The sequence below is a fragment of the Cinclus cinclus genome, chromosome 2 (assembly GCF_963662255.1).
Source record: "Cinclus cinclus chromosome 2, bCinCin1.1, whole genome shotgun sequence".
NCBI lineage: Eukaryota > Metazoa > Chordata > Aves > Passeriformes > Cinclidae > Cinclus > Cinclus cinclus.
In genome coordinates this window covers 99,752,003-99,824,091 of record NC_085047.1, presented here as the reverse complement: position 1 = coordinate 99,824,091, position 72,089 = coordinate 99,752,003, and the positions used below count along the sequence as shown (strand labels likewise).

Below are 72,089 nucleotides of genomic sequence, written 5' to 3'. Positions count from 1 at the left end.
CTGTTAGGTGCAAATTCAGTCCCTGGGAAAGGGTCTTGGAAGGGTAAATATCTGTCCTCTTCTCCCTCATCCCAACTTCCACTGTAGGTGAGCTTTTCTCCAAGAAATTCTATGGAAAAAAATCCAGACCACAGCCCAGACAAGGATCAGAAGCCAAGTACCCCTAACAGTGTGCGCTGGTTTCAGTTAGGGTAGAGTTTATTTCCTTCCCAGTGGCTGGTATGAGGCTGTATTCTGGACTTGTGTTGAACACAGGCTGACAATATGGAGATGTTTTTGTTATTGCCGAGTAGGGCTTATACAAGGCCTTTTCTACTGCCACACTGGTGAGGAAGTTGGGGATGAAAGGGATATTTGGAGGAAAACAGCTGGGACAGGTGACCCCAACTGACCAAAGTAATATTCCAGAACCTCTGACATCATGTTCAGTATATAAAGTGGGGGAAAGAAGAAGGAAGGTGGGGACGTTTGGAGTGATGGAGTTTGCCTTCCCAAGTCCCTGTTACACATGGTGGGTCATGCTCTCCTGGAGATGGCTGAATACCTGCCTGCCATGGGAATCACTGAATCAATTCTGGTTTTGCTTTGTTTATGTGTGTGGCTTTTACTTTTCCTATTCAACTGTGTTTATCTCAACCCATGAGTTTTCTTGTTTTTATCCTTCTGATTCCCTCCCCAGTCCCACTCGTGGGGCTGTGAATGAGAAGCTCTGCAGCACTTGGCTGCTGGCTGGGGTTAAACCTTGAGATGGTGGAATATTTGTTCTGCAAACATTGGGTTAAAAAATGTTAATGCTATAGCAGAGGTGATGCACTGCATAGTCCTGGAAATACCAGCTTACTTTGGGCAACCTAAATCCCATATAAATGAAAATTATCAAATGCTATTTGAAATTCAAGAGCCTAGGCACAAATTAGAATTCTAACAGCCAGGCTCCAACCCCAAAAACATTTCTTCATCCTCTCTACACTGGGAGAGCAGGTATCAGCAATGTCACCAAGAAACCATTTACTGAAGCTTTTATTTCATCTTGGCAAAAATCAGAGCTCTTTCTGCCTCTCCAGAGGACTACCTCCCACACCTAAAACAATCAGAACTAGACAGAAGTTCATCTTCAAAGAATAGCCACATGAATAAAGCTAAGTGAATACAATGAGAACTGAGCAATACAACGGTATAATTTCCAGCTGTCCATGACCACTGACATCTAACTGACCAAGAGTCACCTCTCACTCACAGATCCAGAAGCACTGGAGTACGAAGTGCTAACATAGAGAAGTAGCTTTGTCCTGCATCTTTGACATCAGTGACTGCTTGAACTATAGCACTCGAACTAATCTGGAGCTATACTGTCTCGACCCTGTGTTTCTCTCAGTGAAATCATTCTGTCACAGCTTTCTCCCTAAATTAGCAAGTTTGAAGATGAGAGATGGCAGAGTGTATCACATTCATGTGAAGAGTATCCTCTTTTACAAGGCAAATTTTTAATCCTTATTTAGAGGTGCGTCTTCTAGACCCCCCCCCCATTTTTAATTAAAATTTAATTCTTATATTCTTTTTTTAAAAAAGTAAAACAATCAATAGAGCGCATAATGAAATTCTCAAGCCCCAGGGATCAACCCCAATGCAGAGCTGTCAGCACATTTTTCTAATAAGATCAAACATGAATGGATTTAATGAGATAGGAAAAGCTGTTGTCCTTATCAGACTGCTTAGCCACTGGCTTCGTTTGACATGCAGGAGCTCATGAAAAGGTTCAATATATTACAGCTACACCAGATGAATTAAACCCTGACTTGTTCCACGGCAAAAAACTAAATGAGAAAATACTTTATAAACGGAATAGCTACAGCTGTTTCGAGTTCTAGGATGCTCTGCTGCTGTTAGAGAGGATGTATATCCCAGCAGACGTTACCTTGCTAATGGCTCCTTTTAATAACTTAATTTACAGTTAAATTGATTCACACTGAAAGATATTTTAGCTTTTCCTATATCCTGTCGTCCTTAACCATGTGGATTTTTCTACTGAATGAAGTAGTTAACTATTGAGACACTGAAAATGTTACATGTAATGCATTATGCCATGATGCGAAACCTTTTTTTCATTGATACTACAGACCTTGTTAATAAAATAATTTTAAGGAGTTAAAAAATGAATTTATTTTTAAGAATTTACAGACTACAACTGTCAAGTGCAGGTATTAGGTAATCTCTTCCACAATTGGACAGATATACAGACTCACAATACATTCTAATACAATATGATTTGGGGGAAATAATAAACTGTATATATAGTCCTGAGAGATTTGTCATCAACAGTTTTATTGGTAATTATGTATAAATAAAGTGGGTGTGTATTTACCTTAAAAGTGACACCATTTCACATAAAGACACACTTGTGTGGTTTCTCTAAAGTACAACCAGATTATTTTTCAATATTAACTAACTTTATTCTAAAATCCATTTCCTAGTTTGGGCACAAGGTCACGGAAATGTTCCAAGGAGTTCTCTGGTTTTCAAATTTTCATGACAAAGCCTTGTCAAAGCTGGCAGAGGAATCCCTTTTCTCTCAGCCACTTTCCACTACTTGTCAGTATGAGGTACTAGCTGGGGCTTCAAGCAGGTCAAAAGTCAGGCTTTTGACACACAGGGCACATTTTCTAAACATGAACTCCCATTTTGGCCCCAAGTGACAATACAAAGGAAAGGAAATGTGTTGAATGGAACTTCAGCAGATGACTCAGACATGACTTAATGCTACCTAGCTATGGCAGAAACACAGACTGTGATGCATATTTTGCAATAATTAAGCTGAGCTGGTACAGTAAAGTTTATCATGAGATTCAGGCTTTTAGCGCAGCTGCACAGTTTTTCACAAACCATACAATAATTTCTGTGATTCTGTATTAACAGAGTCTCCTGCAAGCTAAAGAGTACAGGTTATCATCTGCATAAAAATCCAAGCTTGTTAGAAATACATCTGGCATTTTCCCAACATGTCTCCATCATGAAGAGCAAAACCTAAGCTGAGCCAAGCAGAAAATGCTAGTATCAATCCTTTAGCATCACCTGCCTCACCAGAACTGAATCAAAACTTCACTGTGTGAAAAAGTTTTTTGCATTTTGTGAAATTACTGCTTCATTTCTTAGCATTCATGTTTTTCCAACAGTTACAGATTTCAGAACAAAAAAGAATTGTTGTTAAATCTGACAGACAATGTGAACAATGTTTCACTATCTTCCCACATCAAGAGGATATTATAAACATTCTTCCTCACTCAAGAAACATACCTGGCAACAGAAATATTATCTAAGCAGATTTATTTATTTATTTAGATATTGTTTATTGCTTATTTATTATTGTAATTGTTTATTAAATAACTATTTTAATGCAATATAGTTTAGTCTCCTAACTGTTCATCTGGATGGATGCAAAATGCTCATATTCATATTTCCAATCACTTCAGACAGCAAACCAGCCAAGAAATTTCAGGAAGGCTGTGACATCTCCAAGCAGAAGCCAGTTTCTTCAACATACTTTGACTGTATTGCCTTATACAGCTAACAGTTCATTAAATGTTTCAGTGCTCTTTCAACACCACTGGGATTGTATCACTCAGCTGCTCTACTCAATGACTCTGCACAAAAAGCATCCATAACACTGTCCTCCAAAGACTGGGAAATCAAAATTCCCAGTACACTGAGATTGGTTTATACACTATAATGCTCTTAGAAGTAAAAAAAAAAAAAAAAAAAATGGGAAATGTTCTGCATTTCTTTTAAAGTTGTAAGCCTCTAGTCTTCCCATCTTTCCACCGCAGATAAAATGATTAGTTTACACCTTTTCAAATAGGAAAGGTTACAATATTATGTACAACATGGCTCCAGCAGCCAGTACTTCAAAAAAAATGCAGACTTTTAAATGTTCTATAGTAACTAAAAAAGACTGCAAAAAGAAAACTGTTTTATAACTACAAAAGAAAATTCTTCCCCTTATAAAGATGTTCCCTTTTGTGATCACTCTTGGCTTTTCAGCTTTCCTCCACTATTTTGTAATTTTGCCTTAAATTTCTTGTTCTTTTACCTAAGGAGAATTAGCACTTTTTAAACCTACAGAGAAGATGATGATGTTGTGAGCTGCAGGTTTAACAGTGGAGATCTCATTAAACTTTCTTACATGTCCATCTATTTTTCAGCCTCCATAAATATAGTTTATATTCTCTTGGAGATGTACCTATCTGAAACCTGGACAACCTCAATCTAAACAAAGCTTTCCTGAGGTGGATCACACTTCCTTCTTTCATTGAGCTCTGCACTGGCACAGAAGTCCAACAAAACACACTGTCTTGAAGACAGAAGCCTAAATCGGTAAGTAAAAATGTAGTTAAGATATATCCATCCAAAGTACATTCATTTACTTAATACTTTAGAAAGAAAATATTAATCATTTTGGAGAAAAATAAGCAATTCTTTTTCTTGAACAAATTTCCTTGACAAAATAGCTTCAAAGATTATTCTTATATACATCTAGCAAGGAATTAAATTCTAGCACACTACAAGAAAAGGTAAATGTTTCATTTGCAATGTCTCTTTATGGAAAACTGTGCTGACAAATTCATTATAAAAATGGAACATGTAATTAATAAAAACATGCTTTATGAACTTTGCAAGCTTTTCACCATTTGTAAGATGAACACTATCTTTTCATTGCTTTAACATTCATTTTTTTAGTTAAGTCTTGGCTCTATACGATCTCTATTTGTCATTCCATGTCAGGGCCACACTTAGATTAGATATCACTTTGTTGTTTTACAGGTTTTCCACTGAGAAAATTATAATACTTTTTTCCTTTAAAAAGAAATTCTTTGTATGCAGAAGAGTACATATGCTCTGGAAAAGACCATCCATCCTGAATGGATAAAGAGCATGATTTAAACAAATGGTATCTGTAAAATATTATTAGTGTCTGCTGACATTCCTTATGCTAAAATATGAACACTTAAAAGTGGAAGTACGCAATTTCTTAATGCTTTAGAGTCTTGATCAAAGACCCATGATGCACCAGTTCAAGCAAGGGGCGAAGAACACTCGAAATGAAATGGATTTTTATTTCTTTAACTATTAAAATACTACTACATTTAAAAGCATGAACTCTAACTCCTCTCTATATTCATGCCAGCATGTGTCTTATTTCAAGACAAAAATGCTGCATGGAGACAATATAACAAATCATCAAGAACTCCCGTAATAGCACCATTACAGATAACCATCCTGCAGCTTCCAAGGTCAGCCTCTTCTGTGAGTGGAATTACAGCCTTTCGGTAGAAATCAGAAGGGAAGTTACAGCAGCGGGGAGCAGCAGCCCTGCCCTGTGTATCTGGAAGCACATGACATTCGCTTGGCGTCGAAGCCAGCCACAGCTGACAGCTTGTCTGGCCGAGGTTTGGGGTCAGGCTCATGCCACCAGCATCACCTCTGGAGCCTGGATCCCGGTCACCAGCCCACGAAAATCTGGGGGCGACCAGCCCGCAAACCTGCCTGTGTTCGCTTCCAAGGAAGCGGGGGGGCCAGCACAAACACTGTGATCCACAATGCTACAGGTACGCTAACTCTGTGTGTTTTTCTACAAATTCTTCATTAAAACTTCACAAAAATCACCGAATTAATTAGGTTGGAAAAGATCTCTGAGATCGTCGAGTCCAACCTGTGACTGAACACCACCTGTCAGCCAGACCAAGGCACTTAGTGCCACATCCTCAAACACCTCCGAGCACGGTGACTCCACCACCTCCCTGGGCAGTCCATTCCATCTAATTCCACCCAGAGAGCATCTAATCACCCTGTCGGTGAAGAAATTCATCCTAATGTCCGACCTAAACCTCGCCCGGCTCCTTTACCCGTTCCTGCTACACATCCCCGAACCCGCCTAGCTTCATTCCGACCCGCTGCTGTCCTGCTCAGGGGCGAAATGCCGCCCTGCACAGCCGGGGCAGGATGAAACGCAAGCACGGCCCCACCTACCAAACCCTCGCTTCTCAGGACGCTGTTCCCGGTGTTCCCTGTTCCCCCCGTTCCCGAGGGCCAGCGGGGGCTTGCACCGCGCTCAAGGGCAAACCGGGGCTAGGGAGCGGCTGGGCGGTTCGTGCCTCCAGCGACTTCCCCCCGACCTCACCGCCAGCGCCAAGGCAAGGGCGGCGGCTCCCCGGGCACCAGTGAGGGGGGCAGGCCGCACTCCTGCTGCCCCTGGGGAAACGCACCGCGCTGCTCCCTCACGCCCCACGCCCCGCTCAGCCAGCCCGGCGCCCTCACCTCCGCAGCGCGGCCCGACATGGCGCCGCCCGCCCGCTTCCTGCTCCGCCATCTCCGCCCGCCCGCCGCTGCCGGCGCGCTATCGGACACCGGCCTTGGGCGGCCGGGTGTCCCCGGAAAGAGAAACCACGTCGCGTTGTACCAGAAATAGTGTGGCCAGCAGGACCAGGGAAGCGATTCTTCCCCTGTACTCGGCACCCCTGAGGCCAGCACGATTACTGTGCCCGCTTCTGGGCGCCTCGCTCCGGGGAGGACACGGAGGGGCTGGAGCGTGTCCAGAGAAGGGCGGCGGAGCTGGTGAAGGGTTGGGAGCACGTGTCCTGTGAGAAGCGGCCGAGGGAGCGCGAGTTGTTCAGCCGGGAGAAAAGAAGGCTTGGGGGTGACCTTACACTTTGTAGTCCCTACAAGCACCTGACGGGAGACCGTAGCCCGCTGCGCCTCGGCCTCTTCTCCCACGCGACTAGTGACGGGATGAGAGGATGTAGCCTCAAGTTACGCCAGGAGGGGTTTAGACTGGACATTAGGAAGAATTTCTTCACAGAAGGAGTGACTGGATGCTGGAATGGACTTCCCAAGCAGGTGGCAGAGGCACCGTCCCTGTCGGTGTGTAGGATGGTCTGGACGCGGTGCCCAGTGCCATGGTCTGGTTGACGGGGTGGTGTTGGGTCAGCGGTTGGACTTGGTGATCTCGCAGGTTTTTTCCAAGCTAGCTGATGCTGTGGCTCTGCTGTGGAGGGCCGTGCCAGGTGTATTCGCTGTGGGCTCCTGTCCCCGGGGCCGCCGCAGGGTGAAAGCACGCCCCAGAGGGCAGCAGCCGTGGGAGTAACTTGCTCTCCCCTGCAGCCTCAGGTGGGAGGACAGTTTGCAGCGAAGCTGCCGGCTAATTTGGGAATGGATCTGCCACGAGACGTGGCTGAAGGTTGGAAAGGACACTATGGTGCTGCCCTGGTGCCCCTGTGCAGGGCATGGCCTTCATTTGGTATCTGTCTGCCTGCCTGGGGGAACCCCATCATGCTCCTCTCAGCCCAAAGATGAATGAAAAATAAATGACATTCATGTGGTTTTAAACTTTAATCTCAGTCATGATATGGTCCTTCTTGAGCAAACGCGGCTTGGAAAGGCAGTGTGACGTACAAAGTAAACGAGTATCAGACCTAAGGCTAATATAGAAGAAGATAAAACATTGTAAAACTTAATGTTTTCAACATGGTACTGCATTTCTTTTGGTATAACCAACTAGTCTTTTAGATGCTAAATGGATCTATTGGTATACACAGAGTTAAAGAAAATAAATATAAAATTTTCACAGGGTTACAGCTTTTGGGTATGATGAAGTCTGCTAGATATGTCCAATTATGCAGTAAACCTTTAAAAGCAGATGTAGTTTAGTCAGAGTAAAGGTATTTGTTGGAGCATTTTCTTCTTTAACATGTAGTTCACATAGGTGTTCATAATTATTTTTGAAGAGATTACTACTTCCAGAATTTTGACTCTACAGCAGATCTATGGATGATGCTGGGGGTTATACAGTAAAATGCTCAGATACAGTAAAATGCTGGTATGATTTTTTGATACATGTTTTTGGTTTTATTCGCTTATGAGGTCTGTGTTGCCCTCTGCTGTCAGTAATCAGATTTTTGTCTACCTGAAGGTGCCAAATATGTTTTGGCAAGAATATCATGTACTGCAGACCTATTTTTCCTTATTTTGATGTAATGAATGTCACCATTACTAACTATGCAGGGAAAAGAAAAAGCCTTGCATTGTTATATAGGATGTAAAAAACTAAATAAGCAATTTATTAAATTATTGTGGTGAATCAGTTTTTCAGTGCTTGTCCCTGAGTGATCTCAAATCTTTCCTTGCTAGTGCTGCAGTGGTTGCATTATACTGTTCAATTCTTCACTCACAATGTGTTTGTGCCAAACTCATGAATTCTTCAGGAGTTGAACATGTGATACAATGGTTAGCCCTGAGTAGCTGAAGGACACAGCTGAAATCAAGTCTTCCTTTTTGCCTTGTGTCTCACACAGGAAAAAACTATTGGGAAAAAAAACTGTGCCAAAGAGGTTTATGAAACAAAAGATCAAGAATTTGAAACATGACTGTCCAGGAATGGCACAGTGGCATACTAACAGAACAGGATGAGAACCTTCCAAGTTCACATGTGGCATGTCGTCCAGTGACACGTGTTACGTATTTTGAAGTATTTCTGCAGCTTACGTATGTCAGGAATTCAGCTGCAGCTCTCATTGCTATATCCAGGAGTTCACAGTTTTGTGTCAGTTTGGGGCTCCAAGGCTTTAAATGCTAGTTTTCTTTAGTGTTTCTGTACCTGTGTGATTGTGAGAACAGTACATACTGGATTCCTTATGTCCCCAGCAGAAAGTGCCTTGCCTACTACAGAGGCACAGAGCTCCCTTGGCAGGAAGTCAAAAAGGGAGCGTAGCTTTTTCCTTGTGATTATCCCTCCTTTGAGATGGGATCAAAACTGAGTATGCCCCTCCTGGAGACTGGTCTCTCATTCAAACGACTGTTTGGGCATCTCCATTTAATTGTCTTTGCTCTAATGAATAAGAAATCATTTTTCCAACTTTCCATTTATAGAACAGATGCAATAATGCTTTCTCAATTACCTCTGAAGTAAAGCAAATAAAAGAAATATGATTAAAATTATACAGTCATTAAATTAATACATATATGTATGTATAGGTGTGTAATGATATATATGTATGTCTTTGTGTTTGTATGGTTTTCCAGGATAATATCAGTGCTACTCTAACAGTGATAACTTCCTTGAAACTTCAGTATTGGCTGTGATAGGTATCTGCATTTCTAGAAGCATAGGCTTCTATTCAACAGATGGAGATATTCTGCCAGCTGGTAAAGTATTGAGTATCTAGAGAACTGTTTGGAAAAATGTTGGTGCATCATAAGGTTCCCGTAGAGAATAGTATGTGCTTCAAATAAACCTCTGTAATTTGCTTTTTTTCTAAAACAACTGTTCTTTTTAAAGAAAAAAACCAGCCAAACAAAATAAAAAACAAACAAAAAAACCCCCAAGACCAAATGCACTTGCATTATTTATTAATAAAATAATTTTTACATATTTTTATTTTAAAAACTGTGTGCTATGTTAATGTCATAATAGAACCTGTGACATTAATTTCATGATCCAATACTGTTAATTCTTCCTGGAGAACCTTCTTCAGTTGTTTAAGGGTTCTTTGTTTAAAGGCTATCCTGTTAGTAAGTCTGTACTGATTTTAGAGTTCCCAGAAAAAAAGCCAAAATTTAGAAATGCAATTCTGTTCTTGAAAAGGCTCCCTACCTTTCTACTAGCAAGTGAGGAAAAAAAACCAGACCCATAATATGAACCATGAAGCAAAGCATTCTAATGAAATAAAATGAAATTAAATAGGGACCAAAGTGATTTGAGCACTCATCTCCATCCTTAATGATATGTGGAAGGGAATCCTATATAAATGTCGTATTTATAGACTCTGAAAATCCAAGAACTGGGCCATACTTTGGGACTCAGATTCCATTTCATAAGAGTACTTTCTATCACAGGCTGTGAAGTTTGTTGATTCACACAAAGAGTGACTTCCTGGGTGGCTGTTCATTTCAAGAGTCACTTTCACATTTTTAGGCTCTGATCAAGTTCTGAGAGGGAGGATGAGGCCCTGGATTTGCTTAGGCTGGTGCTGAACTGATGCTGCTTCTGTGTGATGAGATAAAGCCTCCAGCACTGAGCGGTGTGTGAGCTTGGCAGTAATGCTGTTCAGCTCTTCTCATAGGGTTGCCCATACTGTTTATTTCCAGGTCTTCCTGTGTGTTTTCTGGAACGTGCTGAATTTAGGATTATGAGGATGATGCACATACAGTTAACTGGATAGCACTGATGAGAGATATTTCCCATGTGTTTCCTGGCTCTTCCTCCTGGCAGGAGTTCCAGTACATGGTGGGGGTATCATACCACCTGGAAGACCTGAAATTGAATATGAAGAAATTCTGCCAGAGTCAGTGGAGTGTTATGAAGCTATCTTGAGTAACTTGCTTAGTTAAATGTTGAAGAGTACTTCACTTGAGGGAAATTGAGATAAGCAGCTGTCTCTCTCTGTGTCTCCTTTTCTGCTGTGCATAGGCAGTGAACCAGTCTAGTGTTAGTGAACCAAATATGAATTTGTTGTGGCAGCTCTGGGATTGTTTACATACACACGGTGCTCTTGAAGTAGTTATTGGATATTAAAGAAAGCTCTCAAACTCTAGTGACAATGATGTTAGTCCGTCAACTCTCCTCCTGAAGGAAGCAGCAAGTAGATCAACTACAAAGTGATCCTGTGTTCTACCACTACACTACTGCAGGAAATAGGGGAAAAAATATGTTGGATCTTTTTCAGTGCAAGTGAGTTTCCAGAAAAAAATGCAGTCATTCTCAGACCATTTTCCTTAGAGGTATTAGCTAATTTGGAGCCACTGACTATATAGATATAAAAAAGGTTGATTATTTATTCTTACTCCATTACTTGTGGTGACCCACAATTAATTTTCATATCCCATTTGCTTGCACAGTCACCCAGTATCACAAGATTCTTTGCAGCCACCTTTCAGTTTAACTCTCTTGAACCATAAATGCAAACATTATTATCTTGCTATTCACACCTTCACATGCATTTTCAATGGTGCACATACTTGGGCCAGTCTACAGGTGTCCCCTTGCCTCTACAAAGGGTGACTATTTTAAAATACTGGCAATTTTAAAGAAGACAAAGAAAATTAGGACTCCCATATATTTACATCCTGGGCAGGAAGGTGCTGCTAATGATTAATTCCCTGTAAGTGAACATGTGGCTTTCTTGAGTACAGTATCTATTCTAGCACTTTTAAAATCACCTGTTAACATTACTTAATTAAGAATAAAATTAATGCTTGAGGAGAGGATAGTGGGGTTTTTTGTGGGTGATTTTGAAATATATTGTTTTTAATTACTTTTTGGCATGTATTTCTACAAGTTTTTATCATTTTTGTACCATCTTACCATGTTTGTGACTTCTGATTTTTTATGGTATTGTATAGTTTTAATTGAGTAGTTTTTCAAGGGGGAAGACAAATCCTTGTGCAGTGCACAAAAACACCATAAATTAAGATGGCAAATAGAGCAAGCAAATATAATACTCCAGTGAGTCAAAGCACAGAGATTACATTAACTATAATAACCTGCAGTGAATCAAACCCCAGGGATTTAACATTAAACTGATATCAACCTGAAATCAAAGCCAGAGTCTGGTTGATTGCTTTATCTGCCTAAGTCAGATTTACTGACTGCCTCCAGAGGTGTCCCGTTCAGCAAACAGATTTTGGGCATCAAAGTTAAGCCCTGTACAGCAGCAGAAAGCATTGGAGCAGGGCAGACAGCTCTGGACAAAGATTTCAAGTGCCTGAATGAGCTGCTAACTTTTCTACTGTCTTTCTAAAGAACGAACTGCAGAAAAATAAACGTCACCTCCTCTACAACAAAAAACAACAAAAACAAACGACAACAACAAAAAAGTGGCACTTCTGCATGTGAACTGCCTGCTGAGAGTGATTCTTGGAGCATTTTGACTGCCAAGCTCTTCATGGGAATCATTTGAGGGAGAGCTGGGGCTGGGGCTCTGCCAGAACATACCTGAGGGGCTATTTAGTGCTTCTGCAAACCATCCTACTTGTTGGAGAAGAACCATCTTTTCATGGAAGCAAAAGGAAGCATATGAAAAAATGAATTAAATGCTGTTTTAAGGCACACCTAGGGACATGCTGTTTCCTTTATCTCAGACCTTATTTCTGTCAGAATTAAATACACTAATTATCATATATTGTATTATTTTCATATTGAAATATTATCCTTTCATTTTAGATTAATTAATAAAACGCTCTAAATGTGTGATTTAAGTTAGCTTTTATCTGAGGACCTAAAAGGATCACTTTTAAAATGATTTCTCAAATCTGTTGAAAGAGAAGTTTCTGCTCAAGAGTATATCTGAAATAGAAATTGGTATAAAGCATTACAGAAATATTGAGAAACTGAGAGGTTTTCAGAGTATCGGGCTATTAAAAAAATAGAAATCACTGAATCACAGAAGGCTAAATATTCCCCAGCTTAGTATTGCCCAAATAAAAAAAAATTAATAATCAGTTCTCTCAACGGTTGTATAATGTACCCTTTCTGAAGAAGTGGGCAGGGTCTGAGAGAGGTATGTCTAGTTTTTTTGAAGTCAGGCTTTAAAGTCAGGTATTTGAGAGGTTAGTAACTGTTAAAATTAGAAATTCTTTTCTGTTAAAAATCTTACACTGTGATGAGCTTTAATGTAACAGTTGCACATATGACCAAGTAAATTACTTACACTTCATTGCTATTAATTTTCATTAATATATTGTCATGAGTTACAATACCTCCAGCACATGCAGTTGTATGAATGTCATTAACAATATAGCAATTATGAAGTAAATATGAACAGCAGTTACTGAAAACCTCTCTTCATTATCTTGATCTTTTTGATCCCTAAAAACTGCATTTCAGAATCAGTTTTCAATAATCAAAATAACATGTAATAGCTGGAAAATGTTTCAAAACCTTTCAACTGCAGGTTAAAAGATAACCATCTTTTGTGAACGTGCCTCAGCATTTCCATGTATTCACCGTGGTCAAAATGAAATGCCTCTGTTAGTTCCTTTGGCAGCCGAAGAAAAGTGGTTCAAATCTTTTTTTACAACATTCAAGATTAAGTGATCACATCTGTTAAGTAGCTTTTGAAGGATACAATATAGATTTGGGCAATTAGCTAGAAGCTCTTTTTTTTCCCCATTAACTTGCAGACACAGTAGTCTCTAAAGTGTGTTATCAGACTTAAGAGTTAGAAATGATGTTATCAAAGTTCAAACCACTTGACTACAGCATAACTTTAGCTTGCTCAAATACTCCCAGTGCAGTTTCCCCTGCAGTTAATTTTCCTTTAAAATAATTGTGCTGAAAATGGATTTCACAGTAATGGAAAACTGTCAGGAACATTTTGAAGCAGTAATGACTATAGACATAATATGTCCTTTAACTGTTTTTATCTGAAGAAGAAACATGTAGGTTTTGCCCTTAGCAGTTCCATTTTCAGAATGAAAGTTGCAAACAACACCAGTTAATTTTCTGATGCACTGATGTGGTTTATATGATTTTCTATACAGAATGGATTTATTCTGTTGCATCTGCAGAAGCTATCTTTGTATTTATTCACAACAAAAAAGATTTCAGTTTTTCTATTCAGATCTTATGCTAGAATTACGGTCTGCTATGAGGCAAGCTATCTTGTGTATGATAATCCATTACAAACAAATGGGACACTGCTTCTGCATCTACTACAGAAGTCCTTATGGCAGCTATTGCAGTTAGTTGGCACTGATCTGTGCAAATAATTTTCTTATTCATTCCATGAAATAGAAAATCTTTTTGACTTGACTTTTGGATGGAATTCTACCACTAAAATATTGGTCCCAGTGGTGATTCGTGATGGGCTGTGACTCAACCAACAATAAACAAATATTAGCTCCATATTCGTTGTGCTTACTCTCTGTTGCTTGTGTATTGAGTGAATACCCTTTAGATATGATGCCTTCCACAGGCAGTATTTATCTATCTATGCCCGGTAACTGCCCTTGCAAGAAATGCCCAGATGCACATTTTTAGGTGGACTTAGTTTGCTCCACATATATACATCATTTGCACTTCAAACACTGCAGCACTCAAAGCTGTAATGATTCTTAGGCTTCTTAGTATTTAGAGATGCTGCATAAATTATTGCTGTTTGAAGCCAGACACAGAATTTTCCTTCAGTAAAACTGAACTGTCATTTGTTTTGATCTTCTGTAAGAATAGTTCAACTTCAGAGGCAGACAATGAGAAGTGAATCCAAAAAAATACTTGTCTCACTTTCCTGCCTCACTGTGAGGTTATTCAGGCATCCTGAGATCAATCACAGTCAGCATCCAATTTGATACTGAAGGAACTTTGCCCTCATTTTGAAGCTACCAGAGTCTTTGCCCTTAAAAGTTTGCTTTTCCCAAGTCCTTTTTCTGCAATTTCCTCAGCAGCTCCAAAGACACCAGGAGATAGATTCCCATGTCAAAGATGAAGTCCATGTATGCTTCCCAGAGCATGTTTTGTAACATGAACCAGTTCTACCAAAAAAAAAAAACTCATACACAGCTATTGGAAACTTTCCAGATATTTCAGTTTTGCCTGCTCTTTCCTCAGCTGTGTGCACAGTGTAAAAATACTGTGTTTCAACAAGAAATCTCTCAAGCATCCCTGACTTGCTTCATGGGTGCAATTCAAGGTGTTTGAACTGGTGTAGTGTTTTTGTTTAAAAGCTTGGGTTTGTATAGGCTGAATTCTTCAAAATTCTTCAGTGTTAGAGTACAAAATTCTATCCAGTCATTTTTGGATGTACCCTGCTTCATACAAAAACTAAAATAAGAGAGTCACTAATAATAAACAGTGAGCAGCCAGCCTGGAAGGGGATACACGGAGCTAACCAAGAGGAAAGTGGATGCACACATATTTAACTGAACATTGCCTGAACCAGGACTTTTCCATGGTCTTCTCTGTTCTCTTAGAATCCAGACCATTAGGTACATTCTGCAGAGATCACAAGACAAAAATAACATTCTTATCTTTCACAGCATTGTCATTTGACTTCCTTTCAGAAAAGGTGCATCCTGGACTCTGGTCCCTTCTGAAATGTGTATGTGTACATTGACATGCACTTGTGAGCCTAGCAAGCATGGCAGTGGGTGGCAGCCCCTGCTCTGTGAGGAAAAGTTCTGCTCACCTTTCTGCTCCTGGGGAGGGTGGATAATCCCCACTTCTTTTGTTGATGTTTGAAGGGTCATGAAGGAACTCACAACAAAGATTATTTTTTTCAATTGTGTAAGAGGAGCCTTATTTTATGGTCACTAGGTCATACTGTCTCCCGGACAATGAAAATCATTCTTTCTCACCTCTAATGGGGTAAAGTAGGCCTGAAATCCAGCAGGAGCCTTTTGTTCCTGAAGGTCAGTACATAATGTGAAGCTTCTTAAACATTAATAATGGGTCATTCTTTTTCCACTTGTTTTTCCTTGCCAGTTGGTAATATCATCTGCTAATGGTGAACATATAATGCTTATAAAATTGTAAAGGGATCATTTCTTAACACTGATTTTTGTGACTCAAAGACACTGATGACAATCAAGGTATTTTACATATTTTATTGGTAATGAAAATATTCCTCAAAGACATGAATCCACTTACAACTTGCTTAGCTCCATCAAAAAGGAAATGAAGGTCTTCACTTTCTTCCTACTTGTTCAATAGAATGAATATTTATCTCATGTCAAATTATGATAAATTATTTGTGAGTAGAATTACTTTATTGAAGTTTGACAGGGCCTGACATGCTTCAAAGACCACAGACCCAGAGGGGTGACAAAATTTGGGAGGAGGGGTGTGCTATTGCAGGACACCCAAGATAAAAAGAAATTAACAAAGCCAGCACAGCTCAGCAATAATGCAATAGTAAACACTGAAAGCCACCAGGCTGCCCAAGATAAGAAGCCAGCTCAGCACAGCTCAGCAATAGTAGAGCAGTAAATACTGAATATATACTAGATAAGTGGAATATATCAAGATTAACAACATATAAATAGTGGTCATCATTTCTGTTTGGTGTGTTGGCTTTGTGGAATTACCTGGCACCCACCTTTGCACAAGTGTTTAAATAAACAAACATCTTGGCTCTGTGTGTGATTGCCTTGCTGCATACACCGTGATGGATATTGATTTTTGGAACAACATACCCACCAAGAGGTTAATTATGTCACCAGAAGTAGTAACATTCTCTTAAACACTGCTTTATGTTCTTATGGAGTAGAAGAAATGAAATGAAATAGAAGACTAATGAAGAGCCTCGAGAAGATTTTTAAGCAATAAAAGCATGTAGAATTTGTAAAAAAAGCTAGACAAATAATACTTCAGAAACCCTGACCTTGAATTATAAAATACAGTAGTATTACACTCAATGCATGTATTAAAATTAGAAGAACTCATTAAAAAAGCATAATCTGCATCTTGCACATCAGTTTTTCTATTTGCATTGTTGCATTAGATTCAAGGCACAATTTTATAGGTTTCTTTTGGGTTTTTTTAAGAAGAATACAGAAATACACTACTAATAAGGCAAATGTGAAAAATAGATTTAAATCTGGTTTACTCAAATGTCCATTATCAGGTATCTTCTGGGCATAGACCAGAAATTAGTATAACATTGTCCACTCCCATTTCTCCAGTTTTTCCCTTCCCACGTTCTGATTCAAAAGTGACCTGTCATAAGAAAAGATATTAATTAAGGGTGAAAATGTAGTTTATCCAGCCATTTAGCAACTCTTAATTAGTTATAATGCTCTAAATGGAGAATATTTTAATACAACACAGGACTTAATGACTTGAATCTTTGCCATTTTTAAAGCTTCTGTGCATTATTCGAACTGGATTTAAAATCCTCTGCACAGATTTACAATACCAGATGGATTACTTTAATAAGATTACTTACTTTTACTGTAAAAAAATGCAAATTGAGTAAAATCCTCTTATAATAATGTAGTTTTGTCACAGCATGTGATACTCATACATTTCATTTATTGAAGACATTATAACTCTTCATTTCTGATCTATTTGTATCCTCGGGTTTTGTGTGTATATTCTATACATATTTACACACTCTTCTATGTATTATACATAGTACACATACTATACTCAAAGAGGAGGATTATTTTTTTAATAGGATGTCTGGGTTTTTTATTTAATAGTCTGATTCTCATTTATTTAAGGGCTTTTCTACATCATTCCAGCTGTGCAAAGGACCTTGAAAAGGGCTTGCATTTCCTTTATGTTCACTGTATTCAATTATACAGTAGAAGCCTTTACACAGCACTGAAAATGTTCCATCACACAAATGGAAAGCCGGCCCCAGAATTTCAAGGAGAAACTGGCTGAAGTCCTGATTGAGGCAGTTTTCAGGCATACATCAGTGCATAGTGTTCCCTATTGGTATGCCCTGCTCCTAAAGTGATGGCCCCCCTTTGATTATATATGATGTCTCCTTTTGCTCTAATGGTCTAGTTTAGTGTGGTTTGAGAGCATCCTCTTCTTTGAAATGAAAACTTTTCATTTTCCAGGCACGTATGTATGCTTCTGTTGCATGGGATATTAAGGGCAGATTTTGATTACCTGTGTTAATTTATGATGTGCTGCAGTATTTTTACAAAATGACAGAATTGCCAGCATCAGTGTTCTAACCAACTGGGGTGATTCAGTTCTGAAATTAGAATCAGGTGATAACTTTTATGTCCCCTAAAATGTGGGATCCTGTTTCCCTTTTCACATAAGCCTTTTGATTGCTGATGCCTATAAAACAGTTGGTGGAACTTGAGGATTAGGAAATTAAACTGGGGTGTTGGTTACGGTGGTTGGCTTATAAATTGTGTTATACTTACACTGTTGGTTGTTTCAGCCCCCTGAAATATCTCTATTTTTCCAGTTCTCCACTTTTCATCTTTTCCTTTGTTCTCTTCCCAGACAGGAGCAGTTTTTTTGTTTGCCAGGAACACTCGAAGCTTTCCCACTTTGTCACCAGCAAGCCGATAACTGAAAATCAAGCAGTAGCTGCTCTTTGGTTTGAGGTCAGTGAGGAGAAGTTTTAGACGCCCTATATCATTCTTGTGCCCCACAAAAGCTGGAACTGCCATGTAGTAGCCATCACCTTGTAAAAAGAAAATTTTAAAAAATAATCTTTAATGCACTTGTGTTATTTATTAGCAATTCGAATACATGTTTGCTAGGAAAATAAGGGGAAGATGAAGTTAGTTTACTTGAATAATTTAAAATCACACTGGAGAAAAGCAGCAGGGAGTGCACTTAGCAAGGAACAAACTTGTACTGTTGGAAGTCAGACCAGTTTACAGAGGAGGTGAGTTCATATTTCACTGGCAATTACAGGCATTCTTCCTTGCACTATCTTTTGAAGGCAAAACCATCTGTTATTCAAATGCAACAGTCTGAAACGTGCTGCTGTTCCTCTGTGGTCAGATTATTTCAGAACTTGAGCTAGCTCAGTATTCTCTCCACTGTCCTCTGCATTGATGACAAATTCACAAGGGAACTGACTGCTTATTTCCCAGGCCCTGGAAGACCAATGAAATGACAGACACACACAAAGTCTTAAGGGAATAAAACATCTGGGGCCATAAATGATGTCATAATCAGCAGATGTAAGTTCAGGGAGACAGGATAAGGCCAGGGTAAAGTTTTCCTGGAAGTGACAGCACAGAGAAGGGATTTAGGGAATCATATGGAGTAGGAGGAGTGGAAGGATTAGTGAAGAAAGACTAACATGGGAAGACTCTGACAGAAGAGTGAGAGAATGTGCATGTGGGAACTGGTGTAAGCAGCCTGCAGGATCTGTAGGATCCACTGGTTGTTACTGATCTGCAGCAACTTCTGCAACGTTTCTGTGTCTCAGGGAAAGAGAGAACCTTCCAAACAAACTTGTCCAGCCCCACCTTTTTATGTACACCCACTTAGCAGCCCCACATTGCTGTCATAGAGCTGCTTCTCAGGTTTTAGCAGACTCACATTGTTAGCTGTTCACATATTGGTTGCTCTTGAATAGGCCCTTTGCCCTTGGCTTATTCTGAGTTTGTCTTGCAGAGTTTGAGATTTCTGAGCAGTTATCCCAGTAATATTTAAGCCACGTGGGTGATTACATTGCCACATCCATCTAAATGACAGATGTGTTATTAAATGTCCTACCAATCTTGGAGAGACACAACACATAGCTGATAAGGTTTCCATTGCCTTTTAGTTTGCAATTCTGAATAGTTAATAGTTATGTTCTAATAATTTTTCTTACTTTTTTTTGGTGTTGAAATATGTTGGCAATTACTATTTGCTATTGGACATTTCAGAGAAACAATATCCATGTCTAGCATCCTCTACCTCCTTTCTTTTTTTTATAAAGATAACCCACTGATAGAAAAGAAAAATCCTGGATTCTGTTTCCTCCCCCACCTCCTTTTTTGGAGGGGCTAGGCCATCAAATCAAAGTCTATTTCGATAGCACATATTTAAATACCTTTATCTCGATCAGCAGGATTCCAGTCAAAGTCATCATCAGCATCTTGTTTCCAGTCACAAACCCCTCGACTGAAGCTGCAATCAACTGAAAAAAAATTGGCAGAGATAATAGGAGCACTATATCCTAAGTACTGTTAAAACAGTTTGCTCTTTATTCATATACTTATGAATGTACAGATCATTCTAAAATTATAATCTGAATTCAGATAGTGTTGACTTAGATGAAACTGCAAAAAAGCAAAATATTAGAATTTATGTAGTAATTCTTTCTTTAGTTCAGTATCTTTTTACTTGCATCAACACATGAATTTATATGCTGTGACTTCTGTATATTAAGTCCCTGCAAATCCCCAAGTATAGGTGGAGCTGTTAATGCTGTGAACTCTAGCATCAGGAATTGTTTGAGATCTTCCAGCTTTAGAGCTCTCCATTTATTTCTCCATTTATTCTCCATTTATTTCACTGCTGTAGTTGCAATCGGCTCAAGTTCCAGTTCTATCCATTGGGAGAAACTGGCATCCCATGAGAAGAATCCCTTACACCAGCACCTGATACTCCAACTACATGGAGCTGGGAATAGCCCAGATCAGCTGACTTTTAGAGCACACTGGAAAGGGTGTCAGCCAGAGCACACCACGGCCTGGCCTTCATGACCTTGCACATGAAAAGCATTACACACACAAATGAACACTGCAATGCAAGCGTGACAGATCAAATTAAGAGTAATACATCAGCCATTTGTATTCCCTCAGAAAGAAGCATCCTTCTTGTTATTTTAATGAATTTTATCAAGAGACAGAGACATGAAGTGTATGGCATTTACAGAGCTTCGTTGTATAAATCCATTGTTTCTGAGACTACTGCTTTCTAAATTGGAAAAAATGTCAACCAGCACATATGTCTATTTTGTTTTTTAAGATTATTGTGTGCTATGCAAGATGTTTTCATTTTATAGACAATATAAGCTACTTAATTTTTTCATGACTATGAAATTATTCAAGTGAAATTCAATTGTAAGTCAAGTTCTAATGTGGGGAAAACTTTCTATGCAGGGTTATAAACAGTAAAAGTACATTTGGAAAAAGACACGTTGGAACTGGTAGCATAGTTTGGTCAGATACTGTCTCCAGCATGTTCACAAAATCTTTGGTTTATATTAAAGGCTTTTAAAGTGGTTCTGACTTGGCTAACACAGTTTGTCACAAAAAGATACAATACACAGGAAAACAAACACTGTATGATAAAAATAAGCCACCTTCTTGCTCTGGTCTCGACACTGGAATTTTCCTCTGTGCCAGGTGAGGGCCAAAGGCAGCTGCTTCTTTTACCTTGGGAACTAGGGAAAACAACTTGTCAAGTACTGAGTCATCACAGGAACAGAAAATGGAACTTTATTCCTTTATACCAGTTGACATAATTTATTTTAAAAAGTCAATATATGTATTATGCACTCCACCACCAAACCTATATCCCTAACTGGAGTTAGATACTCTGGATTTAAAAAATTTGCTTAAACTACTCTTTTCCCCAGCACTGAGCTGTCTAACCTATAAGCACTGGAGCTACAGCTTCATTACAGATCCACAAGGTCATAAAATGTTGATGTTTCTTCAGTGGGCTGATCTGCTTTCTTCCTATGATGATCAAATTAAACTGAACTGTACCAGACAGCAGAGACAGTGACTTGGCAGCAGTGTGCCAACAGCAGCCTCAAAAATGGATAATGTCAGAGACTTTGTAAAAGCCATAAATATTAGGGCATCAAAGGCCCATAGGTATTCTGTATTGAGGGCAGTGATAGCTGGTGCTGCTGTAACAGAAGCCCCAGGAAGTCACACTCTCTGCTGGGGTGCATGTTCTCCTGCATTCCTGATCAGCTCTGCTGTCTGCTGGGAAATAAGGCTCCAGCAACTGTCCTTCCCCTTCCTTATCCTCCTTGTTACACCTGGTGAGCACACAGTGATGTTTTGAAAACCACCCTGAGCAAGTTATTTTGTAAAAATTGGTTGGTGTGTCTTGTACCAAACTGCAAGAGTCGGTAAAGCAACACCAATGAATGTTAGGGGTGTTCTCTGAGATACTGGCCTGAAAGAGGTCAAGAAGCTCAAGAATAACAATGCTCAAGAAGCATTATTTCTCAGCCTCAGAGTCCAAGAGAAATCCTCTCCTGTCTGGTGAGACAGAAGATTAAATATTCTTGTTTATACTAAGTAATCTCCAAATTACTCTAAGTTTTTAAAAATTCTATTATTTTGTTTTCTACTATTTTAAGTGATTAATAGATAAGTGCACTCACTAAAAAAAAATCATATGTCTCAACTTCTTTATGCATACCTTGTGTAAGTAACTAATCAAACATGAGATAAGGGAAAATCCACTTTCACATCTTTTGCAAACACATAAGTAGATGATACCTGTGATATATTCATGTACACCTTTGAAAACAGGAGGAACTTAAAAGTGCCATTTTAGAGGAGTTAGCGGGAATCCTTTGGATTCCTGCTTAGAGAAAGTATTAGTGGAAAGCCTGAAACAACTTGAAGTTCACTTTTCAGCCACACCCTGAGGGCAGCTGTGCTAAGAAAAGCTCAGGCTTCTTCAAAAATGCCAGATGATAGGAGCTATGGAAATTAATTTTCCCTACTCAGCATTGTATCATATATGCAAATGCCAAATATTTTTAAAGTCATTACTTTCACATGGATGCACATTTGTTCAGAGGGGAGGTTTTTTTCCCATGAGTCTGACTGATCTAGGGCTTTCCATTTACATGCTCCAACAAGCTCACACATACTCAGTTTTAAGAATATACTTAGAAGCCACTGGAATCCAGAACCTCCTAGCTCTGCCATCCACTTAACCTTTCTTCTCCATCAAAACTGTCAGAAATTGCTCTGTGTACACCAGTGAAAACACACACTAACAAAGAGGCCCTGGAGGCACTTCCAGAAGGGCTGAATTGAAGAAGACTCATGGAGTCTTATGAGCTTTCTGATGAATTGCCTGGAGCATGTCCTCTCTTCTTGTCCTTGTAGCTTTCCCCTAACCCTGACCATTGCTTAGATCACCTGGACAGTATTCATACTTAAGGCAGGGATTAATATACATATTTCTCCAAATTAAATTTTGTTTACATATACACATTTAGGAATAGGCACATCCAGATTAGGTGTTAAATTTACTCTCAAGCCATAAACTTGGCCTTGTACTTGGTGGAAGTGGCTCAGGGTGTGGAAACCCATGCCAAAATGAAGACAGCTATTAAAATATGATCAGTTCTGGAAAGAATGAAGTGATTTAACAGAAGACAACAGCTGCCAGAATGATTTATTTGTCAAGTTATTGAATTGCACTTGAATTCATTTGAGAGAGATTTGTGCGGGTGTAGCCATGTGCTATCAAGCGAAGAACTGTCATGGACAGAAAAAGAGTCAAGTTTTGTGTTTTCAGTCAGGCATTACAATCAGGTTTTGCACTTACTGGAAGATATCAGCTGCATATTATGAGAAACTGCAAGCTTCAGCTTACAGAAAGGTTTCAAAGAAATCTTACTGCTTGAAAGGTGCCTACATTTTACATCATCCTCACACATAGCCATAATCCAAAGTTTACTCCCTCATAAGTAATAGGCAGGAGTCAAAATTACTCTTTTTAGCTCTTCTGCTGTCAAGTGGTCTTGTAGAAAGGCAGGTCTCATCTCATGTTCTCTAAGAAAAAACTCCCACCAACAAAAACACACATATGTCCCACTCTAGGCACAGCAGAGTCCATCCTTCTGTCTGTACTCCCATCTACTTATCTGCAGCAATAGCTAATATGTAATCTCTACAACCAAACCCCTCCATATCGTGGTGCTACATATTCTTAACCACTGATGTCATCAAGCCCATATGGAAAAAAAACCAAACCAGAGTGGGTTTTTCTGTAAAACTGTAAAAAATCAAGCAGAATATAAGATGTAGTAAATCTAAGACAAGCTTCCTATATGTACAGCATACCACTAGGTTGGACTCACAGGAATATCCCATTTCTCTGCTACCACATCTTGCTCTGGAAGAATTACATTTGCCAGAAGTCTGACATGTATAGCTATGAACTGCGCTGTGGTCTCAGCATTAATAGCTCAGAGTGGTGTAATTACCAGAAAAGAATAAGACTGAGAGCAAACATCATGATTAATTGAGGGAGTTCTCTTGTTCAGCATCGAGAGTTGTGAAGCCATAAGGGGAACAATCCACTTTCAGTATTGCCAAATACCAATCCCTCTATATCATTCTTGATGCCACCAAAGGAAGTGTCTCTGTGTATAACATGGCTGGCTACATGACACTACAGAGTTTTAAGCACAATGTGAATTTCATAAACTGATGAGGTATAGAATATAGAATTTAGTTGCAGCTGGCAATGCCATTCTGAATTACCAATGGTAGCCAAAAAGTATTGTACTCAAATGTTAGAAGTATTCAAATGTTAAAAACTGTCAGAATTAAAGTTGTGCTTAATTATTTCAGTGGAGCTTGAATGTAGCAACCCTTGCTTATATAACCAAGTACTTTGGTCCAGCTCTCTGTGTCTTCTCCCATATACAGAAAGGGCACTTCTCATGTAATAGAGCTTTCCAATAGTATGGTTTACTAATTTTTATTAAAATATTTAGTAATAATGATGAATAAATAATTAATGATGAATAATCATATGAATAAGTAATTAGTCTATTAATAAATAAATAATCCCATTTATTAAACTGTGCCTCTCACAACAGGACAGGTCCTTCCTTCACATTGGACAATCCCATAGAAAATAGTAATTTGAAGTCATTTCAGACTGTGTCATGAGACACAAAAATATCAGAAAAAAATTAAGTTTTCATTGACGACCTTAATTTTGACATTTCTTATATGTTGTGGGCTTCACTTTGCTGTCTTTAACTATTGTGTGGTTGTTTTAAAAAAACATTGGTAAATAGCAGTTCTCATGAAGGTCTAGTATGTTGGTAGTTGGGCCTATTTTAATAATTTCCATCTCTATATAACATTTTCCTTTTTTCCTGCAATATTTTTCTATGGCTCCCTTTGTATTTATTATGTGGTAAAACTACTATGATAAAATAATACATCAATTTAAAGAGACTTTTCTATTTTTCCTAATTAACTACTCTTCCCGGAAGACAAACAATAGCAATATTAATAATACAAAAGGCAGATGCTATGTGAATACTTGAGGGGATTACATGGAGGAATTGAATGTTGTGGTAAAGGAATCTGCTGAATAGACATCAGCAAAGAAAGGAAAAAATGTACAAATTTATGAGCTGTATATCTGAGCTAATGATGCTCTCTGAAGGATCACTCAATATCATGAAAGTGTTTTTAAAGCCAAATGTTCAAGCAATTAAGCGCATGAATCATGATTGAATTTTTATGATGACAAGGATCAAGTACAGCACATGGAAATTTAACAGGAAAGAAAACAGAGTTAAGCAATGTATCCTGAAATGAAAATGAAAATGGCACAGTGCTTTAAGTCCTTGAATCACAGTTGGTATCGAACAAGAAAGCCACAGATAATACAGAGTTCACAAACTTAATGAAACTACATCTTGGGCATGTTGCTATCTCTGCATGAAGTAGCACGACAACTTTCTGCTAGAATTCCCTAGCAAAATAAAATCTCTCCAACAAATTCAGCATATTCATCTCTTAGCTCTATAAGGGAAAATTCCAGCCAGATGTGACTGGAACAAAGGCAGTATAGGCAAAATACAGATGAGTCACAAGGCTTTAATATTTTCAAGCAGTAACATTCATTGTTACTGCTGTCAGCTGTAGTGGTAATTTTTGTAGAAACAAGTAGACTCTGCCTCTCTGCCTAGCCCAGGTATATGGTGCTCAAATGTCCTGGTTTGGTTGGGAAGGTCCTTGAAAAAGAATCTCACCGATTATCATGACAATATATTATTTGGATTTTCCTATGAACAAAGGATTTTCCCTGTGTGCCCTCACTCAAACTGTAATCTGGAAAATTAGTGCATTCCAAGTAGTGTAGCACTGAGTTCTCAACTGGAAGGTTGCATAATCCCTTCTTCTCAATTGCATCAGGTCACGTAGCCCAGTACAGGAGACCAAGTTCCCCTGGTCTCACCAGGCAGAGAGAGCAGAGCCCTTTGTCCTTTCAACCAGAACCCAGGGGGGCCCTACCTAGGGGCAGTATTCCTGGTAATCCTTCCTGACCTGTCCAAGCAGGCCAAAAAAGACACCTGTTGAGATGTCTGAGTTCCATCCATCTGTTCATTCATCCATGCCTTGAAGGCCTGACTTTTTTTGTTTGTTTGTTTGTTTGTTTTGTTTGTTTGTTTGTTTGTTTTTTAAACAAGCTGCCTTGCTTCAAAATTGAGGAATCAGAAAAGGCCATAGTCCTTTATGGCACAAATTTTTTAATAAATGTATCTATAACTAATAAGAGTATTATTTATAAATATTTATTATTTACCATAAATAATAATGGAACCCATTAGTACTATGCTTCTAAAAGGGACAGGTCAGCAATATTCCTGCAATTCTGTTATGAAATAGAAGTTTTTAACCCTACAGAAATTGCAACTGCAGGGGAACACAGTCTTGCCAAGGGTCAAGCTCCCTTCAGGTTCCACAAGCATTTTGCTGGTAATTAGTGAATATTTTTGAGTCTTTCCCTGTGTATTTTTTGAGTTTTCTCTGTGTAATCACATTCAGCTCAACATTTCTGGTCAATTCACAACACCCTCTTGGTGAACACAAGCTCCCCATTAGCTTACCTTCCTGAAAAAGCCTGAGTACCCGAGAACCCAATCCTAACAAACATCAACATATATATTGAAGCTGTCTTCTGCTCACTTTCTCCACAGTTTCTGTAAAATTATGGCCAGCTTTGGATTAATTAGCATGACTGGGAAGAGTCCTTCTTCAGGATAGTATTTTGGCAGAAATGTGTGTGAAGCACAGTCCTGTAAATGTAAAAGTATGGCCACCAGAAGACCTGTGTTTTATTGCTTGTTGTGATAACAGAGGCAAGTCACTTAATCCTTTTCTGTGAGACTCTCAAATGTATTTCGCAGTACCAGCATGGCAAGGCTGAACCCCAAGGGTGGTTTGCCATACAGTAGAAACTTCTACCCCAGTTTGGCATCAGTTCCTGCACCTGCTACCTCTTTTAGGTAAGTAATTTATGAAGGGATCTTCAGAAGATGGAAGGGATGCTTTTTTAGAGGAAATGGCATATGCTATTCAGGAGTGAAATGCTGAGTAAAGACTTAGTCTGAGGCTTAGGCATGGCTGGCCAGAGGAAGAGCAATATCCTAAGTACAGAATCCTCCACTTGAGAGGCATGGCACCGCTAGTCAGAAATTTGTCACCGTTTTATCTGATTAATAGCTGACAAACAGAAGTCTCTTTTTGCATGCAGCTAGGTAGCACATATTTTGGTGTTTTTAGAAAAATTACTGATTCCTGAATTGTGACTTTATATGCTTATAGTACCGGGAGAAATCCAAGCATCTTCCACAATGCTGGTCTACACTCACTATTTTCTAAACTACTTTGAAATGCTTGGTTGAAAACACAGAATGAATCACAGAATCATGTAGGCTGCAAGAGCCATTTTTAGGTTACCTAGTCTGACTTCCTGATCTTGCCTTTTACTGCGAAGCGTCTTCCTAAGCAGTCATCCCAAATCCATAATGTAGCACAAGGCTTTTGTTGAACTTCATATTGTTCTTGTCCGACTACCTCCACAGTCTGGCCAGAGCCCTTTAATAGCAGTGCTGCCCTTCAATGAATGGGTCATTCTCCCCATTTTGGTATGGTCAGCAACCTTGAAATGTGCCATTAGCACTCACTGTTAATATTTGCAGGAAGGGAGGAGATTGGTAAGCAAAGACCTGACTTTGTTCTGTTTATCAGCTCCCTAGCATAATTTGAGGAAGCAATATTAGTCTACATCCTTAGCTTAAACTGAAACAGGCCGATTACCTCTGAAAACAAAAAAAAAAAAAAAAAAACAAAAAAAAAACAAAAAAAAAAAAAAAGGGCAATTTTAGGAGCTTGCCTTTGGCAAAGAAGCTTGTATTCTCCAATGTATTAAGTGAATAATTACATTTTTTCTTGGCTGTCTTACAGAACTGTAATTTTACAGACCATTTTTTCCAGAGAACTTTAAAATTATCTTTCCTTTAAAATATATACTTATCTCTCTTTTCAGGTTAAATAGCAATAAACTGAATGCTAACTTAATTTTTTTAAAATTTTTGTTATTATAATTTTAATTGCTGTGATAGTATTTATTTTTTTTTTATACTTTGGAAAGAGAAAATATAATGAATGAACAACTGACAGTGTGTGTTCTTTATGGCAATTATTTTTGGCGCTACTTTGAAGAATGTTTGACTGAGACAACTTTGCTAAAAATCAGTTATAATAATAGAATCACTTGGGTTGGAAGGGACCTTAAAGATCATCTAGTTCCAATATGCTCTACAATTTCTTGCTGTGTTTTTCAAAGTCTTCAAATGTATTTTCAAAAGCATTAACTAGAACCTAACCATCCTATGATTTTATGATTCATTTTCTACAAGTAAATTCTGATAAAGTGTCTGTAATGTTTTGTGATGATTTTTTAGTTTTTATACATATTTACATTGAAGCCAGACATTTAAAAAAAAAAAGAAACTTACAAAAGACATCCCCTCTAAGGCTTCGCTCATCAATTTGATTTTCAAAATCTTCCTTCTCTTCTTCATCTGACTCTTCTGCAGCAGCTGCAGTTTCTTCCTCTTCTTCACTGTAGCTCCCACCAAGATCAATACCACCTTCATAGTCCAGCAGCTGCAAGTGGGTCTTAGAAGGTGGTGTCACAGCTGCTTCTGGGATTGCATTCTTGATTGTTTCATGCTTTTTCACACTGCTTTTATGTGCAAAAAGTTTCTTAATAGCTGTTCCAGGGTTTCTTGCAATTTCCTTCACTGACTTTTCAGGAATAACTAGAACCAACAAGAAAATAGAAAATACTCATCTAAGGGATCACCCAGCAATGACAATGTTTTTAAATGGGACCATGGTGTCCTTTACAAGGTCCAGAGACACATAGAATTAAATTCTCTACTACGAGAGGTAAGTTCAGCTCTGCACAGAGCACACGTGCACATGTTCAGTCTGTTGTACGGACAGCTCTGTCTGAGTTAGAGTGAAAAGACCAAAGCAATCCTCTGCACCGATCTCTTTGGGCTCCTGTGTAGCACAGGAGTAACACATGCCATACAGCCCCTTACTTAAATTATTTTTATACTGGAACTTGGGGAAAAAAAACCAACAAAAATCCTCCTTTAATATTTGGACCAAAATTGTCCATGGAGCTGGGATCCCCTCCACAACAACTGCAGCAATAATGAGCATTTCTCTTGGCCATCTTTTGTGAACTTCTCTGGTCCAATTTTCCTTCCATGGCAAGCTACTGAAATGGAGGATATTTTGAGAAGACATACATCAAGCTCCTCCATTATATTCCTTTTAGCTTTTATTTAATTGTAAGGGGTAAACACCATTATTCAGAGAAGTATCCAAGAATGCCAAATTGTCACCATCTTCTAATCCCAAGAGAGACTACAACATAAATGTAATATTTCCTGAGAATTTACCATTTAATGTCTCCTCTTGGATGTGAAATACTGTATCTTATAATTTTGGATTAAGTGGTGTTATTTAATTATTCTGGGATTATCCTTTTAATACTACTATCAAATGTGCATAATCATATAATAAACTACTGTTTGAGTACTTTATGTGAACTACCTAGAAGACAATGATAGCTGAGCAGTTCCAGTGTGCTATACAAAAGCTCTTTCATAAAGAGAAACTATTTTCATTGGTGGATCAGAATAGCCTCATATACTGCTTCCCATCTTTGATTCTCAATCAGTATTGATGCTGTAGTACCTACAGTCTTTTAGGATTAAAAATGATAATGGAAGACAGCTGTTTTTATTTCCCTCTGCTTCTGCTGCCTAATGATTATATTATCAGGTCAAGAATATATTCCTATATTCCTCCTCACTTTGTATTAATTAAAATTTTATAGCAGTACTTTGAGACAGATAGACTGGACTTGGAACCTTGGGTAGTACTATTTTTTGTGAGCCTCTTTTCATGGAGATGCAGCAGGAAAAAAAAACCAAAAAACCCACCACCAGTAACTTCAGTCTGGTGGGAAAAGAGGAAAGTTCCCTGAATTTATATTCACTTCTGGAAAATACAATCTTATTGCTGTGAATTTGTCACTTTTTTTTTTTTTTTATTAATTGCAAGTACAGCTACATGTTATTTAGTATGTCAGGAACAGAATCAGACTTTTGGTGTGCTCACTGTAGCATTTAGGTGTTTTTGAGATTGCTGTTGAAGTAAACAGATGCCAATAAAATGAAAGTCAAACTTGAGGATTTCTTCTTCCTTTCTTTTGGATAAAACTTAAGAGGCTGGCTTGTCAAATACTTGCAAATAAACTCTTTAGTAATACTCCACTAAGTATCCTCTGGAGGTTGATGTCATGAAGGATGTAAGGTTTCCTGGGTCTAAACTCAGAATTCAGCAATAAAAATTAACAGGAAATCTTAATTCCAAACAAATTTCCTCTTGACTATCAGCAACGAGAAACTTCATGCTTTTAATAGAGAGGCTATGGGGATTTTCAAGGCTACAGGACTGACTGCTCAGCAAACCTTACATCTGCTTTTAGTTTCAGCTTTGAAGTTTTCCTCATGGAATGGAAAATTCTTACAGTTCAAAATAATAATCTCTACAGTGTCAGAAAACCAATCTCCTTGTATGTGCAAAATTTAGCAGTGTGGAAAATCAACTGACAGGAGTGACAAAAGTAGGGGGATGAAAAGGTATCAATTCCCATGTGCTTGCAGACTCCAGTTTGCTGCTGCACTATGAAAATCTCCATGCTTGTGAAGACAGAAACTCTAGACACCAAGCATATTTTAGGACACAGCATTAGTCTCCTTCCAATCTTCATTCATCTTTAGAGTAGTCAGAGGTGTAGACTTAGGGCTTTTTATGTCTAGCCATAATGTGCAGGAGGACTAATGCAATGTAACGATACATCACCTTTAACTCAGTCTGTTTTTGTGAATCCAGCCCTGTGGACTTGCCTGAATGAGCAGCTCTCACCTTCTCTGGTGCTCTGGGGTGCTACACCTGAGACAGTGATTTTTCAGGACCCTTTGCCTCAAGATATGTAGGTAAGTGCAGACATGTTAGTCACAAATATTTGTGCACTTATTTGTCCATGTGACTGCAGAGAATTTTGGAAAGTGCAAAGAAATGTAGAGCATTCCACCCCAGCTCTTCCTTATGTACTTCGATCAGGAAGCATGCAGATTATTTCCACCAGCTCATGCAGTTTCTGTTTATTGCCCTAATATGAAAATATCTCAGTTTTCAAAGGTATTTTCTTTCTTTGAATTAGAGAGAATTAGGAAAAGAAGTAGGAAAACAAAGGCAAATGATGGCTAAGGGCTAAAAGTAAATCTTTTCTGTCATCAGTTGCTGTACAAAAATTATAAACCCACAGAAATGGATTGGTGTAGGATGTCTAATGACCAAGTTGTGAAAGTTGAGTTGAAAAAAAAATACATAAAGAGTATATGCCAGCCCATTGACTCTGTGCTGCATTGTGGAAAGGGAATAACTCAGGGGATGATACAGGAGAGGGACAGAATCTGTTTTCCTTCCACACACCCTGTGACTGCAGCTGGTGCTGGCCCTGACCTTACAGGGGATGCTGTAGGGGACAGCTTGCTCTGCACTCCAGCAGGCACCCCACTGCTTCCACCTTCACACCTCACAGAGTATTTAAAAACCTGGTGAGAGACAAGCCTAGGAGACTGCCTTATAAATCCTTTCATTGCTCCCTTTATAGCTCCTCTATGTAAGAGTTGGAGAAGTGGTGTGGGAGACAGACAACAATCTACCATGTATAGGTGGAGTCTGTAGATGTGAAGAAAGATTAGATCAGCACAGCATACTTCCAGAAATCATTCTAAAAGTTATCAACCTCTTTTGGATATTCTTAAGAGTCTGAAAGCTTTCATAGATAGGTTAAAAAACAGATTATGGGCTATTATTTTCTTCCAAGCACCATGGAACATCATCTACCAATATATGTTGCTACTCTATTTAATTTCTAAAATTTTTACTGTCCTTATTATTATTAAGGATACTTTGAGAAATCAGGGCAAGTTTGTCACTCTGGACTCTGCTTAATACATGACTACACCAGCCAGCAAGGCATCTAGTAGGAAATGTGTGGTGACAAAAGCCTAGGTGTTACTCACTGAACAATAACAGCAGTATTTGACTCCATACTGAATTAAATTTTAAGAATATCACCAGCAATTTGTCCACAATCGTTTTTGAAGCTTTGAAACTTTATTATGTCAAACCAAACCTTTCTCAGGATTGGCAAGATAATAAGAAAGAAAAATAATATATACCATCTAAGGGTTACCCTATCAGCAAAATATGAACGATTAATGCAAGAGGCAGAGAGAGAGCTGGCATGAATTTTTATTGACACTTATATACCCAGCAAAGCATAATGAAGAAGAGTAACCTCTGCCTCTAGCTGGGCAATAATAAAGAGTGTCATTTTTGAGCTCTTAGAGTGATACCCATAGACTTAAAGATAGTAATTCTTTTTCCTGTTATTTTGTAGGACCAAAAAAAAGTAAATCAAAAATAGGTTCTTTCTTCCCCCCCCCCCCCTTACCCCTCCCCTCCCCCCGGAATCTTAATTGCTTATGGAACCTTGTGAGACTCTATTATTAAATAAAATAAAAGCTGGGATACACATAGAGGCATGTGGCAGGGGAAATGTGGGTTTTCAGTGCACAATAGGAAATCAGGAAGCACATGAACCTGCAACAGATTGCAGCAAGATAGAGGCCAGATGTGGAAATGTCTAGGACTCTTTTAGGAATTGTTCAAATCAATTCATCTCTATGGATTCTCAAACAACATGTGTGCTACACACAGTTCAGAGATGGTCTTCAACGTTTCATACATATAGGAGTGTTAAATGGTAAAAGGGTATCTTAATAATCACAGGTCACATCCAGACCAGCAGCAGTGTTTGCAGCCTGATGTTTCAGCAGCTTTCTCCAAGTTAGTGTATTGACATACAAATTGAATGAAAGAAGCTCCACCACCTTCTTTGCAAAGGTGAATTACATATTACATCACTTATTGGGTTATTTGGTGGCATGAGATGTAGCCACAGAAATTTCATTATAAACAATGTGCTTGATTGCTCTCCTTTCCTACTCCAAAAAATAAGTTATATATTAAAATAATTTTCATTTATTTAAAAAAGCAAATATTGCTTCCATGGTAGCCTTTTTTTTTTTTTAATACTAGAGACAACTGCTATTAAGAACTAATGTTTCCCTGTGAAAAGAGGGTTCCAGCCCTGTGGGAATAATTATGTGGAGCACTGGAGACTTATTTAAGAAGGTTTTTGCTCAGCTGCAGCACAAGCACAGGCCCACCTGCTAGGAACTGGAATGGGCCACAGGAATTGTAGCCATTGTCACCAAAAGAAGTGTGAAGCCACAGCCTTCAGGTCCTAAATTCCCAAAATGATGTCCTCATCCCATTAAACCCAATAGCAAAATTTCTTTTGGCTGCAGTAAAAGCAAAGCTTTTCCAATTGCCATATGACATGGAGAACACTTAGTGTTTCACTGTTGGTGGTACATCCAATTGTTTGTGTCACTGAAAAAACATTTTCTGCAATAGGAAGACACGTCCTGTCCCTGTCCAGTTACACTGGTCAGATGTTCTTGAGGATTGCAGTAAAAGTCAACTTTTGAAACATTCAGAGCTAAAAGAATCTCCTCCACTTTCCTTTAAAAGAAAAGGTGTATGTGGGGGAATTACCACCAGAGAAACCAGTCTCTATTTAACATCTCTACATTTCAGGGGTCACTTACCACTGATTTTATTTTAATCTTTCTCTATTGTTATTTACAGCTTTCTAGCTGGACCCTCACCTTCTGACCCGCCTGTGGCTCTGACTGTTCTCATTACTGTAAGTTACTCCTCTATCCTCTCTTGTAATGAATCTCTTTTCCATTTAGTGTGTTCTATTAAGTATATGAATGGCATGGTTCCTTCCTCTGCTAAACAACAAATGGACTTCAGTAATTGGAAATATGACAGGAGGAGGTAGGCAGAAGACAAACTGTGTAAGAAACACCTGTGAGAAGATAACAATCATGTGACTTCAGAACTGATTTTTAAACAGAGCTAGACATCACAAAAATTCTCTCCACAAGTGAAAACATTTGTTATTTATATTTAAGCAATCATTCTCATTGAATTGTTTTTGCTTGACAAAAGAATATTTTATACACAGAATTAGTCAAAAAGAAAGTTTTCCTGGAAATTTTTACCTTCTCATTAAAAAGAAGAAGGCAAATAAATGGGAAAAAAAATCCAAATCAGACTATTTTTCTCAGAGATCTATTTGCTTAACATTTCACCTGTGGCACATTTTGTTTTAATAAACCATACCAAGATGTGTCGTGTCATGTCAGTTTGCTTTGATAGGCAGTCAAATGCATCCTTCATTTCAGTGTGCTGCAGTGACATATCATAAGAGATGTAGTCTAGCAAGGAACCTGGCCCATAACACTGAATTTGAGTAGAAGAATGTTTTAAACAGCTCTGCTGTGGTAAGCTACATCCATATCAAACCTTTCAGTAACAGTCAGATTTTTGTGTATTTTTGCTTGTTAAAAGTCAACATTTTTTTAATGGAAGTTGAAACTTAACAAAATTAAGTTTTAAGTCTCCTGTGCAAGGCCAGGAGTTGGACTAGTGGGTCCCTTGCAAAACAAAATATTCTGTGAAAATATTAATTTATAAATGTATATTATAAGTTTCAATTGTTACCATAATGAGAGTAGGAACACGAATAATAGAGGGACTCAGACAACATCTGTGACCATGAAGTATAATCATAAGACATATCTGATCAAGGATTACTTGAAAAGATTTATATATTATGTAGACTTCATCTGCTACAGGCAAAAGCTTTTAAAATGTTTGAGGAGACAAGCATCCTCTTGAGAAAAACATCTTTAATGATGTTGCAGGAGAAACATCTGCCAGGATTAATAAGGGTAAAAATTAAAAGGTTCATTTTAAATATAAAGACAAGAACAGCCTTTCTTTCTTTCTTTCTTCTTGAAGGGTCATATTCAGTTAAAGTGGGAAATGACATCTTTAGGAGGTCTTCCATATACAATAGACAAACAAAGGAAAAATTTTAAGTGAAAACAGTTTAACAGAAGTTACAGCTTTCCTCCTTTTTCTCATTTTTTGCTAAGTTAGCCTGAAACTATTCTGGGAGGGACTGTACATCCCTCCAAGGGGATAACCTTGGGAATTAATGGAGAAATCACAGTAGATTTTTAAAACTTTTTTTTTTTTAAACTCTGTTTCTTCAAATTCACTTATTTGTTCTACTTGCAATTCCCAGAGATATTATGAGACTTGGAGACTTGCAGGCCAAGTTAATTTGAACAAGTGATACTTGTATTAACTATGCTATGAGTCATGCAGTTAATATATTATTTTGTGGAGAGTCTTGCTTGGTTGGAATTGCAGCACTGCTCAGCATGACTTTTCTGAGAACATGCCTTTTAATGAGCAATTATTGGAGAAAAACAGAACAGCACTATTCCTGACATCCAGTGGTACTCACCAGCACAATCAAATCCACTTCCTTGGTAGCCCTGTTTGCATTTGCACTGGAAGGATCCTTGGGTGTTGAGGCACTCTGCATGGAGGTTGCACCTGTGTGTATTTGTCACACATTCATTTACATCTGGGGGAAGAGATAAACACTTCAGTGAAAACTGGTGAAACCCAAGGCTCCTGACAGCCCGTTTGTGCCACCCATCTCTTTCCAGGTATGTAAGCACTAATGTTAGACCAAGGCAGTGCAGAGACCACCAGAGGCAGAAGAATTCACACTAGGAGAGAATGCTTAGTGTCAGCTCCAAAAGCACAGATACTGGTGTACGAATCCATGGAAAACAGAGCATCTCAGTAAGGACAAGGTGAATGCAGTGATTTCCTGACTGAGAACAGAATTCAAACCATAGGCTGTACACACTCTTCTATTAACAAAATGCACAAGGCGCCAAGAGAATGTGTGACATCAGTTAGAAAAGAACTCACCAAAACATTCTCATTCTTTCATTCACTGTAGAAAGAATGCAATGGAAAGTAACCCTGAGCATGCCAAGATGTCAAGATCTTTAAGCTACCTCTCACATTCCAGCATATATATGATGCTGCATGAAAAAAAGGTATAAGAAGCAAAATTCAGTAGAAAATACTACATTCATCTCACAGCAAAATGTACAGGCACCAAAGAGTATTTGATTTTGCTCTGTTACAAAGATGTTTCTGATTTTTCCCCCATGAGGGAGTCATGTTGGTGCACAAATTTGTACCACTCAAATTTTATCCAGATTGCATCATTTTTAGCAGCTGACAGGTCCTCTCATAATGTAAGTCAGCAAACAAACAAGTTAGCAGGAGGACTGGCTTTAAAGTCTGGTGTGCCTGAAAGTGAGATTTAGGCTTGCAAATAAAATCCTGGCTACTGAGACCTTTCCATTTTTTCCACCGTGCACACAATGTATGAGAAAAGAAAGTATTTTTCCACTTGAAGTCTCTCAGGGTTTGCAGACATGAAATGCACACCTAAGTCTCTCAACCTTATGATCTTCCTCCTACCCCTCACTTCCAATATAAATTAAATACAAATACATGCCATTAGTTCTCATTTTTTTATGCACATGTAGTAGTCCCAATGCTTCCAGGCCCTTGTTTAGTCAACAGTTTGAACAATACTCCTGTAGCACCTGCTGCAGTAACTTACATTTTGCTGTTCTTCCAGCATTTAGCTAATGGATTGTAACAGGAGTCAAACGTGTTTTGACACTTAACACCCAAGCATGTCAAGATAAATTTTTCCCTGTATTTCTTTTTTTAGGGATAAACTTTGTCCTGCAACAGAAACCTGAAAAGTAATTGAAACCTACTATTTTCATACTTTTTCCCCCTCGAGTTCTGTACAAACTATTCAAATAACTGTTTTTACAGTCATGAAGGCACTTACTTCACATTCCTCAATAATGGCATTAAAAAAAAAGAAGAAATATAGTGGGACTGCTTATTCATCACAGTTTGAAACCAAAACAACAAAAAATGGTTCTTTAATTAAACCTTTACTGGAAACAGCATTTTTTTTTAGTCAGGAGTTGACAACTTAAAACAAACTCTTGCACATTGCGACTTGGCACAATGAGGCAATTTAAATTGTAAGTGCCAGTGATTCAGTTTTTTCATAACACTACAGGAATAAAAACAGAGAAAAATTCAAAATCCCTTGAAGAATGTTCTTAGTGTGACATCTTTTACTCATTTCTGAGGCAGCATCCCCAGGACAGGCCAATGTCATGGAGGCAATGAGAGGGAAGATGTGCTCTGTGGGAATAAAAAGAGTGAAGAAGGAACATCCACGGGCTAGCTCTTACCTACACAGCTGTAGCGGCCACTGGTGTATTTTAGTTCATAACCCAGATGGCACTTGCAGTAGAAGCTTCCAAAAGTGTTGACACATCTGCGGTTGTACGAGCAGACAGCTTTGCCAGTGGAGCATTCATCAATGTCTACAGCAAGAGAAGGGATGCTGCTCAGATCCATGAGAAGGTAAAATGGGAAGAAGCTCACTGGGATTTGAATGGGAATTATTTGGTCTTGGCTATCACAAATAAACTTAATAAATAAGTCTTATAATTTCACATTTGGTGGTGGCTTTTGCACGTGTTCTTATGAGCGAAGCAGTAAAATGTGAACTAACTTTATGGAAGAACATAGTACCAAGTATTATAAGCAATACTTTCTCCATCACAGGAAACTCACAAGTAATGTTGAGGCTTCTGGAGAAAAAATTGAGAGGTTTGTATTGTGGGTCATCACAATAAAAGCAAGCCCCATCCAAACAAAATGCCCAAATCCTAAAACACATTATGTCAGCAGGGCAGCTTCCTGCAGGCAGAGCACTGTAATTAATGGTCTTATACCAACTGAATCTGTGGATGACTCTAAATCATGTTAAAACATTGAATTATTTACTGGGATGAGACTTATCCAAAGAATTACATGGCCAATAGTTCAAGAAAAATGATTTTTAAAAATATATGAAAACTTTACATCACACTGAGAGTAACAAGAAGTGTTATTTAAGCCAGTGAGAAGGGTTAACTAATTCCTAATCTTTCCCCAGAATCTTTTGGCTTCAGGGATCCTGCAGACAAGAAGCTGAGAGTGAGCTCTCTAACCATACCAATGCATGTCCTTCCATTTGGTCCCAGCTGTAGGCCACCTGATGGACAGAGACACTGCACCTTCCCTTTGACTTCTTCACATCCATATTGGCAATTCACCATGGCACATGTCCTAGAACCTGAAAACAGTATTTAAAATAACAAGAGGAGAAAAATTCTAGGCTGGAATCACACAATTTTAAGTTAGATATGGACAAACACATAAATTAATCAGAACAACAAAAATCCATTCATTATAAATAAAGCTGTTTATAAAAAATCATATAAAAAAATTAAGGAGTCCATAAGATATTTTCTACAAACAAAGCTCTTTCACCAAAAACTAGAAGCTTTCTCAGGTCTGAAAAATCAGGTTGGCTAAAAAAGCAGAATGCTTTCCATTTCATGCTGGCTTAAAGACTAAGAAGATAGGAGAAATACCTATTTCCACAAGTTTAGATACGCTTTAGATCGTACAGCAGATGTCTGCAAGAACAGTTTTCATCAACTGTCAGAAGCATTTTAGCACAGATAAAATAAATCAGTTGTGGAGCACTGAGAAAGGTAAAGCAAGGAATAATGACATGAAATTCAGCACAGTAAAAAGTAATCTGTATTGGTGCTTTGCTTGAATACATTCAGTCATCCTTATTCAACAGATGAACTGGCAGGACTATACACTGAGATTTTACTAGCTGTTCTACCTGAAGCAACACTATCAAAGACTTTTACTTCTATCAGGACCAAAACACCTCTGAAAACCAAAATATAAGTATGACCTAGTTTACTTTACCCAGGAACTACCAAATAGGAAGCCTCTTTCAGCTGTGACGATACCAGAGAACAGGGGCAAAGACCCTACCCTGAATAAAATAAATCGGTTCATCACAAGAAAATCTGCTGGGATTAAATGTGATTAGATGGTTTTGGTGTGCCTGTTCCATCAGCTCTGTTACTTACTTGCACATGTGCCATCTGGCATGAGCATGTACCCGTTGAGACAATAGCACTTGTAGCTGCCATGTGTGTTCATACATCTGTGCTCGCAGGGACGTGGCTTCAGTCCACATTCATTCAGATCTGCAGAAGTCATTGGAACTGAGTGAGTGCTGGGCTTTTATACATATATCCGTGCATATAGGTGGATAATGTTGCCTAATGTGTGGAATTCTCCAGAGTGAAATTGTCTGGATGGAAAATAAGCCAGCCCCTTGCAAGATGAGAGTTTAGCAGACCATCTGGCTGAAAGACTGCTAGTAAAACCAACATACACAGACCTCTACTCTTGAAAAATTAATGCAAACCCAGGCCACATCTGGCAGCTTGTTAGGGAGAAGTGGGGGGTGGAGAGAATTGTAGCTAATCTTTTTGGGGGAGTTTTTTAAATGGATTTTTTCTGGTTCTAGCCCTCCAGTTGACCTCTGTATTAGAAAGGAAAAACATGAGGTTAAGAACAGCAAAACAGTTTGAGAGAAAGTGAACGAAGATTTTTACTTTCATTTTTTTGAGCTACACACTGGCACCAAAGTTATCAGCAGCAGAAATGAAATACAATATATTATAATGTGATTTTAAAAGGATGTCAAAAAACTCAAAATACTGAGAATAAAACATCCTAAATCCTTCTCAAAATCCAGGATTTAAAGGCTTTTTGGAAACAAAATCAATTTCAAATTCCCAACATCTTTCCTTCACAGGGAAAAAATGAGAATTCTAAAACGTTGATTTGTGTGGTACAGGGTGAGCAGTGCTGACAATGATATTTGGCCTATGACAGGGGTTCATCTGTGTTTACTGCCATGACCTGACACCTCTACCTCTTGTAGTGACTAGTAAATAGAAAGAATTCATTTATAGAATGCACCAGCATATGCAGCCCATTCAACATGTGCTTAACAGCACATATGACCAATAATGTAATTTCAGTAAAGATGGAGCTTTCCAGGCAAGCACTGAGCTTGTGCAACTCCACTTGTAATGAGAGAAGCATCTGGTCTTGTGTCATACCCTGCAGACCACAGGAACAAAACCTCCAGGACATTCAAAGCAAAAACTTTGTGGAGGTGCACAAGTGTTTGTTACAGCTCAGTCCAGGGAAGAGAGAGGGTTGTTGCATTCTATTATTCTCACAGGGTCTGTTTGAAAAGGGACAACCTGTCTGCTTGCAAATCAGACTGGATTTTTGTGCTACTGTGACTCCACTAAATAAGTTAGACTCACTTAACAAAGAAACTAGAGAGCAAACTGGAGAACAAAAGTTATTCCACTTAGACCATACATTTTCAGAAGTGCTTATCTGCACCCATCTCTCACAATGCACAGATAGCGCTAAAAAAAACTATGGAGATATGGCTAATTTAGCTCAAACTTGGTGGCAGACTAATACAGTCCCCTTATCTCTGTTATTTTAGTTAGCTCATGTTGAGCTTGCTCAGCAGGACATTCTGCTGTAAGGACAGACCAAGGCTACATCTGCCAGTAAATTAAAAGTTGGTCTTAGCACTCCTGGCTGATGGAACATGATCACCTATACAGCTATACTGTTGAAACAAAGAGCTCTTGGACACTTCTGGCCTGTACCAGCCACCATCTCAATGAAAAAATCCTGGCCATGCTTCAGAAGGTAGAAAAGCCCAGGAGCTAACAGGGAATTTACATGTGCAGGTCTATGCAGTGCTTCCCCCAAGCCTCAGCCTCTGAAGTGCACAGAACTGATCAGATTGCCTATGGAGAGCATGGCAGATGCACACAGAGTTACTGCACGGAAAACACCTAAAAGCTGAGGGTTTCTATGTTGCCTTTTAATAACATTCAAGCTGCAAAATAATTTTTGAAGTTGAACTTCTACATTTGGAGGCTGAAGTTTTAAGTGGTACTTTTATCTCCGTTACATATAACCAGAGCTGCTGTTTGCCTTTTCTCTCTAGTTGTACTGAGGATTTAACTTCTTTCCCTGTGAGCAACAGCAAAAGATGTATTTTTCCAAAATACTTAATAGCACATATTTAGGGCATTATTATTTGAAAGATACGGTGTAATAAATGGGCTGTTTTGGCTATAAAAAATGTGTGTTTAGCATGTCAATGCAATATTTTCAAGCAACGTCTGCAGGAGCTTAGGAAGGTAGAAAGAACAGACCTAGTCATTTTTATGGCCTTTATGTCATGTTTCCATCATAGCACCTGCAGTTCACTCATCTTCCTCTCCATGCACAGTGATCTGCTCCCTTCATCTGATCCAAGACAGGAGGTCTCATATTTTGGAACAGGAAAAAAAACCCTGAGCTCTTACCAATGTGTTAACTGAAACACTTCCATGTCAAATTCCAGGTTTATGGTGGGGGGGAATGGTGCATTTAAAGTTTCTGAACATGCAATTATAAAGACTCCCAAGGGTGGTTCTCAGAAATGCCATCAGCATATACAAACAGCCCAGGCAGATTGATAAATTACATGTCTACCATACAATCACACATTTTTCTGACTAGAAGATTAGTTTAAGAAGAAACATGGGCTGCCAGTTAAGAAAATAACATCGGTTCTTGGATGTTCTGATACCGTCTCTTCTGATACCTTCCTACATAATTTCTCCATGCTTTAATTCTCTGACTATAAACGTGACAGTTTTCCCTTGTCATCAGCCCATAGGAGATATACAATATAGGTCTGAACTTTTGTCTCCTGAAGGAGGCTTTAGCTTGCCTGGGATGCTGGAGTCGTAAAAGCCTGAAATTCTTAAGTTCTTCTACATAAACAAGAAAACATCCTGGTTTACTGCTTTGGAAGATGACAAAAGCCACAGTACAAGATAAGGAAACAGAAAATCAAGAGTCTCCTTTCTGGAGCATATGCACAAACCTTGATTGCAGGTTTTTCCTGTAAACCCAGGGAGACATTTGCATTTATTTGGTCCCATGCACTCGCCGTACTTGCACCCATGTCCACAGGTAGCTGGTGTAGTCAGGCAGACAAAGGAGAAAGAAAAATAAAAAGTTAGAAATTTTCTTTTTGAGAACTTTTGCCCTGCTTAGTTGCCTAAAAGATTTTGCACAAGTTCAGTATACTCCATACCTCTCCCTCTAGTCTGAGCACATTAACTACTGACTAGCACTTTATTTGGGCTTTAGAATAATGGCAGTAACCTTAATTATAAGAATTTGAGTTTTTCCAGGTTTGTAAAGACAAAAGGTCTCTCCTTTGGTGTTTTTTGTTTGTTTGTTTGTTTGTTTGTTTGTTTGGGTTTTTTTACTGCAATGCTTACAACTCACATTTAGTTTTGTACTCTTGCCTTTTTCCTTTTTTTAGGAAGCCTATGTGAGAAGCAGCTGGCCAGCTGCTTGAATTACTGTGCTTGGGATCTAGAGCAGGAAAAAGGCAACAGCACTGTCCTAGAGCCAAAGGAGACACATAATCCTATGGCAGTTCACAGTCATGGATCTCCTCAGTTACAGCTGAGGAACGTGTCTGTCCCATGGTGGAACATCCAGAGCACATCTGTCATTAGGCAACTGTCCTTACCACACATCCCAACAAGTACAATTGCATCAGGTTTACAGTAATTTGAGAGGGCTATATTTAACTATTTAACCTGGACACATTGAAAAGCAACTCTAAGTCCTCTGGATCATCAATCAGAAATTAAATGCTGACTTTTATAAGCCTTAAGGCTCCTGAAATCTCTCTAATTGTCAGCATGGGGGTTATTCAGGAAGAGCAAACCAAACACTCATTTATATCAGGACTACCTCTCAGGAAACAGTGAGAGAGTGTGCACCAGGATGTGAAACTTGACTCCTTACGTCGTTAAGCTGATCTGCAACCTATGGGAAAGCTTTGTTACTATATAGTAAAATAAATATTAAAATTAATTTTTCTGAATTCAAGTATCTTTCTTGCATTAACAGATACATTCAGATGTCCTGAAGGTACTAACTCTGCAGATTGAGGCATTTTTCAACACTTCTTCCAGCCCTGAATGCAGTGTGGCACACTGCAAGACCAGCTTGTTACCCTGAGATCCAAAGCATCCTGATGTTCTCCCATAGGATGGATACATTTCTCTTCTGTAACTGAGGAGATGCAAGACTGCAAAAGACCAGCTAGCAGTGTTAGCACTGAAGCAGAGAAAAACACATCTGGATTTACAATGCAGAATTACATTATAGGTGGCTTAAACTGATTTGCCAAAGAATAGTATTCAAATTTTATGAAAACCTTTTGCTCTAAAACAAAACAACCTACTCCATTGGCTGATCAAAAGTTACATTTGCCAGTTATCCATCCAGGTATTAATTTGCATAAAAACTAAAATGCAATTAAGCAATGCAAGAAATACTACAATAATCCCTTTTTCCTTTCTTAAAACGGCATATAATATATACAGAACAGAGACATTTTAGCATCTTTCCCTTTGAGCATATGGATTTTTAGCAATGAGTAATCTTAAGCTTCTATACAAATTCATTAGATATAAAAGGCCAAACTCTATAGGACAACAGGTGCAACATCTGAAAAAGATTTCTCAAACGTATATTTTATGATTTTGTTTTGTTTTGCCCAAGTACCACTGGGGAGAGAGACTCTACATCACATTCTGCTTGGGATATGTAGACCTCTTACAAATTAGAAGTGTCTTAAGAGTCACTGTCTCTTCATTAAGCAAATGATCCACAGACCAGAAAGCTGCCTGGCTACCCAAGCTCAAGTCAGGGGCACTTACTGATTATTTTTTTGAAAGTCAAAACCTTCTGGTTCTCAGAGGCTGTGTAATTTTAAGATGAAGGGTACCAACTGATATAAAATCATTTTAGGGGTCCTTATATAATATTAGAAAACACTGCATTTATGGCACATACCCAACAGCTGTAGCAGTATAGCTACTGAGCAGGGCTCTGCAGGAGGTTAGAAAAGATGGTGCCTTCTGGATCTAAGAATTTCTGAACGTGCAAGTTATGGTTTGGTGTTATTTACCCAAAGTTCTGCTTTTTTTGAGGAGATGGTCTCTCAAGCATGTTTTATTTGCTCTCTCACAGAGTTAAGAGATTTCACTCCTCTGAAGTTTTCCTTCTGTAACTTCTGGCAGACATGTAAGAAACCTCCTTATTAGTACTGAGTATGCAGCAACAGAGAGGAAACAAACAGAAAGTTAATGCTACCTTCACAGTGGCCCTTGTTCTTTCTCCAGCCAGGACAGCAATCCAACCTGGAACCATAGTGACACACCCCAGGCTGGCTCACAGGCCCCAGCTGCCCACGAGCTCTCGAGCTGCGTAAGGAAGGACAAACACTAGCTCTAGCAAAAATGCTCTAGTCCATTCCTCTGCACACCCCTTTTTCAATTCTCTTATGTTTTATCCATTGTCAGGCATTTTAATTTCACCAAACATAGAGCAGTGTTCCTAGTCAGGAATGCAGACTTGCATTTGATCAGAGAAACTGGGATGATGGGAATGTTTCACCTGCAGTAGATTAACTGTGCAAGGTAAACCCTTTCTAATGAGAAACATGGCAAAGGCAAAAAATACAGCCAGCTCCCTTGCTAGAATGAGTGCTATTACTATCACTGAAATCAGTAGGGCTGCCTCAGTTTGTGTCACATGAATAACTGGGTTGAATATATGATGCCGTAACTGACAGCACTATTGCCTCAGTTGATGAAAGACTGATTCTACAGAAAAGCATGTTGAGAACATCAGTCAGCCTCATAAAAGCTAGTGACTTACAGGCTCATAGCCATCACATACATGCAAAGTGATTGCACAAATGCTGACAGTCCCAGGCATTCTGGTTGCATGAGATTCCCTGACCATATAAATTAATGTTAATTTCACCTGCCAATAAGCCCAGGGGGTTCAAAGTAATTGTGCAGATCAACAGCTGCAAGAGTTGGAAAACCTGCCATATTAGCTGCCAAAATTATAAATCTGATGGAAATCCACAACTATGTGAATCTTCTAGACCTCTTCTGTGCTTCTATGAGTGCTGTGACTTTAGTTCTTTTCTCCCTCTGCTTGCTGTTACTTAAGTTGTCCACCACCATATGCCTATCCCTTTTATGAACTTCTTTCCTTTATCCAAAAATCCTCTGTCCCCACTACTTTATCCAAGTCATAATTTAAAATGCATTTTCTTCAAAGAGTCCAAAAGTGTTGGTTTTGACCCAGAAAATTCCATTTTGGTGAGAGCTTTGTAGTTAAGTGATTTAAGGTACTGAGGGGGACAACACACAGTAACAAAAATCTCACAGTGGGAAAAAATGATGGAAAAAAGTAATCAGGCATGAACTTTTGCATTTTTTAGTCTGAGGCACAAAAGAGGTAATATTTTATCACATTACAGGAATGCTTTGCATGTATCCTCCTGCATTGATCTGTAATGGTTGCACTCACATCAAAACAGTTCCTGCAAACATCACTGAGGCAAACTAGTAGAACAAATATATGCATACACTTCAAAGATGCAAGATGTTACTCCAGAGTTTTCTTTAGTAGCTGAACCATTGGAACTAGAATGGAGTTCAGAGGAAATGCATAAGCTCATGTATCTGAGATACTCTAAACAAGGAGATGGTCTTCATGTCACCTGGCATGAAAAATATCTTCAGTGCTGGAATAAATTGTTCTGAAGCCACCCAATCTTTGCCATCAACCAAGTGATGCAGTTTACAGGAGTACATGTACTTGTACATGAACCTCTTTAGACAGGTGAAAAAGTGTGCTGAAAGCTGTAACTCCTCTCTGTGTGTCTGTGACAAATCAGCACCCTGCCTCTGCATCTATAGTCAGTAAAACAACATTTATCCATTTTGTCATCAACATGCTGCTGGCTTACATCACTTGCAAGTATACAAGTTAAAGAACGTATGTTCTGCTTGCAGACTAGAACGTGGCCTTGAATTCAGCTGGATAATAAATGTACATTCTGTTTGCATCCCAAAAAATCCCTTTGAATGCATCTAGATACTGCTGTGACTCCCCCGGAAGGTTAAAATGCCTGGAGGGAGAAGGATCTCATTCCTTTTCAAAAGGTGCTCATTTTCACAGGAAAAACTGATTCAATAATATTTAATAATTTACTTTTTTTTTAAAAAAAAGCCATTATAAAGTACACAATATCTCTCAAGATTTTGGAACAAACATTCCTGAAAACTGGGAAAAGTTCTATAATGCTGTTAAATTAAATTAACATAGCTGAACTCTATACATATTGTCTTGGACAAGGTCAAATGGCTTGTTCTGACTTCCACAACAAGCATCAAGATAAAACTTACCTTTAGCAAAGGGGAAGATCAACTAGATCCCAAAATGTGGGAGGAAAACCCATTTTGCCAGGTTAGTCCCTCTCATCCATGAAGAATCAACACCCATCAGCTTAGCTATTTCTATCAGGAGTTCAGCATTTTTTGAAAAAGAAATTTAGAGAGAGGAGATTCTTTCAGGCAGGCAGACCCTTTCTGGGAGAATGTCACATGAACCCTCGTGGATACTGGGGAAGAAGTAACGCAGACTGAGAGAACAGGGCACTTCTGATTCCTCCTTGTCTGATACTCCTCTAGGATTTCAGAGGGACTACGTAAAGTACCTGAGTGAAATGGCTGGACTTACCAAAGTCAGCTCAGTGTGCAAAAAATTCCTGGCCTTGAAGAACCGGCAGCCAAAATATGTGATTGAAAAAGAAAGGCAAGAGAAGGCACACTGTGCAGGTCAGATCACAGTGCAGGTCAGTGGTGCCTGAAGAACTCAGTCCTCTGCGAAGCAGCACTGGTGCTAAAGGTAACAAATGGCTACTTAGCAGTCCAGGGTGCCCAGGGAGGAGAGAAGTAATTGATTTTATGTGGCTGCGGTACTGCTGACAGCACTATGTGACATTTAGCAAAGAAGTGAGGATGAATAGTAACCACAACAACCCAGGACTGCCTGAGCGGAGGTGGCTGAAATAAAGAGCTGGCTGCATTAGCTGTCACAAGATTGCTGTGAGCCATTAGCACCATTTTAAACTGAGTGGAACTAAATTTCACTGCTGCTGTAATCTGTATTGTTGTTATGGTTTAGGAACGGCATTCCCCAAATCAGTCCCCCCACCAACACTCTCCACAATCTCTCACCACCCTCTCATGCTCCCCCAGTTTCCCTTCACCCTACACCTTGCAGCAGGATGAAGTTGAGAATCAGAAGCACAATAGGCAAAGATCGAAGGCTGAGGTAAGAAAAATTTACTGGAAACAGCAATGAGATAAAGAAATGAACAGTAACAGCAACAACACTAATGACAGAAGGCAGTAAACTACCCCAATAATAGATTGGACAGGCTCCCTTCACCGTGTTTTGTTGACTGGAAGGAGCCCCATCTTCCTGGAGGACAGTCCTTTTCCCCCCGCCCTCGACAATGGTGTGAGTTGGTATAGAATAACAAATGTGCTTTCTCCAAGACATAAGAGAAGGTCTAGAGTTCATGAATTTCCAGTTCCTGAGAAGCTGACCACTCAACAGCCTCACATGTGCTGGAACAGCACACTGCCACTTGTTGATGACAAATGCTTCTATTCACAGATCTAATATTAAAGAAATAAAACACAAAACATCTTGAAGGCTTCATACGCAGTTGTTGCGAATTCTCCTTCTATGAGCTATTGCTCTGCTGCAGCACTTCTGCTTCTGGAGAACAGCGAGAGAGAACACTGGAACGGCTTGCTCTGGGGCAAGTGGTTATATTGATCCTCTCTCAAAAGCTCCTTTTTCCAAAGCATACCTGTCTCCATAGAACCCAACATCTGTGATGACTGGCTGCTGGCGCAGGGCCGTTTATGCTGGCAGACCAAGAACTGGAGGTGCTCACACCTTTCCACAGACGGTGCAGGTGTTTCCCCATTTGGACAGCCACTAAAGCTGCCGCTTTTCCCAGAGCACGAGTCCGCAGCTCCGGTGTGAGTACCCCGGGGGAGGGTTCCCCCGGCCGCAGGAGCGCACGAACCGGGCGGGCGCCGTTCAGCACCACGGCCCCGGGGAGCGGCCGCCGGCGGGGCGAGCCCCGGGCACGGGCACGGCCGGGACCCGCGTCCCCTGCGCACGGCGGGGAGCGCCCCACGCCCGCGGGGCCGCCGGGGAGCAGCGGCACCGGCACCAGCCCCAGCCCCAGCCCCGGCCCCGGCCCCAGCCCCAGACTCAGCCCCAGCCCCAGCGGGGCTGCGGAGCCCGAGTCGCTCCCGCCCCGTTCCCGCTCACCTGCCCGCGGCGGCCAGCCCGGCGGCGAGCAGCGCGGCGAGCAGGGCGCTCCCGGCCGCCGGCACCATCGCCCGGGCACGGGCGGGCAGGCCGCCCCGACCCCGGCGCTGTGTGTCTGTGTGTCTGTCTGTCTATCCCTCGGGCTGTCCCTCGGCGGCAGCGCCGGATCGCGGACGGGGCCGTATAACCGGGCGGGGCGGGGCGGGTCCGCCTCCGGCCGCTGGAGCCGGGGCGGGCAGAGACCGGGGCTGGGGGAGCCGGAGCGGGGCAGGCTGTCCCGGAGCCGGCCGTGGAGCTACGGGGATGCTCTCCGGGAAAGCCGTGTCGCTCCGGCGGGCGGTAAGAGCCCTGAGCCCGGCCCTGGTGGCTCACCCCGTGCACAGCCGGCGTCTCCCGCCGGCGCTGCCTCCGCAGGCACCCGCTGCGATGGGTTTCCATCACCGGGAAACCGCATTTGCACATAAAACTTTCCAGGATTTGGCTGGCAGGATCATCCCTGAACAACTTTTTCCAAGCTGCTAAGTACTTGGATATCAGGGAAAATCTCTTTAGAAAGAACTTCTGCCGAATTGTTGACACCTACTGCTGGTTTCTTCACACTTCTGAAAGTGCAGGTGTTCCTCCAAATTACATTTAAGTCACCTTGTAGAGAGGAACAGTGTAAAGTCAGAGGTACCAAAAGACGGCAAATTTAGCCGCAGGATTCAAATAACACCTGATTAAAATTCGATCTGTTTAAAAGAAACAAGCTTATGCAATATTATTTGTGTGTTGCACGGAATGGTAAAGACTATTTTTTGTCCTGGATGCTGGACACAAAGGCCATTGTTGGTTTGCAGCTGTGCTACAAATGCAGCAGTACCTTGAGACTCTCCAGCTCCCTTCATTAGACTTGTCTTCCTTTATGGGAGGAGCAGTCTTTTGATTTTAGTTAAATCAGCACCATGTAGAAAGTATACTAATTACTTAAAACTGAATTAAGACTTGTGGTTTTTATTATGCACATTTATTCCAACAAATAGATATGAATACATCATTTGAATCTGAGCTTGCCATTAAAATACAGATTGGTGTTCAAGATAAGTTTTTTTGGTCAGAAGACAATTTCTGAACTGTGATGTACATAGTCTATTATGACCTATAATTATTTCCTCAAAAAATATAAATATATATATATTTTTTTAAATTTTTTGTAGAGTAACTTGTGGCTAGGTCTTTCTGCCCCTGGTGGTCCCTAAATAGTATTTCACATTGCCTGCTGGAATGGGACTGGCCCTGGGTCTCCCCGATTCCCTGTGATTTATTAGGGAAATGTTTATTAAGGCTGTAGTCATGGCTGTCTCCCAAGTGAAAGTTAATGGGCAGTTTCTAGACTATCCTCCCAGTCTTGCTCTGAGCTCTCACAGGAGCTCTTTCATACCAGGGTGATATAAGAGGGGCCTGTGTCTTCTAAGGTCATATATAACATGTCTTACAGGAATGTCCCTCAGCTTTTAGGAAAACCTTTTTGTACTTCATACAATCCTGATCCCAAAGCTTACCTCATGGCTGCTGTTGTTCATGTATTTTCTTGATATCTAGGATGCAAAATGCAAAATTAGTGATGGGATGACAATTATTAATCCTATTTCTAGACTGAACATAGTTCTTGTTATTGCTTCATTATATGCTGCCCCTAGTTTTTTGGGTCTTAGCGTATCAGTTTGTCATCTCTGGACCAAAGTGAGGCCCTGTGATAAGACTGCTTTGCCCACTGAAAATGCCATTCCCTATTTGGGGTGAATGGACATAACAGCTCAGAATTTGTATGTGGAGGGGGAGTCCTGCTCATCCCCCCTCATTTCCTCCTTTGCTTGATATGTCAGGTTGTATCAACAGTAGCATCACCAGCAAGCAAAGATTAAGAAGTAATTGGCCCTCTCTATTTATCACTTGTCAGGACATACCTGGAATACTGTGCTTAGGTTTTTCCTACTTGTCCCACTTGATACTTTCTCTCTGAAAGTTACTGTGGAACAGCTCCTTTGACTCATGGACCCTGGAGCTCCCATGCAGAGGAGGAGATTCAGTCTCCAGAGCATGCCGAAGGTGCACAAATTGCAGGCCCTGACACAACTCTGGCTGTACCATGATTTAATATGATTTTTTCCTCTGAGGCAGTAGCTGTAATATTCAAAGGGATGGAAGGGTGGAATGGAAGATGGTCTACAAGGCTATGGAAGAGAACCAGATCTGCCCCTTTCTTTTCCACACTTTGAATGTCCCTTCCCGTGGAAAGGAAAGGGTTACATCTTCAAATTAAGCCTTAAACTCTGAAAAGTACTGCAAGTCTCCTGTGAAGAACCCAACACCAAATATCTAATACATAATGGCCCCCATAGGAGCCCTCTTTTTCCCACCTGGGCTATCTTAATTGATACCTATGCAATCCATGTGTGCACCAGGGATTGCCATTTCCAGCAGCTTTATGAATGAATGTAATAGGAGATCACTGTGTGGTTTTCAGGGAGGAATTTTATAAGTATAGCTTCCTGGCTTTTGATGTGATTTTCTTTAGTTTCAGGTTTCCTGCCAAAAAGATTTAGACTTTTTTTGCCCTCATATTATTTCTCTACCTACTAACACAAATCTTTCATTGCTTGACTACATTAGCCTATAACAAAAGTAATTCAGTCACTGGTGATCCTCTTATATATAACATTTTCCATATGGTAGCCCAGTAACAAGGTGCCTCTAAGTATTTTCAGGTTTGTTTTTTTTCTGACCAAAAAACCCACTGTGATTTTAAAGTTTGTTCAGCCATACTATGTTTAATATGAAGTTAATGTAATCTATACCTTTATTTTGTCATATTAATAAATGTTAAATGTTAATTGACTATACTATAATTCAGTGCTTTAGGACTTTTGACAGTTCGTCCTCTTTTTTTTTGAGTTATCAAAACGTAACAGTTGGCAGGTGGCAAAAGAATGAACAAATTAGCAATTCAACAAGGTAGGGTCTGGACCTATCATGCACTTATAGTTGCATGCTCCATATGCCCCACAGTTACTACTTTTCAGCTTTTCCTAATTTGCTGCTGCCTCTAGAGATTACTGTACGGAGAATGGCAGTAGATTTCTGTTTTGCTCGGATCCCAGGTTCTGTCCTCGTTTGTTCCCCTCTTGGTAACAAAGCAGGAACCTCAGTCCAGTGGGGAAGCACACACTGGGTGTGACTTTATGGAATCAACAGGAGGATCTTTGTGAGTTTACATCACAAAGGTATTTGGTCCTGAATTCTCAGATTACACTTATGCTATCATGAGTTCAGGTTCTTGCTGTGTCTTAACATTTGGAGTAGGTGTTGGTGTAAGGTTCTAACTTTTCATATGCTGTAAATATGAATTATTCAATCTCTATTAGGAATCACAAAGGACTAATGAAGTTGAAATAGAAACACTTAAGCTAAAACATTTACATTAAGCTTAGACAGAGTAAAAAAACAACTCAAAGCATTAAGGACTGAAATATGGCTATAATAGCAATAATGGTTATATAACTTTTTTATTATTATTATTTTTTGTGAAGTTCCGTTTATACTGCCAAGTTTTTTCATGGAGTAGAATAAATAAAGAAATAAAAGCAAACCATTCATTTTTTTTTCTCATGAATCATTATGTCAGCTTTAACAGACTATTTTGAAAGAGTAAGAAGTCATGAATGGGATTTCTGAATTAGAATTCCTGAGCAGAATCATAATTATTAAATCAATTTAGCTTATTTTTTTGTTTTGGTTTGCTGAGTATTGCTTCAGGATATCTTGAGAAAAAAATCAGGTTCAAAGTTGAAATTCTTGCCGTTATTTAACTATGATCTGAGGCTTTAGAAAAACTATCAGATATCCAGAGATTTATGAGACTTAGTACTATTGCTTCACTGAGACTATGCACATGAGGAAAATTTGGCAGACTAGATTGTTAAAGGCAGAGCACCAGGATTAACAGACCTTTGCTACTAGGAAAACTTAGTTGTAACCTCAACCTACTTTTTAGCTGACACTATAAAATACTCCCAGAAGTGGTCTGTTTACATTCCTTTGATATTTGATAACATTTTTCAGATTTCTGCCATGGTTAAACTCAACCCTGTGGTCCATGGGGCAACGCTTGCTGTCCTTTGTGTAGCAGAAAGTAGGAATTCATTGACAGGATCAGCCTGGATCCCAGACACCCCTAAGAAAGGCTCAGTATATATCTAACTATGTTATGATTTCTATGAGGTAATCCTTATTTCTGGTCAAAACTAATTGCAAGCATAAAAGCTCAGTGTTTAGGAAATGCTATGTATTGTATTATGTTTAAATAATTAAAAATCACACTCAAGATGGTGGGTGGTCTAACAGCGTGAATAAGAGCCTGTAAAAATTATACCATCATGCTGGAGTTCACTTTTCTAAACATATAAGTAAGAGGTTTCACATGTTGGGTTTATATTCCACAGCCTGGAGTTTCAAGCGAGGTTGTAAATTTATTTGGCTGAAGAAACTGAGCTGAAGGATATATGAGCCTGTTTGATGACTGGTTCAGGAGAACATGAAGAACTCAGCAAACACTGATGAAATTTATTTTGGCAGCTAAGAGGACAACATGGAACTAATGAAAAATCTGAGGGCATCATGGATGAATATATTCATGGAAATGTCTACTCAAGGTTTTCTTTGCTGTCATCTGGTTCTCTGGCATGGATATTCATTACTGGTTCAGTTGTGTCAGGTCTGCTTTTGAATTGCTTCTTAAGGTTTCAGCTAAAATCCACAAAGTCCATTTCATATGGTCCACGAACCTAAGCAGGTTGAACAGTCAGTCACAAGATTTACTTCCAAAGTGCAATTATAATTTGAGCTAGAATGAGGATGTAGAAACACCATCTGTGTGTGCATTGTGGACAGTGCTGGTATTATAATAAATACTGGCTTTTTAGAGAAAAATCTTTTCAAAGGGACTAAAGTTTTTTTAATCTGGGTGTCTACACTTATTTTTATTTGATCTTTTTCATAAGCTCTTTTCCCTAGACCTTAATCTCCAATGCTTAAAAATGTGGCTAGATGAACATTTTAGTCTGTTTTCACTTTTTGTCATAAAGCAGTGCCTTTTAATGAATAAGAAATTATTTTCTTCTTTGGTGGCTTCTTTTGTTGGCCAAAATAATCTAGATAATGGCTTTTATTGTAGTGATCATCTGCTCTCTCCACTACCCAGCAGCCATACAGGAATCATCGAGGAGTCTGGAGTTCAGTCAAATAGGATACTGAAATGTCAAATGAAAGTTTTGGAGGACATGTTCTTACCCTTCAGCTGAACTGCCTGAATTTCATCAACTTGCCTGAATTCATTTGGTCAGTGTCCTTTACCTCTTTGTCTCATAAAACTTATGAATACTCTTGCCCTCATACAAATCTTAAGAGAATCCACAGAAGATCCAACCAAAAAATTAGAAGTAATGCAGAATTAAGTAAAATGAAAAAAATTATGAAACATGCAATATTTTATAAAACTTAATTTATTTTTCAGTAATGACTGTTCACATAAACATTTGGTAGACCCAGTTTCATATTTACAAATGCACACATTTAATTTTAATTTTTTTGTTGGTGTTTCTAAAACTGTTAGCATCAGTTTTGGTCCCAGTCAGAGATTAGATTTTTGAGGTAGATTTTTGAGCTGTGTTGCTTATATAATCAGAACTGTCCTCTTGAAACTGATCTGCTATCTTGCTCCAAGGTCTAGAAATCTCTGTGGGCTTTTGGAGTTGGGCATGGTTACTTTCATTGGGTGATGCAGACATCTTTCACCACTCAGCATTTTTGTTCCATGTCACTCTATCTTCCAGGTTGCACTTTATCTAATTTCTGCATTTGAGAGGAGGCTACCAAGGAACCTTATTGGGGTTTTCCAATACTCAAAGGGGGATCATAAAAAAAGAGGGAGAGCGATGCTCTACGTGGACAGAGGGGGACAGTTTAAATCTAAGAGAGGTGAGATTTAACTTGGGTATTAGGAGGAAGTTCTTTATTGTGAGGATGCTGAGGCCCTGGAATAGGTTGCCCAGAGAAGTGATGGATGCCCCATTCCTGTAATTGTTCAAGGCTGGGTTGGATGGAGCTCTGAACAACCTGGTCTAGTGGGAAGTGTTCCTGCCTATGGCAGAAGGGTTTGAATTAGAGGATCTTTAAGGTCCCTTCCAACCCAAACCATTCTATGATTCAGTGATTTGCCTTTCTGAGTAGACGTCCGTCTCTTTGGTTTTAACCACTCTGTCTTGGAACCTTTTCCTCCAACGTGTACTCCTCTCCTTGCAATTTTGCACATGACCATATATTTCCTAAGTTCATATGTAGAGATGTATTATTATAGATATTTTTAAAATTAAACATCTGTTTAACATCTATCTGTTGCTAATATGCAGTATAAAGTTAAATGTATGCCTTAAGTCCCTCCTGGAAAATAATTTGGCTGCTTTTCTTTCCCCCTCCCAGTTGTGTACATATTGTAAGTAAATTTGTACTCTGAAGCCCACAGTGTTTATGTCCAACTGCCTTTCTCCCTCATCCATCCATCCCTCCTCTCCTTTTCCTTCCTTTCCCTTAAGATGGCTGTGCAGAAACATCTGCTTTTTGTTACCCACTGTGTCAAACAGAAAACAATAACAGTGCTCATTAGGAAGTTTCCATGTTTAACTTTTGCATGGCAACTTTCAGAGAAAGAGGACCTCCCAGTTTTTTTTCTTGAAGATCTTTCTTATTTTCTCACCATAAACTCTCCAGAAGGCTTTTGGCAGTTCTGTCATGATTCTCAGTTTCTTGCCTGGAAGCCTGACCTCCTGAAATATCCCATTCTTACACCCTTCAGTCTTCAATCACAAGGGAGGGGTGGTGTGCTTACCACAGTAACTGGAAAATGACTGCTGTCAAAATAATAGCTGTTGTTTCAAAACTTATGAAATATTTTAGAACCTCCTTGTTGACACCACTAACAATCAGTTTGTTCCCATGAATGCACAGTATGGTTCTCAACTAGTCCAAAAAGATAAAAAAAGCTAAAAAACAATCAGTGTTTCAGCCTGCTTGGTAGGTGTTTAATTTCATCTAAAGTTACCTGCAGTCTAAGTTCAGGAAAATGGAAAAGTCTTGCTTTTCCCTGTTGCTCAAGAAATGAGGAATGTGTGTTATAAGAAAAAAAAACCAACATCTTAATGGGAAAATAAATTAATAACAGTATATTAATGAATATTAATTTCTAGATGACTTTATTGTCTGGTTAAAAGTCTTTTGAACTCTTTTAAGACCTTATAAGACAGGTCAGTCTTATAGATGTGGCTGTATGGTGTTACTATAGATGCTATACAGAGAAATTTGTTGGTAAGTGATATAGCAAAACAGATTAGGTCTAAAAGGAAGGGAAGGGTGAAAGTTGCTTGCAAAAGCTCTGAGTAAGTTGATTTTACTCCCACTCATTCTTACTTCCACTTACTACAAGCACCAAGTGTGCCTGAGTTGTCTGACATGGTATGGGACACAAAGGGCCAGAGAAACTTGCTACTGAGTCCTTGTCACAGCTCTGAGGTTCTTCATGGTTGGCAGTGATTAATTATTTTTTAAAGAAGTATTTCATGTCCATTTAGGAATAGTGTTTATTCTCCTGTTGTGATAAGAGGAGGGAATGGTGTGTATGCTGTTCTGCAGCCTTGTTGCCATCCATTCTTATGTTCTCAAAATACCTTACATTAATGAGTAATTTCTGCTGAGGTTTTATCACAGTTTGTGTTGTCTGGGTTTGACACATTCCTCAGTGTGATTGACTGGGAACTGCCTTTTTCATGACATTATTCTTTTAACCCTTGTTCTGCTGTTTCCTTCTAGTGCAGTCTCTTTTTCTCACACACATTTCCATTCATATTTAATTCTTAGCAACCTCAAAACCTTGGTTACAAGTCTTTCCATCCTGGTTACACTTCTAAGAAACCCTTGGAATTACAGCCATGCAGGATTTAGGCAGTGTGAACAACTGATGTCTTCCCCACATCAGGAAAAGACAAGAGATGTGTGTGGTTCATTATAAGAACAAAATATGGCAAACAGCACAACTCAGGAAGATGAATAACTCTAAAGTTATAGGAAAGCAGAATGTAACAAAACTGCACACCTTCTGCTATGTATACAGCTGTATATGCTGCATAGTTTTGTCAAGGAGAGGCCATCTCTGTCCCATTCAAATACTGCCAGACTATGTGTCATAATGCCAAAACTGAGAAAGATTTTAACCTTCAGTTTGAGGATGTTCTTTCTTTTGAAGAAAAAAAAATAATGAAATCATTATCCCTGGAGTATAATGATTTTGTTGTTGTTGTTGTTGTTGTTTTGTTTTGTACATTTATCACTGGCCTGTGTCAGAATTCTTATTCTGGAAAAAGAAATTTATTTTTTCAACTGAGTAGGTGTGTATCTTCATTTATATCCCCTGTCAATAAACTCTGGGATCTTGATGCCATTGTGTTTGAGGAAGCAAGGATCCCATAACATAGATTTGAAGAAAATAGATATTGTAGGCTAACAGTGCAAGACAATATTGACTGATGGTAGGATTGAGTAGACTGCTGCACCTACTGGTTTTGTTTTGAAATCTTGTATTATCCTGCTGGTATCTGCCATGCTTGAACATGTAAGAATGTTCAGTTTTTATTTTTCAACTGTGGACTGAACTCCCTGTTTCTCTAAATGGGAGTGTTTCCATTTTGAAATCGAAAGTTCTTCTCCATTACACAGCATTTAATATTAACTTTGTGTATTCAGTGCAGATGGATTTATATGCTGCCTGGCTATATTTTTTTTCTTTTTCCCCATTACTGGTTTGGCTAAGCAGACAGGTGGAGGTGGATAAGTATATGTGCAGGTTGAATGGATGCCAGGTATAGAAACCATCTGCATGATGTAATCTTCAGAGCTCCACGGTGCTAGTAACAAAATCAGACTCATATCAGCAGTTGCAACCATTGCCTTGATGTGATTTTACTGGGTACCATGTGTTTTGTGTATCATCATTCTTGACCATGTGTAGTAACTTCAGATGGTTTATAAGAATGAGTGATGGCTAATCCTGCCTTGCTAAACAAAAGTCCCATTTGTGCTGGGTGGAATTACAGACTCCTAGTCACTGCTCTGTAATTGTGTTTGTGCTGTGTAAATGACCACCATGAGAGATTGGACACTGGGATATTCCTTAGCAAACAGATGCCTACAAACATTTCAGATCCACGTGGGCACATGTAGTGTAGGGCCAGTCTCATTGTAATGAGTGTTTTCTAAATCCCACCTCCTGCAGGCAGAGACTGCAAAGTTGTCACAGAGGAAGTGCACGGATTTCAGAAGCTTTCAAGATAAAACTGAGGACTGGAAAGGTTTATTGTCTTCAGCTGCCACCATACTTCTCACAGTATCAATTCTGCTTTCCCACTATATGAAGAGCAAATCTGAAGTATATTTATACATTTCCAAGTAATTCTGTCCTTTATGACTGTGGTTCCCAGCATTTCTGCACCTTAACCACTACCTGAGTTATAAAATCACTGTTTTCTGGAGAAAAATCCTAAAAGTAGGAGTTCTTTGTGCATTAATCATATCTTGACAGAAGTATTCTGATAAGAGATGAAACAGCTGAACTGCTCCTTTCCAGAAAGTTGAATCAATTATTTACCTTTCTCAGTAATTTGGATTCCAATATCTGCATCATTAATTTCAATCAGCACAATGAAAAAAATTAAGTATCCTCTCACTAGAAATTGCAGAAATTTATATGCCATGGTTTGAAATTGCACTTGTAGCTAATGAATCCTTCTGTGTCTTTATGATTCTGAGTCTGTCAGAAAGCTGTCTGCCCTTTCCAATACCCTTACAGTAAAATAGACGTGTTTATTAAGCTTAGATATAAATCATAATATGCAGTTTTTTAAAAAGGGTAGTCTGGCTTATGGGAGGCATAAAGTGCATTAGTGGGGTAATGCTGAGCTCTGGTGACAGCGTAGGCACTGTGGGCTGTGCAAGCTGCAGAATGCAGTGAAAAGGAGGAATAAAAGAAAAAGATGAGCTGTGACCCAGAACTTCTGACTGCTCAGTGCCTCTTGCTGAGAAAAAGGAAAGAACAATTAAGAGCTCCAGAGTGTCAAAAACATTTTGTTTGGGTGTTTAAAGAGGACTGTCTTTCTCACTGAACTTTCTGTCAGGCATGTACTTTCCTGTTCTTGAAATTAATACTATTTATGGTATAAGTGTGAGCAGTTAATAACGTACAGAGAGGCAACTTTTGTTTGCATCTCTTGGAAGTGGAAACCAATGGACAGTGCCCTGTCTCTTCAGAGCAATCTGTTTAAGAGAGCAAAATTACATCTCCTGCTTTGAACAATAGTGGTCTCTGGAGAAAATCTCTTCTTCAGAAACAATTGTATGGCTTTGTGTCACAGAGTGTTCATTGCTTCCTGGAGGCAGATTATAATACTGAATAACTTCCAGTATCTTTCTGTGTTTTTATGTGCATAATTGCACTGATTCTGTCAATTTATTTGAACCTTTATTTCACACGTGCTGATAATTGATATAACAGCCCCATGTGAGGAAAAATGGCAGGAAACACAAAGTAGAGAAATCCCAGCCATCTCACAGCAAAATCTGTGTTCTTTTGTCCTGCACACAATGTGTTGCATTCTTTTTTTCAATTTCATAATTGAAATGTGTTTTATTTGCCTAGAATGGAGCTCTTGATTTAGAAGTGAGTTCCTGTGTGTTGGGGGCATTCCTCAGAAACTTCAGCCTTTAAGCTCTGGTCTGGGACAGGAACTAAGTGCTTGAATGTGGATTTTGTGACTCAGATCCATACAGGAATGTTACTTTGTATTTCTTGAACAACTAATTTACTGAAGAAATGTCTCATCAGAAGAACTAATTTTCATCTTTTCTCACATATTTTTCTTTTTGTTATTTTCCCTTTGAGGATTAAATCGACCTGGCTAATTGATTAAATTGATTCTGGCTGAGAATGAATTCTGCAGGGACTGAGAATATGAAATTCTCCTTATTTCTTCTAACAAGCCTCATGTTCAACAAAACACAAATGCTGATGACCTGTAGTAGATGCTCAGTTTGGAATTTTGATATTTAGGGAGTGTTTCATCAACTGTCAACAGTCATCAACTGTTCTGAGTATTAACACAGAGTGGGCAACCAAGATAGGAGTGAATTGTTAAAGGTATGAAGACACCCTGAAGTTATCATTTACTCTAGCAATTACAGCATCTGAAGTCTTTTTCAGACAGGCCAGCAGCATGATCATTCCTCAAGTCTGCTGTTTGTGCTAGTCTGGAATTTGACATGGTGCCAAGATTAAGTAATTGATAACAAAAACATCCACAAGTTGGGAATGATGATACATAGTTTATTCATAGGCTGGATTCCTCTCTTGGACTCATAGTGCCTGATAACGGTGTTCAGGTACTCAGGGTCGGGATGGCAGCATAAACCAGCAGATACAGTCTGTACTACCTTCTAATTTGTTTCTGGAAAAGGTATTGATTTTGACTTACGTTTTGTGGTCACAGGCATATCAAAGATAAACCAGAAGTGATCCATTACCATCAATAGGCAACTTAACCCAACATTTATGGTCATGATGACACCAAACAGTCTCTCTGCATCACACTGTTGAATGATATTCCTTGATGAAAGATGAAGAAATTGTCTTGCATTTCATGTCTTAATGTTACTGGCTCTTTTTCTCTACCTTCTCTGATTTAACATAACCTAACTTGGTGAATTTTTGGTATGATTCTAAAAAGCTTGTATTCTTTTCCTGCTGGGACAGTGGCTTTGTTATTAGTACTTGGGAAGAAGTGGAAATAAGTTTTGGTAACTTGGGAAAATTCCCCTCTGGACAGTGAAATATTAGTTTATATTTTTGAGTTTATTTCTCTCAAAAGGTAGCACAGCACATATAACAGTGAATGAGTAAATGCCTTAAACAAAACTGGTATAAATTCCAGTGCATGTAAATAACTTATAATAAAGAAATTGCATTATGTCTGTCACTCCACAGCTCAGAAGGGCTCCTTCCTCTACTATGCATTTCAGAATCCCCAAATAGGTTACCCTGAAGATCATCTCCTCCTCCATTGCTATGAAAGATCTGGGTTATTATTTCTCTTGTCTCATTCTTTCATAAGAAACACAACAATAAAACTCACTAATCTGGCCTCCCACAACACCCTGCTGATAAGATGTGTAAATCATAAATGATTCCTTTCAATTACAGTAAATTTGTTTGAGAGAAAGAAGGAAAAAAATAAATTAAAATGAGAACCTGAGAAACAATTGAATATTGCTTTTTCATATCTTCAGAGAAAATTTTTATTGCTAGTACTAATAATAACCCCCAAAATTTATTCTGGAAGAAACCTACCTCTTCCCATGCCATCCCTTCTCAGACCTTGGATATAAGTTGTGTGTTTCTATTAATGGTGAGTTGGATAGATAGATAGATAGATAGATAGACAGACAGACAGACAGACAGACAGGAGGGATGCCACTGGTTACTGCCTGCCAGTGGGACTGTGCAGCTCTCATCTCTCCTTGAGACACCACTCTGACCACCTCCTGCCTGCCTTACTGGCCACTGGTTTGTTGGTCAAGGGATTGTGGCAAAGGCTGTGCTTTGACCAGCCACCAAGGTTACTTACCTTTTCACAGGACTTACCTTTTCACAGGAAACAATCAGGTTGCTTCAGTGTGGTATCTCTGCTGTTTTGTCACCTGTTCCAAGACAAGCTTCCACGCACTCCAGCCACTCCTTTACATATATTTACATATACCTATGGATATAAAGATAGCAATCAATACACATAAACACAGATGAGCTTGCATTTGAGGTGCCATGTCACTTGTCTGTAGCAAAAGACAGCACCTTGGCATGGTTCATTTCTAGACCACAAGAAATCCAAGGTGTTCAAACCTAGCAAAAATTCTTCCTCTCCAAATTTTGTCAAAATTTTGTCCAAATTTTATCATGCTCTTCTTAAAGGATACAGAAATCCAAAAGGTGGCAGGATTTTGGATTTGGGGTTTAGTTCACTAAATCAGGTAAACACTTGAGGCAGGTCATATTCTCTTTTCAACCTGCTGGCATTCATGCTGTAGGACTTAAGAACACCCAAAATCCTGACCAGAACTCCTTCAGTCTTATAGGAGGTTTCTAACTATTTGGAGAACTTTTGGGCAGTAATTTCATGTGCATTTTTCTGTCTGCAGCTTTGGATTAAGCATTTTCCATCTCCATCTGCTTATTTTTCACCACAGAGCTACTATATTGTGCAGTTGCTTCACAAGAATCTGAATGCTTTTTTCCTGTGGGGTATCGATATGGAGAGTCAGGTCTGAGAGAGAATTTTCTGCTTAACTATATTTATATGCAAAGTTTTGTTTTTGTGTTTTCAATTGCGACTCCCTCTTCTCCATTACTAAATGATGCAAAGAAGACTGCCAGAAGCATAAGGAAAACTGTGTACTTTTACACTTTCATTGCTTCCAAAGTACCAAAATGAGATAAAAAAAATCTCATGGTATGGAAAAATAGAAAGCCTTAATTGACTATGACTACAGTTTTATATGTATTTATTAATCTTTTTTTTTTTCCTGTGTCCCCCTTACTGAGCAAAAAGGTGAATGTGCTTGTATTTTTGTCAATATGCTAGCTTCACTTTGTGGGTTTACAGATTTTAAATAGATACAACTTTGTCATTAAGAGGCACTGGGGGTAGCTTAGATGTAACAGAGGTGGAGAAAAGGTGGAAAACCATTTTTCCTTTATTGCTAAAGGGGGAGTTATTATCATCTGATTTCTTCCACATCACTCTCAAAAATGCATATTTAGGGTTTTCCTAAAGGTGCCAGATGTAACAAAATATTCTTGAAATTGAGAGATAGCAATCTAAATACATTATTTTCCTTTTAAAAATCTTTTCTTCAAATTAACAGTAGGAGGAATAAACAGTGTTGTTTCTTCAGCTTTGAAAATTGCCATTAAATCTGTCAAGAGGATTATTACAACTACAAAGCTATTCCTTGCAAAATGAGTTTGTAGTTAATGTTGCCATTGTAAAATTGGAGGCCTTTTATAACATCAAAGTGATAACACTACAATTGTCAGATTGAGATAATATTTCTATTAAATTTGGATTATGTATGTTGAATATATGCTCCATATTTTGAAAGTGTGTTTGTAAACGTGCTCCTACACTATTGCTTATCTTTGAGTGGATTATTTCTAGAAAGACCTGAAGGGCTGGAAAAAGGAAACAAAGGGTGGAAAAAGATTTTACTGCTCAACAGGGTAACTTCCAGATTTGTGGACAAATCTTAAAAATAGCTTTTTCTTCATACTGTAATTGTCTCCCACAGCAGAACTGAGCCTATGCTATCATATTATAAGCAGAAATTAAAACTTGAAATTATAACTAGGTACCTTATGCAAATGGACATTGAATCTGGTCTGAATTCAGAGCAAAGGGATGTTCAGGCCCATATGTATTTTAGTAGAAGGAGGTAGACCATTTTTCTCAAGGTCTTGGACTGAGACATTGAAATTTTGTGGGTTTAGAACCTGGCTGTAGCATTTGTTTCTTATATGGTGGCAGATAAACTACATGAAAAAATTACCCATATTATGTGGTCACAAAAGTCCATACTTTGGTCCAAGAGTTGATAATGGTATGGTTGCTTAAATACTATTCCATTATGTCTAAATTCTGTACGCACTGATATTTACATCTTTTTATTCCTCTCACAGTGCTAAAAATATATTATCTCTGCATTTTAAGAATTGAAATAAACTTGTCTTTTTTAGATTATAATATTAGCATCTAAACTACTTTTATTGTAAGAAAATACTATAGAAAGCAAATGGTGAATCATGCAAAAAAGTCAAAAAACTGAGATTATAGCAGAGTTCTAGATTCCTTTTCCTTTCTGAACAATGACAGCAGAGTAGATCTATTTTGCTTTTAAAGATGTGCCAATAAAATGATGTGTTTGAGTATGATTGTTCAAAGCCTACAAGGTTATTAGTCTTCTTGTTCCCCAGGAAAAGCAATCACACACCCTAACTACCTTTCCTTCAGGATACATGGTGACAGTGTGTCCAGAGCACAGTGGGAATGTACTGCAGATGATGAGATAAACAAGGACCCAGTGTCCTGTGCTCTGCTAGGCTGGATGGTGGGTATTTGGCCACAGTGCCTGTGTGTTATCAGCTTAGTGACTCATTTCAGGCTGAATCTGACCCAAGTGCCATTAGCTGTAGACAGAATTGCTTTGCACACACTGCACTTTCTGAGGAGGATACTACATCAGATATGAAACAGTGTGCAGTGATATACATAAAATTGGATATATGGCTATGTTAATCCCTGCTTCTCCCTGCTCTGTTGGGTCACACTAAGCCTGTTCCAGTCAGGGTCTGCCAGAGCTCTCAATGTCGTGACTGCAGCCTTTGCAGAGGGGGATGCTGCTTCCCTCAGCTACAGAGTAACTGTGTTTCATGGTAATTCTGAGCACTTGAGCACATGTTTAATATCACAAATGTCTCTGTTTCTGTGTCTCTGTAGTAAAATACAGGTCTCAAGGTAGCATTTATCCTCTCTCAAGCGCCAGAACAGGAAGGAGTGTGTTCATAGCCTTACTGAGCTGGGGATATAAAAATTAATGGAAACCAGTTCAAATACATTAAAGCTTTTGTGCAATGCTCATTTCTTGAGATATTACGTTATGATGTTGATTAAGAATGCCTGTGTATTTGCATCTTTTGTGCACTTGCTTCACCAAATTAGGAATTAATTTGTAGCAAACTTTTAAAGAGAAATTAAGTATTATCATTGAAACTTATTAATTCCACACAGTTTTGGCATGTAAGTAGGGAACTTTGGCAAGTACTAAATAGTGTTATGGTTCTAGTCCACCCATTAATAGCAACCAGGAAACCGGAGAACAGAAAAGGATCAGATTCTACTCTGGGATGTATTATGGCTTGTCTTCTCAATGGGAATTAAGTATGTGCATCTAAGGGAGGAACTTGGACTTACATCATGGTCTTTCAGACCTGGATGTATGACCAACCTCCTGAGACAAAAATGTAAACTATACTGTGTCTGCTATGAGACTACACTTCTTGGGGAAAAACAAACCAAAAAATGCCTCTCACCCTTTTTCTCATCTGTGAAGTGATCTGTTCTCCAACTTAGTAAAAAGGGATTTGAGACATTTCTTTGTCTTTTCTGTTTCTATTGCTTTTTCATCTCCATAGTGGCTAGATTCTGCTGTATTACTCTGAAACATAAAACTGCATTTCTTTTAGCTATTGAAGGTTCCTGAATATTTGCCGTCTATATATTGCCAGGCCTTGTTTTGGTATGCCAGAAATGTTAGTGGGATTTGCACACTCAAAAGGACCTAAGAGACCATTCTTCCTTCTTTAAAAGCATTTGTTCTAGATATATCATGCACACCAGTTACCCTGATTGAAAGAACTTGTAGACAGGGAGCTCATTACCATTGCAAAGCCATTGTATGAGGAGACCACTCTTTAATATGTAGAAGTTTTTCTGAGAAGAGGTGACTGAAAGTTGTCACCTGATACTTGGTTTTATCTGGTGGTGGGTCCACATGCTTTGGGTTGTGGGTTTGTTAGATTTTTTTAAAACTGTTAGATTTGTGTTGACTAACAGCATTTAGCTGTGGCTGGAAAAGAAGTTGGAGTAAGTGAATGACAGTCAAGATGATTGCTACAGGGTGCCCTCTGTTAAAATCATAGCTCTAAATTAATCAAGACTTGACAATAAGTAGAAGTGACTATTAGCAGCACTGAAGTCCTTTCTTGATCTCAAATCCTGCAATGCTTTGTCAGAATCTGTCTTGAACCTTAGTACTGCGGGCAAAGACAAAAGGTAATTGGTTGTAAGTGTAATAAGCCTGTGAGGTACTATAAAAAAAAATCTACTACCAAAGAAAGACAGCTGAAGCTCATTAGTCACCATGGGCAATGCAGGTCCTACCCTTGGTCTTGGTGATAAAAGCCTGTTGAAATTCTATTGTTGAAAAGTTTTACTTATGTAAAACCCTGAAGCAGTACAGGAATTACTTACTTCTGTTGAAATGTAAATTAAGAATACATATTGAGTTTTTCATTCACATAATTTTGGCTTTGAGATTAAATTAAGAAAATTAGTTATGCAGAGTCAAGCACTTAAGTCATGCACTTAAAGACAAGATTATTCAGTCAGCAATTGGATAGCTGAAGGAAATCACTGCATTAAGTCCATTGTACAATAAAGGTTGAAAGTAGAGATGCACAGTCTGAAGAACTTTGAATTTGCTTGTACTGCAACAAGAAGCAGCTTTCAGAAAGGGGCCTCCTGAGGACTTACTTCCCAAGTATTTTGAAGTTTCTGGCTGAGGTAACAGCTGAGTGATCAGGTAATCACTCAGATATACATCTGGCATTAATTATTGAGCTCCCACACATGTCCTGTTGAATAAGCCTCTACTTCTGCATGGTGGGTGGTGGTTTGCTTGTTATGAAGTTATATGGAACATATAATTGCTGGGAAAAGTGAGATTTACCCTATCTAACTCTATCTGACCAGTCTCGGGCTGGGACATGTGGCTCTCTGAAGCTGACTAGGTCCTTGCTGGAATGTGAAGGAAGAATGACTTCCTTGTGCACAGGCTTTCAGACACCCCTGCTTGGGCAGACGAGTCTCAGCTGACACTCTTCTTCACTGTACTACAGAAAATGTTCAAATCACCTCCTTACACATACCAGTTATCCCTAACTTTCTGGTAGAATCAAACTGTCAAAATCCTGATCATTAGCAAATTAAATAGTCTCATCTGGCCCTTTGGGCAATGTCTGTTCAAAATCCACAGAAGAAAGCAGGCTTCTAACATATTTCCAAACATACCTTAACTGGTAAAAATACAACAAAGTTATACTCATGAAGAAGCACTGTCTCCCCAAAGAACAGCAGTTTTCCAGGCACCAGACACTTTCACCTAATTTATGATAGAGGTATTCAGGATTTTCTGTGGCTCAAAATACAGCTTTAAACTTATCTAATCTTAAAACAAGTGGCAAATGAAGTGACTATACTCAAAATAGTCCTTAAGGATTATATCAGAAGTGCTATTTTCTTATTTCTCTGAAAAAAAAATGCTTTACTAGTGTAACTATCTTCAGTCATGTGTAAATGGCTGTTGGTATGTTTTGATTTGATTATAGTAAAATATGCAAAAATTCTATCTTTTTCATGTACCTGATATTTAATTTAGTTTCCATGTCACCCACATGAACTGTTGTGGAGGCCATTTTCTTATTACACTGTTGTGGACCTAAAGGAGATACCTTAGGATAGGGGGACACACGTGAGATAAATTTGCTTGAACACTGATTAGTGGAACCACTAAATAGGTGCATCAGCCTTTGCAGTGAAAGGAGATGGTGATGGAAAATTTAGAGGGAACTGCTGGATCTGAGCTGGGCTGTGGAAGTGTAAACCCAGTTATTTGAACTGTAGTGTTTTATGGTAACATAACTAGAGAAATTACTGTCTTGTCAGTGCAATGCGCTTTGGTGGCTGCAAGAACAAGTCTTGATTTTAGTATTTCCCCACTTCCCACTGATTAGCTAAGAAATATTAATATTTCTATCAGAGCTTTCACATGTAATTCATATGCTGCTGAAAAGTATTTTCACACTGTAACTTCATGAGAAAAAAATATATAATCCTGAAACATAATATCTGAGGATATTTGTGAAGTGTTTTCCAGATAAGAAGCCCTCCTGCCTGTACAGATCAAATTATTCTTTACTGCTGGCTGTTATAATGAAATTTTAACAATAAATAGACTTTTTAGGAACCAAGAAGTACCCAGAACATTAGGATGACATGCAATTGTATGCCTTCAGCTCATTATTTCAGTAGCAATATTTTGTTAAAGATTGGATGTGAACATGTCCTGTCTCTTAATGTAGTGCAGGAAAAACTATAAAATATCTGAAATAATATGATCCTCAAGACCAAACACTGACATGAGAATATAACACAGTAATGGACAGTGAGTGAGTCCAGGTTAGCGTGTAAGTAAAAGCTTGAGAAAGGGGAGCAGGAAAATCAAAAAAGTAAAAGAAGGAGCACAAAAAGCCCAAAAAGACTCTGCAAAAGCATTTTGTCTAGGAAAGAATAGAAAGTACATTTGAACTGAGGACTACCAGGAAAAGGTGCTTGAAACAATCAACAAACCTTGATTTTTCCTGAGCTTAGGAAACCAGAACTTTTGAAATTATTTGAAAATACTTTTACAAAATTGTATGGCAGCAACATTTGTACATGTACATTCTACCCACCTGATACTTAATAGTTTTTTTTTTTTTTTGGCTAGTTGTCCTTGCCTGAAAGCAGCTTGGGCAATGGGAAATTGTCATTTGAATTTAACCGGAAAAAATCATTCAAACTACAATATTTAAAAGATAGACTTTTACTGAGTGTTCAGAATTATGTATAAATAAATATGCTATCACATTTTATATCAAATGCTTTAAGAAGATGTCAGTAGCGCTGAGCATTTTTAACCAAGAAAATATGATTAACTGCACTGTAGAAAAAAAATAGTCTGGCTATAATATTAAAAAGTGACTGTACAGCATGGAGAATACTTCCCCTACTGAATTTGGGAGTGTGCTTCAGTTGTGAACCATATCAGTCTCTGAAATGTGTCTTTGATCCAGCTTAGTGTTTTGAGCAAAGAAAATGCTGATGAAATATTTTTGTCCAGCTTATAAAATAACTAGTAATAATTTAGAATTAGTGGTCTGAAAAATAAGTCTTAGCTTTGAAGCTTCCTCATTAGTGTGAAATATATGTAAACATCTGCACATCTCTTCTGAAGTTAAATACTTTCACCCTTTCCCATTTGCCTTTCCCACTAGCTTGCTGAGTTAGTGCATATATGGGTATTATCAAGAATTATGCATTTTGGGGCCTGTTTCCAGTCCGAGTGCAGCAGTCTGATTTCAGACAGGTCACTCAAATGACCTGATAAGACCAAACAGTTTTTCTGTTTTACAGCTATAGACACCCAACAAACTATTGGAGATATCTGCACTTTACAACATGTAACCTCTTAGGGTGTAACTGTATAAGAAAGCAGACATATTGTGAAATAACTGGGGTGAGTGAGACTTTATTGTGAATCTTTCTTATTATGGTGGTGTCCATCAAGATGGGGACTGAATACTGTGCAAACACATAAAACTGAATACTTTGAATTTCTTGTTTGTTGGACCAGCTGACTGTCATCAGATCTGGAAAGATGAATTTTATACTTTTTTAAGGATTGTTCCTAACACAAACATTCTTAAAGCCAAAGGAATGACTCCTTTGTAAATGTTGTTGATTTTGATTCACGTTTATAATGAAACTAGCTTTGCAGTTCATGCTCTGAGTAGAGAACTGCACATGTGAAGAATGTGAATGTCTTCTCCAGTGCCTGTCTTCTCCCAGTCACCTCCACACTGGTCTTCTTTGGCTTCCAGCACTGCAGAAAGCAGCTCACAGGTCATGGGACTGACAGACACAGATGTGGCAATCTAGGAACTTCCAAATACTGACCTCTGTGACACTCAAACCACCTCCTGCTTAGCTATTCTTGTCAGATACACTGGCAGTCTGCTCATTCAGAGTCATGCTCAGAGGCAAGGATACCAATAACCCCATGAGATGCTATGACATCATCACTGGAATACAGAGAAGAATTGTTAGACAAATAAAGTGGACAGACTAAATCTAAAAATGGTCCTGGAATTGTGCATGTAACCAGACAGATAATTGATAGTTTAGCTAGAAAAAAAGTAATTTAATTTCCCCACAGCAATCTGTGAATGTCTTATCTTTCCTTTATACTGTTGCCTAGCCATGTCTGGATCCTGTAGAGGGCCAAGAATGGACTGGGAAATATTTCATATGTGGGAATACATGGCATACATTCCAACTTTGTGTTCATGTATGTATGTTCATGTATCTCTTGCAGGTGTAAGGTTAGCAGTTGTCAATTACTCACAGACGCATTCTTAACTTTTATCACCGTTCACATCATCTTGAAATTTAAAGCCTGGAAAGAATGCATTTTGGAACAGCAAATACCTTCCAGCTCCAGGTGCAGAGCAGTGTGTCCAGGAATGCTCAAGGCTAAGCGCTGTCGAAAGTGCAGTTTTGTTGCCTTGGAAAAAAAGAACTGACCATTGTTTAAGGAAGTTGAGTAGAAGTTGCCTTTGGTTCTTAGTCTGCTGAAGGATGTGCTGTAACTATGGATATGTCACTGGAAACCCATGTCCTGTGTACAATATGACAAAGAGAAGGAAAGTCATACAGTGGATTTATATGGCTTCACTCAGTACTAGACCTGGATAATATTTTAAATTATTCACAATTTAAAAAAACATTACGATTGGCACTGCTCAAGACTGTTTCCTCAGCTGGTCTGTAGTTCCAGAGTCTGCCAAAAATGATGTAGGTGTGTTGAAGAATCAAACTGAGAGGAATTATATATTCACAACACTTAGATGATGTTAGAGGATTTATTTTTTCTGAGTAGTCAGCCAGTTTCCTTGAAATTATCTTGCATATCATCTTAGCCTAGAAACAAGGCTGTGGAATAAATGAAGTAATAGTCATTGGGTATTTATTTATTTATTTATTTAATTATTAAAGAAGTTAGTAATGATACTTATTTGTATTTTTAATCTTGTTTTCCTGAAATCAAAACTACATCCACAGTGATTTTATCCGAGGGTGTTCTTTCCTATTTTTCTCTTAGAATCATTACACTGATAGATAAACAACTAAAAGATAGCTGAAAGATAAAAACTTACTGAAATGTTCTGACATTTACAGTGGCCATTTTCATTAAGTTCTCTCCTTAAGTATTATTCTGAATTTTGCTTTACAGTCATGGTGACTTTGTAGGTCCCAGGGGATCCTCTTTTACATAACTGCTGTATTCTGTTCCTCTAAGGGCTAAAAATTTTGAAATCATAGTAGCTATAGTTGAAACAACAGGACTGTTTAAAATTATGTATGTTAAAACTAGAGTTATATCTGTTGAAACCAGAAATATTCAGTGGTCCTTGTTCCATGCTTCTTTGTAGAGTACTGGTGAAACCCACAATATCTCCATCATAAATCTGAAATACCTTGGGTTTGGAATTTCTACCCCAAACCTACTCTCCTTAGAGAATTTCGATGCTTACATTTACAATATGTATTTGGAAAGGGTCTGTATTTTACCAGATTTGATTAGCATAGTACAGTAGTTTTTTTTATAAATATAATTTATTTTATAAAGCTTTTTGTCTCAGGAGAACTGCATATTGTTCCATTAACAACCTTTTCCCCTTCTGATATATTTTTGTGGAAAAAAGAAAGAACATGGTCTAAGTTTTCTGGCTTATCTATGGTAAATTCCTGAAGATGATGGACAATTTTGTTTGCTGTAGGAGACGGCACTGGCAACACTGCCAATCAAAAGTAGAATATCATAGAAATTAACACCAACCCAAATTTACCTCTAAAAAGAGCATCAGTTGGTTAGCAATAATAAATGAAATCTTGCATGTGGCCTGCTCTGTCAATTGTAGCATCATCTGGAATATTGCAAATTCATCAGATGCTTTTTTATGACCTTGGCAGAAAAGGTAACAAATGGAAATGAGGACTTTGCATGCCTATATCCAGCAATGATTTCATGTACCCACACATAATGCTGATATGTTGATGGCTTGAGTCCTATAGAAGCCACAGCAGGTCAGAACAAACTCTGCAACCTATTTTATGAACCTTATTGCTCATTTTTCAGACTGCTGGTAGCTCTTACTACATAGAAAGGAAATTGCTGATAATCTATTTTTTGTATGATTAATCTTTGGGACTTACTTCAGATTCCTTTTTGCAGCCCATAATTTGTCTGCTCTCAGTATGTCCTCAGGAACTCTTAAATTAAAGAGCCCACAGTTTATATGAGCCTGTCTGCTATATTGTCAGATGTTACCTTTTGCCCATTAATGTCTTTTGAAGCTCTTGATTTCTAGCCAATATCTGACAATAAAATCAGTGTGATGCTTCTACTACATTTCTGGAAATAAGTTAATTAGACTCCCTTAGGTTCTGAAAAAAAGCTTTTATCTTTTTTCAGTTTAATTTCTGCTGTATCCATTTGTGTTAGTGCAATGGGAAAGAATACTTTTATTGTATTGCTTGTTTAGTTTACCTTTTTCTTAAGTTTTTTGTTGCTCTTTACATACTTCAGAATTTATCTTAAGACCAGTAATCCGAAAACAATTCTGTAATTAGAAAATAAGATCTAAAATACTTATTTCTCTTAATCTTGCATCTTGTCAAAGCATAAACCACAACAATTACAGTGAGTTAAACTTATGTCAGAGGCTATTTTGAGAGGAAAATTATGCAAGAATCAAAAAGAATGGAAAGCAGGGGAGAAGAAGCTCCTGAATGTTAGCACTTTTTGTCATCTGCAATTCAGCTTTCAGAAAAGTAATTTTTCTTTCTTTTATTTGTATAGCTCCTTCCAGTTTAAATGAAATGGTGATTTGCTGAAAATTGATACTTATAAAAACATGATAGTGGTTTAAAAGGTCTATGAAAGGCAGTTAATGAAGTTGAGCTGTTCGGTCTCTTCATTCTGGTCACTCTGTACTCAAAAGTAAAATGCTTACTCTAGTTCTGCCTTATCTAGGAAATGAGTGTATTATTGCATTCAAATATGGTAATTTGCCAGTC

The 72,089-nt window shown here is 38.7% G+C and overlaps 1 protein-coding gene across 1 annotated transcript; it reads right to left on the bottom strand.

The window, feature by feature from the left end:
- Positions 1-16,603: 16,603 nt before the first annotated feature.
- On the bottom strand, positions 16,604-48,236 carry EGFL6 (EGF like domain multiple 6). Its single transcript, XM_062515118.1, has 12 exons — positions 48,169-48,236; positions 44,104-44,213; positions 41,807-41,899; positions 38,910-39,029; positions 37,970-38,089; positions 37,158-37,292; positions 35,312-35,434; positions 28,218-28,523; positions 20,766-20,846; positions 19,509-19,595; positions 17,872-18,137; positions 16,604-16,699 (listed from the first exon to the last, which is right to left on the bottom strand). The coding sequence occupies exons 1-12, from the start codon at positions 48,234-48,236 to the stop codon at positions 16,604-16,606; spliced, it is 1,605 nt and encodes a 534-aa protein (XP_062371102.1).
- Between the last annotated feature and the right edge of the window lie 23,853 nt (positions 48,237-72,089).

Coding starts and splice junctions, on each gene's coding strand:
- EGFL6 (XM_062515118.1), bottom strand. CDS start 48,236: ATGGTGCCGGCGGCCGGGAGCGCCCTGCTCGCCGCGCTGCTCGCCGCC. Junction 41,900..44,103: donor GAACAAGGGCCACTGTGAAG/GTAGCATTAACT, acceptor TGACTACACCAG/CTACCTGTGGACATGGGTGC. Junction 37,293..37,969: donor AAATGGAAGGACATGCATTG/GTATGGTTAGAG, acceptor CTCTTGCTGTAG/ACATTGATGAATGCTCCACT.